Source organism: Blennius ocellaris (genome assembly GCF_963422515.1).
Source record: "Blennius ocellaris genome assembly, chromosome: 10".
In the NCBI taxonomy this organism is placed as follows: domain Eukaryota; kingdom Metazoa; phylum Chordata; class Actinopteri; order Blenniiformes; family Blenniidae; genus Blennius; species Blennius ocellaris.
The window spans coordinates 12456403-12528491 of record NC_137659.1 but is presented as its reverse complement, the minus strand read 5'-3'; the positions used below and the strand labels follow the sequence as shown (position 1 = coordinate 12528491).

General features: G+C 39.4%; 1 protein-coding gene across 1 annotated transcript; it reads left to right on the top strand.

Moving 5' to 3' along the window:
* Positions 1 to 16562: 16562 nt before the first annotated feature.
* tmtopsa (teleost multiple tissue opsin a) lies at positions 16563 to 71394 on the top strand (the record flags this gene model as incomplete). Its single annotated transcript, XM_080504156.1, has 4 exons — positions 16563 to 16935; positions 24296 to 24624; positions 55038 to 55271; positions 71113 to 71394. 4 exons carry the CDS (start codon positions 16563 to 16565, stop codon positions 71392 to 71394), a joined length of 1218 nt encoding a protein of 405 aa, XP_080360282.1.
* Between the last annotated feature and the right edge of the window lie 695 nt (positions 71395 to 72089).

Below are 72089 nucleotides of genomic sequence, written 5' to 3'. Positions count from 1 at the left end.
TGCTGGTATGTCTATAGTGACAGATTAGGCCCAGCACTCACTATCTGCTAAATTACTCTACAGAGCTGACCGGGTCCGAGGAAATGGCGGGATGAGCAGGGAGGAGGAAAAGGAGACAGATGAGAGGCAGGAACAGAGGGAAAAGGAGCGGGAAACTCATGTGCTGAGAGAGTCAAGAGTACTATGGGAATGTGGTGTGGTGTGAACTGTGGAGAGAATGAAGGCAAAATATTAATACATTGATGAGGAACAAAAGAAAGGAAAAATGAGCTGAAAGACTTGGAAGTCTTTCAGCTCTATATATAGCTCTATCTATATAAAATCCTCAAATGTAGTAAATCTTCAGAAAAAATCTGAAATGTTACTATAAATCTATGATGTAAATATATAAACATTAAGCAACTCAAAAAATAATTAAAACATAGTTATTCCATGATGCTCATAATAAATGCACATACTGTACTGGAGCAGAGGTACCACCACAGACATCTCCATCAATATCTGTGCCATTATCAGCCTGTTCCATTATTGATGTCCTGATGGATGAAAGATGGACCGATCCCAATTCTGTTTTATGATAATTCATACCTCCAAAATCAATTTCAAATGTGCAGCGGACTCAAGGCAGGCGTCATGATTGTCAGAGAAAGTTCAGCCATTCAGAATGGGAAGGTAATCATAGCTTCTGAAGTCATCAATGAACAGTTTGGCTGAACGCAGGTTTTGCAGGGGTTCGTTCACTACTTTTTGGCAGAAACGATGACTGTCGGCAGCTTCATAAGCTGGCAAAAAATAGGATTTCCCTAAGATATCAAAATGTGTGACCAGGTAAGTCCATGTTAAACCCTGTTTAATATGAAAAAAATAGTAAGCTTGTAAATAAAGTTAATTCACAAGTACATCACAAAAAATCAAGTAATGGTCTTTTAAAGTCAGAGAGTTGCTGAATTCTGGCCACATGTTGGTGTGACAGTAAGCACTCTCATGTCCACACCATTAAGATGTTCCTTGTTGAAGGGCTGTTCTCGACAGAGTTTCCATGTTCTTACATGCATGGGCTTTTGCTCGGTCCACTTTCCACTGTCCATTGTCACTGTCCCAACAAATCTTTTTGAGGTTAACTGGTCACTCAAATTTGAACGTAGTTCAGAAAATTTTATGTTTGACCTGTGATGAACATACCATGAGATGATTGATTTAATATGCATACACAATCTTCTTGTTGCCATTGTGACAAACAGTAAGCATGTTTTAATCCCTCATAACATCAGATAATAACATGAAATCTTTCACCATGTGTTTTGTCCTGCACCAAATAACTAACTCAAACATCACTCTGACACTGGTTTCAGCCTTACCTTCAGATTCAGGAATTGTCTTTATATTGCTATATTTGTCAGATTTTAGCATTGTCCCACAGCTAAATTATACATGTTCAAATCCAGGATTTTCTGTGTGGAGTTCATTCTCTCCAAGCAGACTCGCAAACAAAACACCAAGAAGCCTGAATCCCTGTTGAGATCAAGTGGTTGGAGAGTTTGGATGCTTGATTAATTCAATGCAATAAAGTAAATCAGCTCCTGTACAGGGTGTAACTGGAGTTGTACCCATTGACATCTGGGATTGTTTCCAAGTAGGTGTCAAAGAGAAATGATTAATCAAGTTGTTTTATTTCACTCTAATTAGCTTTTTGTAAAGAAATAGTTTAGTGAACCTTGTAAAGATTATTTCAGATAAGATTTTAGCTATATATGAATTTATAGGGAAGGATTCAAGTATACGATGGAATAATATCTTCTGATGTCTTTCTTTGCTTTCACTTTTTGCTTCTACTCACCTTTTTTTCCAGTGATTTAAATGCTGACTCGCCTAATTTTAAGACATAAAAAAGTGTGATACTTCAAGACAATGGTTTGCTGATGCAGAGTTTGCATGTTCTCCTTTTATTTTGAGATCGTCTACCCACACAACGACAACCTGTCCAGGCTGTAATCTGCCTTTTGCCAATTGTCAGCTGGCCTAAGACCCAGCTCCTGGATGGACTTGTTGCCAGCCGAGTTTCCAAAGTCTAACTTTCCATTACTCTATTGTATGTCTCATCCATAGTTCACATGGATTTATCAAAGTTACAAAGAGAAGGAACACTTTGAGAATACAAAAGGTACCACTATTGTTTTCTTGAATGTTTTTTTTATTTAGTCACATAGTTCACAGGGCTGCTTGCTCTGCTGCACTTCATCCTCTTTTGACCAACTTTTTCAAAGTTACACATTATACTTATTTTCCATATTATACTATTAATCTTGACTCTGTTGGATTCACGTCTCCACTAATGAATCACTTCATTCCTTCACTGCCAAATACACAGACCCCTTTCTGTAATTTTACACTGCCCAATAACTTTCGTGTTTATTAAATGGCAGAAGGAGCTCCCCCAGGTGAAACAAAAAAATAAAATAATAATAATTGTACTACACTAATACAAAACAGATTCCTGCTTGCTCAGCTTGTTGAAAATAGCTTGTGATCTGTGATGGTTACGGGTACAAACGGAATACAAACTGGCCATTGCTGCACGTTTACTCACTTATTTATTTATTTTCCCCCTCCTGTCACACTGCCGGTGACAAAGAGTAATGACTGTCAAATGAAGAGATGATGCCTCAGGAGGGACATTGCTCCCGTGGGTAGTAGCTGAAACGTGCTCAAATGAGCTCGAAAGCCCACTTGTGCACGTGTGCACATACAAACACACGGGGCAGATGATAAATTGGGAGCTGTGCAGGATCTTCATCGATTCTCGGCTGCTATGATGGCGACATTTCATTTAAATTGAAAGTATGATTGTCTTATGCAGTGTTGATGTGTGTGGTGCTGACATAGCGGAGGCATGACGCCACCCCCCCCCCCCCCCCCCTACTGAATGCTACTTGAGAAAAGAAAAAGAAAAAAAAAACACATCCTGCTATCATATTACTGTGGCATCAACTCAGCTTGCTGCTAATTTTATACGTGACTGGAAACTAACCATCATACACTGCAGAATCTGGACCAAAACACACCACCCCTTCCTCCTTCACCTGCTTTCTAATTGCCCTCCTTTCTCAGAACATCCTCCGCTCCTCAGCGATAGATAAAGCCACTGGGATCACAAAGCACTCTGCCTTAAAGCAATAAAAGTAAATGACAAAGCAATATTCTTGCACAGTGTAACACTACTCAGTAGGACAATAAATCACTTCTCCGATATTAATGTCTGAAGATCTCTGCTGTAATTAGCAGGCTTGGTCAGCTTAATTGTGAAAAAGTGAACTGTAATGTTTGCCACTTTTGTCTGCATTTCATTTAAAACATTCACCCAGTTGCTCTATAACAAGGCCCACTGGAGGCTGTTGTCTCTTGTTGAATCTTCTCCATTTGCACATGGAGGATTTTTCTGGGTACTTCCTCTAACAGTCTAATGGTGTGTATTCTACAAATATCAGCTGGAATTGGACCCAGGAGGACCTTCGTTATGTAGTTAAAAAAAAGTTCACTAATTAAAAAAAACAAAAAACAAGAACATAAAACAACCAACCAAAAATCCAATAAGTAATCACTTTTGATTTTTTGAAGGTTTTTTCTCTCTTCGTATTTAGGTATTTTTAATACAATATCTACAAAAACATTCAATATATGCACAAAACAGCGTGGGATGCGTGAACAGCTCTGACATATACTGGACAGTTTAAACAAGACAACTGGCAATTAATATGAAGTTGATGAGAAAGAGTCTTTTTGTGTGTGCATCAAGCCTTTTAATCCAAATGGAGTTAAATGTACACTTTTGTGGTTTTCCAATAATGCATTTCTGCATTATTCCATTCAGTTTTCTGTTTTTTTGTTTTTTGTTCTGTCAACTTCACATTGATATTGAGTTGTAAATAGTCAGCTGATTTTTTTTTTTTTTTTTTACCAGGCATCTAAAAAAAAAATATCATGACTATAGTCTTGAGAAATAGCAATTTACATTTGCTGGTCAAACCTCTAATAACATGTGAATTGCTGGAAATTATCAACAGGTCTGTCATTTTTGTACGTCATTACCATATTAATGACTGGCTTTAAATCAGAAGGACTGATAATGTAATAACAGGTCATATAACATGATGACAGATACAATCCATCATCTTCTTCCATCATTATTCAGTAGGGAGGAGGGTGGGGGATAGGTGAGTGGGAAAGCAATGGCTTTTGTGTCCTACATTCAGAAGAGGACACTGTGTTACTGTTTCTAAAGGACATGCTCAGGTGATCATCATTGTCATATTATATTGCCCTGATCGGTGACTCACATGCTAAGCCTTTTCCCCCGTTTGTAATATTAATCAGAGGCTATTTCACATTTTCTTTTTTCTTGTGGAATGAATTCTAAATTTTTCTTGAAGTTTGTTGAATTAAATAATAAACTTGTTTAAAAAAAAAGATGAAAAAAAACTAAATAATGAGAGCATCACTCATTAGATTATAATCTGTATCTCAACAGAGACCTGAGTCCAAACTAAATATACAAAGTATCAGAACGATAATAAATCCTTCATTCAAATTACCCAAGTTCATCGAGTCAATCAATAGTAGATAGTGAAACTGAGAAGTCTCGCAGAGGAATGAATGGATCCAACATTAAGTTTTGCTGCATCAGTTTTAAACTCTGAGTTAAGAGAAGCACCAATACCACTTCTTTTAGTACCAGTACACGGACTAACATTTAGATACTTTCCGATACTGAATATGTGTTGTGTACTCACATTACCATGTAAAGCCAATTTATTCACCAAGAAGCAGATCTACTTTAGGAACAAAAAAAAGTAATTTTGATGCCATCTCTGATGACTTGCACTTTGACTTTACAAACTCACCCATCTTCGACTGTGAACATTTTGGTGACAATGCCCACCGGCCAGTCATTGCTCCTTGAGGAGAACTAAGTCCCCTTTTTTACAGAAGGGCAACTTCGCTTGCCATTTGTGGTAAAGTTGCAAGGTCTTGATATATTCATGCTTCCACTTGTTCCAAAAAGCTCCTTCCTGAAAGTTGCCTGGAGGAGGAGGTAGAGAGCCCGTCTTCAAAGTTAGAGGCAATGCTGGACTAAGGATGAGTGTTGATTCTACATCAGAGGACGCTGGAAGGATCAGTCTTGCATTAATAATTGCAGTGACCTCAACAATAAGCGGTGTCAAAACCTTGTGTGTGAGATGAGACCTCTCCTGTGTGAGTGGCATGCAGTCCACACTGAGTCAATGCTTGCAGTGATCTTGAAATGAACAAGTCAAGTCCAAGCTTTAAGAGTGTGGAAACGTACCTGACCAGGAAGAACTGCTTCTGGGTGTTAAATTCACCTCACGCGTCCCAAGCGTGTGGGAAAGGCATGATTGATCTCACACACAAGGATTTGACAACGCTCACGGCTGAGGTCGCTGCAATTATTAATGCAAGACCGAGTATTCCAGTGTCCTCTGATCCACAATCACCTCTCAGCCTCAGTCCAGCAGCGCTTCTAACTCTGAAGACGAGCTCTCTACCTCCTCCTCCAGGCAACTTTCAAGAAGGGGCTTTTTAGAACAAGTGGAAGCATGAATATGTCAAAACACTGCAATGTCGCCACAAATGACAAGAGAAGGGGCCCCCGGTGGCAGACTTTATGTTGTGGTTACGTTTTGTTTCAGTTCCCAGCAGCAGCATTTCAAAAGTGGAGCAGTTGTTGTAGTTTTTCTGACTTTGGCCCGTTGTCATAAATTATTCTTGCTTAATTTAGTAGAAAATGTGAAATCCTTTGACAACACAACACATTTTATTTAGAAAATTATCACACTTGTTATGTCATTCCTGTCAGAACTTCTCTGGTTAGATTTTCTCTGCACAGCTGGATGCAGCTCAGACGGACTTGCGGTTTGTGTAGTGAAGCACTTAGGCCTCGTTCACACTGCAGGAAAATGTGACCCAATACAAGCTGCCATTAATGAATCTAGGTTCTTTTATGGTTACATGTGTGAATGTCAGACTTGATAATGGCATCGGTATCAGTGTATCTCTGAGTTGCGTAGTCAGGAAACCAGACTTTGCATTTAGTGCATGGTTTGTCAACATCAAGCCACCGTGCATCTCTCTCATTTGTCCATTTACACACACATTTTCACCCTCGTGCACACATTATTGGTAACAGTATGCTTGTATTTCAGCGTTTTGCACAAGGACAATTCGACACGTGGACGGATGGAGATGAGGATTGAACCACCAACCTTGAAACTGTGAGGCGACATGCTGCAGCCAATCAAATACTGCTGTGGTAAACTGTGGACGGCATTGATCATATCACCGTTTAGTGCACGGACATGTGCTCCTTGAAAATGCATCCATCTCTTCTTGTCAGAGTTTCAAAGCTGCCTAAAAAGTACACGCAGCTCCTTTTATTTTGAAGCTTTCCTCCCGTCAGCTAAACATTTGCCTTTAGAGACTAATACAATTAGTACAGTGAAGACAATTGATTTATTGTGTGTTTTAGCAAAAAGATAGCTGTCACTGTATTACAATGACGTCAATGCAAAACATGTTTTCTCTTGAAAGCCATTATTAACCAGTGTATGATTGCCTGTGGGTTACTGTACAGTCAAACAAGCAACTTGGACAGATTAGAGGAAAAATATAACTGTACATCTGATAATGGGAAAAGAAAATAATCCTTTGTCAAATATGCAAGTGTTTCATCTTGAAAAAGTTGTGTGAAAGGCTCAACAATTTAGAAAAAATTTATTACAGCTTTTTTTGTTGTTATTTTTTGTCCATTTTTTCACCCATAAGAGTCCAAAACAGAACATTGTGGCAAAGGACACAGACAAAGTCATCTGTGTTCATATCACCCTATGACTTTTTTAAAGTTTGCACTATAACATGCTGTGTAAGATCACATTGACTGTGACATGTCGAGGATTAGGCGAAGCAGATATAGAAGACGGATGGATGGATGGATGGATGGATGGCTGGATGGATGGATGGATGGATGGAGAGCAGGGTGACCTTTGACATTTGGCCACATAAATATAATTAGCTCATCCTTGAGTAAAGGTGATGTTGTGCCTATTTGTCAATCCAGTCTCTGGCCAACGGCTGTCATGTTGTACAGTATAAAAACTCCTAAGTCCCCAATATACATGTGTGTTTTTTTTTTTTTAATGAAACATTTTCTACAATAAAGATTTTAATGATAACAGCTCTTTCTAGCTGTTGGAGCATGTCAAAACGTAATAGTTTTGTTGTGTGTTTATAATCAAAAGCTAGCAAAGGGTGTCCTTTAAGATTTAAGTGTGGTCACGTTTACTTTTAAAGGCTTGTTTGGGTGCTGCTTCAACAGAGGAGCCAATTCAGATGTTATTAGACATTTTCAAATAAATACTTTCAAAGAACAACATTGTTACAAGGTTAATACAAACATGTCTCTGTCTCTATATTAATAAGTCAGAAAGCTTAAGAGGCCTTAAGATTGTCCATAACAGCTCCCATAGCAAAGATGTATCCTCCTACCACAATTTGAAATAGTTTATGCAAAACTGTCCAAAAACATCTGAATTGACTCCTCTGCGACGTTAAAGCAGCAGCCCCAACAGACCTTTAAAGGTAAATATGACCACACTTAAATCTTAAAGGACACTCTTTGCTGACTTTTGATTCTAAACTCACAAAAGAACAAAATGTTTTTTGCCAGGCTGAAATACTGCAATATGGCTGCAATCCTTGAAAACATACCAGAAGAATGTGAGTTTCTGATGTAGTATTTCTATAATTACAACCCAAATAGGCACTTATCAATACTTAGAGCTTTTAGCACTATGCCCCTCTCACAGTAAATAGCTTTTTCCCCCTTTGGATGTTGCTCACCTGAAAAGGGTTGAACTGACAAAGATTGAAAAGATACTACATAATGATCATGATTTCTAAAAAGGGTTTTAATGAACGGTGGACTGACAGGAAATATATTTTGGTGCTATTTTCCAGGGCCAGAGGTGAGCACGCTGTAATTAAGATGCCTGAAAGCAGTGATTTGAAGAAGCAACAAAAACCGTGAAATGCTGACTTTCCTGTCTTCAAACTTGTTCTGATTGCTAAATGGCATAATATGTGATGTTGAAAAGCTCAAAACCCGGGACCATGTAATACAGATCAGTCTGACTCCTAAGTTTTCCAAGTGCTTCTTGAGTAGCTGATAATGATAATGATGATCATTTTGAGACTTTCTAAGTTCATCTGGATTTTTTCACAACTCGTGAAAAACTAGGACTTTTTTTTTTCCATTGACAGTTTCCATGACAGAAACAAATCTTGTCATAAGCTAAGACAGTAGTGATAAATCACTTAATTCCTCCTCACCAAACCACTTTTAAGGTTTATTTTGCTGAGACCGTCTCCTTCAAACAAGAGATTCAGCCACCGAATAGTTTATTACTGCACAAACAACACTCACACCGACACTTTTATTCTGACAATTGCTTTTGTTCTTTACGGCTGGAATCACAGCCCCTCACCAGGGTAACTTTTATTATCTGCCTGCTTAACCTGCCAAATGTTCCTTTAGACTAAATTACTGGTGTGTCTTTATCTCTTCAGCAAATCTGACCTGTTTCTCCCTGTTCGACTCCTTATAGCTGTTGAAGTAATAGTGAAAACCACTTCCGAATTGCACACTTGAATGCACTTCGAAATCTTTTTGCAAAGTATTTGATTGTCGTCTTGTCCCAACGGTCCCACTTTCATCTGCTATAAAGATGTTTGCATGCTCCCTACTTTTTGCTTTTGGTTGATATCGTTTTAAATCAACAAGTGCTTGAAAAATTCATTTACTGAACAGTCTATATTTTTTTTTTCTGTGCAACTTATTAGAAATAGCATCACAACTTAGATTAATTATCGTAATTACACATTAAGAAATATAATTAAACCGATGAATGCCCGAGTTGAAAGCACAGAGAGTTCAGCTTGTTTCCTTGGTAATAAACACAGGAGAATCTGGTCCTGAATGCAAATTGATGTCATTTATTTGACTTTTTCTTGATATTTATTGTCTCTGGCAAATGATTCTGCTCCTGACTGCCGGACAAGTTACCCCTTAATGATAACAAACATATCCTTATGGCTTTTGACACAGTTCACGGTAAACTGAGAAAGTGAAGATATCCAAACAGATCTAATCAATTAACATGTTTTATTCATATGTAAATAAGCAGGCATATTAATGTGAAAAGAAAATGTACAACATTATGGATAGAAAATTGTAAGCATATTAAGTATGTGACTGAAATAATTAAGTGGATATTGGTTATACTGAGGCAATCTCTTCATTGAAATAAACACTGTCAAAGATCAGCTCAGAAACTTAACTGCCAATGTCTTGTCACATCTCTAAATTTGGACAAACTGAACCTGCTGAAATCCAGTTTTCCCAAATGTCTATAACTTTTTACTTCTCAGTATTATGGCCTGAAGTCTGTTCTTGTCCTGGGAGCTGTTAACACAAGTACAATAAACTGAAGAGAGAGCAACCCCAGAGAGGGAAAAAAATAGAATCACTGATCTGTTACTTGACTGTTACCCACTGAAATCCTTGCTTTTAATGCACAATCCGAAATTAGTATTATTATTTATGAATAAATTAAATATTCCCTCATCAACTGAGCTCAGAGTACATGTTTGTAAAGCTTGTGGTTGAGTGTCTCTACCCGTTTGCAAAGTCTATGTAAATGTGTACTGCTCTTGAAGAACCCTTTTTCATTTTTCATTATGATTTTTCTATCAAACATCTTTCATCTTTTTTTTTTTTTTACAGAGCATCCTTGTATGACACAGATATTGATCTCTGCCATAAAGGAATCATATCAGAAAATCCATGAATTCATGAGAATATGACCAACAAATCTGAAGAATATCCTTGACGTAACAGATAAAGGATATCTTAAAACAAGTGGAATGTCATAAAATACAATCTAAAACCAGAATGCTTTTTCTTTCTAGCTGTAATAATCGTAGATATATTAATAAAACATATTCTAGTAGATTGTAAAGATGTCTCACTTCTTAGAAATACTGTTGAACTTCAAACACTGTCTTTGAAACAGGTGTAATAATGTGCACAACAGTGAATATTTCACTTTAACAGACACATCTGCTGAGACTTCACTGATTGGGCAGTGGTGCTGCATTGTTGAGGGTTGAACTAACACAAAACGGCATCATGCGTCATCTATTTAGGATAAGCATCACACGTTTGATTTCATTTTTTTCACCACAGTAACACAAGTTCATAATACTGAATAATTCACTTTTGTATCCTGGGAAGAGAAGCAATGAGAGACAGAAACAGAGTAAAAAGTGTTTGGGACATTTTCATTTAGAAAGCTGCAGAGCCAAAGCCACTTGTTTGAACTGGGTGAATATCAGCCTGTAGGCTGCACCTAAGGGCTTTATGGCTGTGGCAGGTGTGACCATGCTTGAACAATTTTCACACCAGGGAGTGGGATGTTCTTTATCGGCAGGAGGAAAGGGTCAACGTTGTGTTTGACATCTATTTTTTTTTCTTACCTTACAGTGTTTATATGTCACATGTTCTCTTGGGTGTCTTACTGCTCTCTATGGAGCAGGTTGAATAACTCATGGAAAAATCTATGAATTGGCAACCGATCTGACTGAAAACCTTTATGCTGTGTGTCCTTGTCTTCCTTAAATAATTGAATAAATCCATGTGGAGCTCCAGAGAAAGTGACTGGATTTACCCACCTACTCATCTCAGGGAAAGCCAAAACAAATGCAAAACTTGTGAAGTGTATTGCAAACAATAATGTGTCTTTCAAGAAGTACCAATCAATGATTTGATATTCACAATATTGATGTTTTATTGTAAGGGCATAACTTGATTAATAAAAAGTTTGCCACATTAGTTAAAAAGGAATAATGAACACCACCACCCCTGCTGCTTTACTTCTACTCATGTTGGGGTTTCATTTTCTCTTTAACCAAAATAAAGCGAACTTTATTCTGGCTGAAATCTTGACACGACACAAAAACTATTATTTACTTTTTAAAACTACAGCCACAGTGGGGCAGCTCAGCAAGAAACACATTCTTTGGGTAGAAAAGCCACTGGAGATGTCTGTTACAAACAATTAAAGCTCCATCAAGTCAACAATGTTGGGCACAGTGGAGCCAGTGAGTGTTTCATGCTGATGTACATCAGCAGCGCATGAACAGCTGAGTGTGGGTATGTTATCTTTTCGTCCAAAATAAATAAACTGTAGGCCAGTGGGGAAATTTAAACGAGGGCAACATGAGACAAATTATGGTGAGCTAAAAATAGTTTTTGTTGACCCTTTTATAGAAAAACTGTGAGTGGACTCCCTGGCCCAACAACTTCACTGGAGGAAGTTTGTGTAATACAGTATTCACATATTTGAAGCCTTGATGTCACCGTTTGAATCGTTGTACTTTCTATAAAGTGTGTTGGGACAGAAAAATAGATTGAATGCATGCAGAGAAACAGTATTTGGTCCGGAACTGGGAATCTCTCATTTGAATGGAAACATCATAACGCAAATGCAAGGTTGGCTATTTTTTTTTTTCATTTTTATTGATAAATACAATCCAAAAACCAACAAATATGAGCATGGAAGCATGGATTATCAATATGAATAATCATTTTTGAACAAACTCTGGAGTGGTTAGGACTGTGAGAGACAAGGTTAAGCTGAGCAGCCTGTCTGTGAAGAATTTGTATGCGTTTCCATCTCTCTTCTATGTGTAACTTGTTCATTGGCTTCAGTAAAGGTGAGACTTGAATCAAATATGTGCAGCAGTGTAGCCAATGAGACTGAGATAGTGAGACAAAATGATTCTGAGGAATCACATTTATTACATCTTAACCCTACTGGACTTATGTGTTCGCCACCACCACCAAAATACTACAGTATGTGGGTGTACTTTTTTATTTTAAAAGTGGCTCATCCCTCCTGCAGAGTTCAGATTCAGTGAAGCTCAGGACCGTTGCTAGAACATGCACTTGAGTTGACACCTGTCAATTTGCCACAGGATGCTGTGCTGCATCATGAATAGCCTCTCAGCCTTTCCTTCCCACCTCTCCACAACCCATCATACAAGATATATTTCCCTCTCCTGTATCATGTCATGACAGGCTGTGTGTCAAGCATTTAAAGCATGGGGCTCGAGTGGCACACATGTCCAGATAAACTAAAGGATGTGGCAGATCCGAGTATTAGACTGGTGGATGATAAATATATATGATCCATGGTATCGCGCCTCATCTGAGCTTTCCTTTAAGCCTCGAGCACATTAAGTAACGGAGCAGCATGGGCCACTGTCCCAAGGTCAATGTCAGAAGGGAGGGCAGAGGGGATGGAGGAAGACGACAAGAGAAGGAGAGAGGAGGGGAGGGATGAAATGTCTGAGAGGTGAGAATAGGTACAAATAAATGCCAGTTGGATGGGAGTTTGAAACAGAGCCTCACTTGAGAGAAACAGCAGGCAACACAAACATTTGTGCACATGCTGTGGCAGAGTTTTTGACACAGCCATAAGCTCTCTCATGTTTGTTGACCTTTCATTCCTCTTCCTGGACATGCTCTCTGTGGTACTTATTTTGCTCCTTATCCCCTTTCTCCTCTCTGAGACTTTGCCTTGCACTTTAAACCCTTTGGGCCAGAAACATAAAGAAAACACCAAGGCTTCCGTAATCTTTCATGGAAGCAGGATTAACAAATCAAATGTATGGATACAAGGCCTGATAATGAGACAGTGACAGTCTGGGAGGTCAAAATACAGCAATCCACAGATATATGAAGAGATAGGAAACTAAACCAAAGACTTCTTTTCCACGAAACTAACCATTGGGACAAGAAAACAATAATATAAGCAGCAGTATGATGGACTGACTTGCAACTGACACTCAACGCTGATAAGACACTGAAGCATAGAATTGCCTTCTGTTTAAATACAGATCATCTCTGAGACAATAGGAAGGCAGTGCAAACTTGCAAAGCCATCAACTTGACGGCACTGAAGACGTCACACAATGGGGAGAGTTGTTGTGGGATTTGTCAGTCAATGACTCACCTTTAGTTAAAACTAAAATCCACTTTTAAGGTGTGGCTCAAAGAGTCAAAGCAACATAATTTTACAGTGAAGTTCTATGTGTTGATTTTATGTAGTCCCAGATTAACAGTGACCAAACATGGCAATGTTTTCTGTAGTATTTGATAATTGGTTATCTTCACTTTCACAGATGGCCATTGTTGAGGTCTTGGAGTCAAATGTTCAGTGAGATAATAGACTTCAGCATTTACTTCCCTGACAATGTAATCTCTGAGTGAATAACTTTGGAGCTATTTCACCCACAAGCGACTTAACCGATAACCACATATTTCAATGCCATCTTTGTCATTTGTTTAAATCATTTGGCTATGGAGCAGAAGTACTGCAATTAAGCTGCTCCAGAGATTCAATATTTGGCATACACAAAGATACAGGTGGCAATTACAACCTCAGACAGCTATTAGAATGGTTGCATAAAGTTAAGTCTAGTCTGTAAATAGTTCTAAAGAATAAATGTCTCTCAGTTATGCTATGACACTTCACATCTGCATGATGGAGGAGTGAAGCAACGGGATAACTCGTGATTTCCCCAGATCCTGCACTGTCCTCGGTCTTTTGAGGAACATGATGAGATTTAGCTGGCTGCTGAAGGCACGACCTTCTTCTAACTTTATTTTAGTTTTTTAAAATCTTGGATCGTAATTGCAAATATGGTTGGCAGGAACACACAGAAGAGTCCATAATCACAATAACAAGGTTTATTGGATTCAGACACATAATGTACCTTGAGGACACAGTCAACAGGCCAGCAGTTGCTGTGCTAACTTATTTAATCATTGTTTAAAAAATACCTCACGCAAAAGTAAAGTAAGAGTAAAGTGGTTAGGACCTGTCTGTCTATACACTGACAGGACATGCAGCACTTTGCTACTGGACACCATGAACTATAAAACAGGGATTCACTAAGGAAGGCGAGGAGTATATTCACTTAAATAACCAGATGTTCATCTCAAATTGGGGTAAAGAAGTAAGATGCGGCTATTTCGGCCAGATGCAAGACAAAGATAATGTGCAAATATGATAACAGCCCACAACAAATCAATTGAATCAAACACCAGCCATAACACAACATGCTACTATCACCTACATTCTGATTTATACATACCACACATTGTCTGTGATGACCTTTTACCCCCCCCCCATCTGCACTTTATCTTCCTGAACATCTCCTCCGAGCGCAGCCTCTAAGTTGACCTAGAAATTCACCTAAATACCAAGTGCACAGACCCAGTGCAATGATTAAACAAGGGGGATATTCACAATAGAACTGAAGTGTCTTCATTCAACACAATTAGGGCTGTATACGGAAAAGACATTGTCAGAGTAAATGTCGCTAGACCATTTCCATGGGTAATTACCTTACTCGAGTGTGACAAGGGGCCTATTTGGTGGAATAGGGCGAGAATAGACCTTAAAGAGAGAGACTAAGTTTTTCTCTGTCTGGTTCCGCAAGTTTCCACAAGCACCCAAAGGTCGGAGCTGCAGAGGGCACATTTTAAACCACCACACGCATAATTAACAACACTGCTTTCACACCAAATGCCAATGTTCAACCATAAGGATCTCTATGTTAATTAATGACTAATTGCTTAGATTTTGAACCTTTAGCTCCCTTTTCATTGGTGGGTCATATTGTAGCTGACAATTACACAGAAGGCAACGAAAGAGACTCAAACAACTGTGTTTTATACTGTAACATGAAAACTGTTCCATGTGTTCACGTGAACAACTGTTCACCTCGTCATTAGAGCACCTTTATAACTGCACATTGTTACTTGAACACAGGACACATACGCCTAAGCTAATTAATTAAAAAAGGACATGCTGTTTCGTTTCAAAATGAAAAAAAAAACAAAACAAAAAAATAAAACACCTAATTTGTCAGACATGTAAAGCAGGTGGCAACAGAGAGGTTGATTTGACACTGTAGGGGACAAGAGTTTGCTTGTTGATTCAGTGGAGATTCAAGGTTCACTGGCCTCGATTGTGACCACGGTTTCTCTGAGCCTGAAGTAAGAATATATGGACACCTCTGGGAAGGATGTCTGACACACATCATATGCTAGAATTCTGCTGCTCCTCATTATTCAAGGCTGAAACTGCAATCCCTAAAGTATACGTTTTCAGAGCAGAGAGGAGGGCAAAGAAAACTGTGATTACATCTCAGAGAAAGCAATCAGACGGCTAAAGATCCATTTAAATTGATTTTTGTTGGGGTGGTCAAAAAAACAAAAACAAAAACAAAAACCCTGGTTTGTTGCATGCCAAACACCTGGAGTTTGCTTTAACATTTCTGCTTAAGCAGGGCTTCCACACTAAATTTATAGTCTGAAACAACACTTTGTTGAGGAACTTCAATATTTTACTTTTACCATGTGTCCATTATTTAGTGTTGAATAAAATATACAGGCCGAATTATACTCTAAACTGTTTTATGTGAACTGCCGAATAAGTGGCATATACTCGGCTCAGTTTGTCACACCATGAAGCCACTGGGTTCATTTTATTTATCAGAGTTCCTTCTGAAGATGATGAAAAGCCTTTGAGCTTGTATATTAAAGTTGCATTCATGACACGAACCAAATACATGAATGTAAATGGCATCGTGCAAGTAAATAATCTAATTTACTATAAAACTGAAATAACCACGCACGGCAGACTTGAAGCTGGAGCGACTGAGCCGGTGTTCAGCACCTCGGACAGCGACGCGCATCGACACCGTGCGTAACAGACGTCAGCAGCGCAGGGAACAAGCGCAGCTCCCAAAACTTTAAGGTGGACTCCTCTTGCATGAATCTGCGAGCGAGGCGGGTGGAGGCTATTCTCGTTGAGAGACGCCATCACCGCCCGATTGGTCTGCGGCCGGATTTCCATGCAGCTCCCTTCCCCACCCAACCACCGGCGCGCCCCACTTCCCCCGTCACGTCAGCTGCTGGCGAGCGGGCAACGGTGATTTAAATACGGACAGAGAGGGAAGGTGTCTGTGTGAGAGACAGGGGCGTCTCTGCAAACAGTCACAGTTTGCATTGTGGGCTGCTATACGTTGCCGCAAAGCCCAACCAAACTTTTTTCTTTCTTTTTTTCTTTCTTTCTTTCTTACTTTCTTTCTTTTTTTTTTTTAACTCTTCGAACACCCCCCCACTTCCCCTGAACTGAGACAAAAAGTTTTGAAATCCCAACAAACAAACTATCTATTATCCCACAGTTGTGCTTGACTTTTTTTTTTTTTTTTTTTTAATACTTGAAATTTCTTTTCAAAGCAACAAGTGTTTGAGCAACAGCTCTGTTCTTTTCCCCCTACACAGAACAACAGAAATGCCAACGACATATTAGCCGCCGTGGCCGCCCAGCGTGCCGCCGCAGTGACCGCGGACTGCCATGATCGTGTCCAACGTGAGCCTGAGCGGCTGCGCGGAGGTCAACAGCGCTGTGTGCGCCGGAGCCGGGGAAGGGCACCTGGGGGGCGGATCATACCGGACCACCCTCACCCCGACAGGGAACCTCGTCGTGGCCGTTTGCCTGGGCTTCATCGGCACTTTGGGACTTTTGAACAACCTGCTGGTACTCGTGCTGTTCTGCCGCTACAAGATGCTGCGGTCCCCCATCAACCTGCTCCTGATTAACATTTCCATCAGCGACCTGCTGGTGTGCGTACTCGGGACTCCGTTCAGCTTCGCGGCCAGCACACAGGGAAGGTGGCTCATAGGAGAGGGGGGATGCGTGTGGTACGGCTTCGCCAACTCCCTTTTCGGTGAGTACAAATTCTTAAATTTGGAAGGAGACAGTAATCACGGGTTGCGGTAAGTCCGTCTTCTATTTGTATTTTAGATTCATTCGTGAATGCTGATGCGCGGATCCTCTGTAGAGCTGTGCGCTTGATAGGATTGATGATGTGAAGCTTCATTAGAGCCATCGATATGTTGATTTTTAAAGAGCAAAATATAATCTTTGATTGTCTGCTCACAAAACGCACTTAGTATTATGGGCAGTGGCAGATCAAACTTTCATCCTAAACCATACAAATCTTCGTAGCACAATAAAATACTAAGAATAACGAGAACTGCCTATGAGACGCGTTAAAACCAAATTTCAGCTAATTGATCGGTTTGCAAGTCACGATTTGTAACCTCTATTTTCTCTTTCTCTCACGCAGTCTCGTGTTCTTTTTAATGGTTTTGGGTGTGATTATTCTGCAGCTCCCCCGAACAGAGGTCCTGCTAAAAGTGCACAACCATTCATAATCTTTAATTATGTAGGCGCAAAAATATGCAGTGATGACGATCATGAAGTTAAAAGGGTGCATACCCATTGTCACGGTGCGTTCACACGCAGATGTGCAGATCGTGAGGGTAAGTTGTATTAAAACGTCTTGTGAAAATATATCCATGTCGCGGTGCGGGTCATTGCGTCCAGATCTGGCTGCATGACTTCCAGTCACTTCCAAAGCTTCATGTGCCTGCAATTAATCTGACTGAATAAGACTTCTCTGGATATTCAGCAGATGGTACGCTCATACCGGAGCTTTCTAATGAACCGTCAGTCTGTGAAGAGGTGTCACAGGACCCTCAGCTGGTGAGTTGGCTGCTGTATGTAAAGCATGTGTGCAGGTCGCTATTAAATGGCCGTTAAAGCCTTGTTACAGTGTGTGCTTGAGGCGAAAGGATCCTCCTCACTGTTCATTTGGCTGCCGCCGCTGCTGCTGCAGGGTTGTAGGGGGCTGCGGGGACACAGACGGGCTCCACACGCAGGCTATGTGGTACAGGAATCACATCACCAGCATTTGTTGCAGGATAAAATCACCCGGGGGGCATCTGTAATGAGAAAAGGGACGCTGGTCTACCTTTTGCTTGAGAGTGCTGATATCGATGCAAATAGGGCACAATGATGCAACTGAGAATAAGTCAGGCAGTCACTCATCTGGAACGGAGCCAGGATGTCATGCCGAACTAAAAAAAGACCATTTTGTTTAAAGCCACACCAGAAAATACAGAGTTTTGTCTTAAACGTACACTAGTAACTGTATGATATCAATTTTCTTAAGGCATTATAGTATTCAAACAAACTGTGAGAGTGTGGGCCATCTGGATAATATCCGCATTATCTTCAATTTGAGGAAAGATTAATTGCAGCATAAAATATGTTCTTCTGTCATTAGGAGTCCTTGGCCTGATTTAAAGGTCTTTAATGAACAGGCTGTCTTGCAATCAGCACTTGTAATTGCTTTAAAAGCGTCATGCCATCCAAATACCCTTTGAGAACCAGCAATGTGAAATAATTGATTCTGAAAACATAGATTTATACTCGCCCGGACTTTAGCCCAGTGTTATAACATTGCCACTACCGTACATCACACGTTGTTTGCTCAATTAAAGTCCTAAGAGAAAAAGAAAAATGCTGGGGACACATCAATGGTGAAACCTGCCTTTGCCAACTGTTACAAATCAGCAACAAGTGAATTTTATCACAAAAAGCATTGTGGAAGATGGATAGGTGGACAGATGGATTGAATATAAAAGTAAATTCATCCCTGAAAGGTTTGTATTTACAGTCAGATGTACATGCCATCAAATTACTCTCATTCACACTGATCACTGCGCTTCAGTTAAGGCAAACAAAAAGGCAAATCATTGTCATATAAAATGTCTTATCCAATGTCCATGCATTAAATTATATATTATAGTGTAGAGTATGTTTCCCTTTTGCCACTGGTTTGCAGCAGTGAAGTTCACATCAGTTAATAAAATCTATTGGATTTCGTGGCCAGCTTCCCTTGAAAGCCAAAACTGCATTGGTAACTGAAATCAAAATATATCAATGATTGCAGAGGGAAGAGAAAAACCAAACTCAAGCATTCAAACTGAGGACTGAAGTTCTCTTCTGAATAATATTAATAAAAAGAAAGCAGACTGAACATTGCATGCTCAAGTTCAGGAATCAGCGACGGTAGCTTTTCTCCAACCAACTTTGTATAAATGTCTGATAAACCTTGTACGAAGGGTTCCCATTCTTTCACTTTAGTGAGTCTCATATCCTGAATTGTAATTGTTTTTTAGCCCCTGCCAACTCCAAAAGATCTGAGCATTAGAGCTTCTCAAACTTGCTGCAACTAATCAATTCAAGCGTGCAACAAACCTACTGAGAAAAAAACGGTTTCTCGATAGTTTGGATCATTTATTGTGATTTCAAGGCATGTTGTTGTGAAGATTTATTCATTCATCAGATACAGGTATTTTTGTATTTCTTATTGTGTCACTATGAATACAAGGTCCCTGCCCTATTTACATTTCTACTTCCCTGGCTTTTGTTACTACGCCACTTTTTTTTGTCGACTGTCTCATTTTACGAGTGTTATACCAGGATTAAGTTTATGCGCCATCTGGAGATATCTACCAATAACCATTCATGAGGACCCAATTTAATAACATCTGTTTGACAGAACTTCTATGTCTTAACTTCTAAGATAAGCTTGTGTGTGAGAGCGATAGAGAGAGGAAGAGGGATGAAGATGACTTGGAGTCATAATGAGAGCTTCCATTGGTTCTGAACGAGTAATTCCTCAATGGGTTCATAGAAACAGAGAGAGGGAGGGTCAGAGAAAGGAAAAGTGAAATTGATTGTGAAGATGGATAATGCTGAGGGCGAATTTTGACAAAGTGACTGTGCCTGTCTTCACAGAATCTCTATAAAGCCTTTTTTGGGTGATTGATGTTCCTTCAAATTAGAGGGCATCACTGTCAGTGACAAAAGACATCATTAGCTCAGTGTTAGCATGTTTTTTTTCTTTCTTGCTACCTCTTTTTATTCATTTGGATTTTTAATGCAATCTCTGACATTTTAGATTTTTGGAAAACTGATGATCCTCTGCTGTTCAACTATAATAGTTAATATCAGCTGAAGGCAATTTTTAAAGACATTCGGGACATGTACACACATGCTTAAGATACTTTTTTTTCTTCTATGTCAGTCAGCATCCTTTCACTCATTTAGTTGCTTCACCAGTCCTGCCCAGGTTTTTGTATTAGTTCTCTCACTGTCGTTACTGTCTTTCTGCAGTGGAGTAACAGAAGGAGCTGGTTGCCTCCTGCCATCAGTGGTCTCTGCAAACAGTCACTGATTCATCTTGCATGGGTTTCTGTTCTTCACCGACATCAGACTGCCCCACTGTCCATAAACAGCAACGGCAAACAGCAGCAATAAACAGCACACGTATGGATACAAAAGTAGGGAATATACATTTACATGGATATCATGCCTCCACCGACTGCACCTGATTTGACTGATGTTCATTTGTTAGTTGGTATGGAGGAATCTCAGCAGGGAGAAAGAAAACAGAACAATGGAGCTTCACCATAAAGGTCAGAGCAAGTGAGCTGGCTAATGAGCCCGGGTTTTAAATAGTGAATTAAAGGTCTTGTAAAGCAGGGACTAAAATCTGTTTTGGGGCTGATAGCTGTCTAGAATAATCACATGACATCACATTAACATCAGTCATACATTTGCAAATGTGATGAAAGTTCTGTTATTTTGAATGCTGCTGATAGATAGATAGATAGATAGATAGATAGATAGATAGATAGATAGATAGATAGATAGATAGATAGAGAGAGCGATAGAGATAGATAGATAGATAGATAGGGAGAGAGAGAGAGAGAGAGAGAGAGAGAGAGAGAGAGAGAGAGAGAGAGAGAGAGAGAGAGAGAGAGAGAGAGACCCAGATGGGATATTTAGAACAAACATGACTTTGTTCAATCCTGTGTTTTTCATTCAAACAGTCTTTTCCTGGATATACAGTATCCAATGAGATGAGTGATCCTAGAGCTTTCTCATAGACAAATGAGATAGAAACAGTGAGGGTGCATCACAGAGGCAGCAGAACAAAGAATCAGCTTTCTTTTTCATTTCAGACATTATCAGATCATAACATGTTTCATTTCCGAATATTAGATTCAGCTGCTGCTTTTGATCCTGCCAGAGGACGAGAAGATGGATTGAGGGTAGTGTTTGATTTCTGATTCTATGAAGTTACCGCCAAAGTTGTGTTGGTGTCTTTCACAATGACATTACATGCCCTCAAATAAAGATTTCCTTACTTCTCCACGGTGCTGTGTGACCACGGACAGTGCTGTACTCATCAGGAGGTTGACCATGATCTGGGACCTGCTGATGTAATCTAGTTATCATATTAGAAGTGATGAATTATAATCAGCTGTAGCAATTTTCAAGAGCTGAAGGACAGAAGGTTTCTGCAACATAATGACTGCAGTATTCAATTTCACTGCTCTCCATTCTGTATGTGAGTCGTCAAAGAAGAGCTGCCACTTAGCTCGCACAAATTTGAAGTGTGATTTATTTTGGCAGTCACTCAACGCTGGTTAGTAGAAACTGGGAACATTTATATGCCTCTGTGGTCTCAGAGATTTACAACAACACGTGCTCCGTTCCTGACCCGAAATGCATGACCTCAAAGAATTGACTACAAATAGCACACAGTAGAATTTATGATCTTTGTGCCAAACCCTTCTTGGCCAATACTTAGCCTGTCTGTTTTTTATGTATTGGGAAGTAAAGTAGTATATCTTCCACATAATTTGCACCAATACAAAAATGGATGTCTGTGAACATTATATGGAATATGTCAACCCGAGTCAAACTGGTTTAAAAGCCCAAATGAGACAAGCATGTTTGGTGAAAATGCTTTAATCTGAGTAGTTTAGCTTAACATGTTAGAGATTTTGATCTGTTTACAGAGAGTGTGTAGAGAAATATCAATTAAACAAATAGACATAAGCGATTTCCCTTTTTAAATTAAGATGTGATTTGTTTTTCTAAGACATATTTCCTTTGTTCATGTCCACCCCTTTCATTTTCTTCTTCCTTCTACTTATTTTTTTCTTTTTCTTCTTCCAATATTAGTAGGTAGAGTACAGCATTGGTAAATGATTCCTAACAGGAATCTTTACATTCTGGAATGCACCTAAAGTAAGAACTGTATTAAGTTTGCCCTTCTTTAAGAGGTCATAGAAATCAATCAGAATTTCTCCTGAAAAGTTCTCATTTGAACAAAATGCATTTCTTTATGGTCCAGAATCAGTTTCCTCAATCAGCTTTAGAGTTTGACCATATACAATTTGTACTTAATGTGTGCTTTAATGTTATGTTTCAGCTTTAAATATTGCTCTTAATTATAAATGAGAATACATAATATAATTACTATTTCTAATCAATTAATATAATTTCACCTATATGGTCCTTGCATAAATCCACACAAATCTCTTGAATTGTCTTGACTATATATCTAGACGTTGGTTGGCAACAAATGCAACAAAGTTTAATCTCTTGTGAAATAAAATTAAAGTTGCGATTTGTATTTCTAAACAAACTTTCAGTGGTATATCATAGCTTCAACTCCACATTTCTCATAGCTGCCTGATAGTGCCGCCTTGCAATTCAACACCTGAACAGACATCCAAGAAATGTAACGGTGCTCCAGATGGTTGGTGCTCTCCCAGTCTATAGATAGCTTCAAAATATTCCCTTTTTTATTATATAAAGTATGTAGTAAGCTTTTTCTGTTGTGGAACGTTCCATTATCAGGTATTTCGTCAAATCTGTAGATTTCAGATGGACATTGTAAACTGAGTTCAACGAAAGTTTCCACGTTCAACTAGGAGACTGCCTTTCTATATCACGACATCATTCTGCACAACAAAGCCAAACAGTTACCAGAACTAACATTGACCAAATACATCAGGGAACAGATGAGAGACTTTCAAGTGTTGTTACTGCACTACAGCAGTATTTACAGACGGCAGCCAGCTGTTAACACTTCCTTCCATAGATTTCTGCTGAAAGATGACATCAGTCAGTCCACCTGCTGTGGCGGGGGGACATTTCTCCCACTGTTTCATTTCCGACCTCATAGGGAGCAGATGGAGAATAGCAGAGGACAGGGACATTTCTGACAAAAGTATGTGGGGAGTGTATTTTGGGTTGGGTGCGATCAGTCAGCCAAACTGCAACACAAGTGGGTTGTTGTAAAATTCAGTTGACTCTGTAAGATTGAAGTAACAGAGTAAATAGAAGTCTAAAGCTAATAACATGGGTTCAATAACTGAGGGTAACAGACAAGTAAAACTCAATGAAATGCTCTAGTCAGGCATATATCCAGTGTGGCTGGTCAGTATATTTTGTATGATGCAAGCACACAACAAAATAACACCAAGCACACTGCAAAACCATTGCCTTCAATTGCAAAGTTAGCATTTGGTTCCACCTCTTCCTCTGGCTCCCTCCTTCTGCCTCCCATTCTTTTTTTTACTTTCAGTAAAAAGCCTGGACTGCCTTTAAAAGTAGAGGGCACATCAGGTCCCCTCATTGCTGCTGAAAATCAATGAGCATTAGGAAAGGCTCCATAGATCATAATGACTTCAAAACAAACGCGCAAACAGGGCAAAATACGCTAAGGGGCCAGCGTGAACACAGGGCTCCTGCCTCTCTACCTCAAAGATGGAGAGGAATTAAGAAAAAAAGACATTGTGTGTGTTCATTGACTGGGTAGTAGAAGATAAGAGAGTTTGTCATAATGTCTGCGCTGTGTTTCACTGCACTACTCCTGTTAAAGAGAGACACCACAGGTTGCATCACTGTTTTTAATGTACAGCTGTGCAGATATGCTGCCGCTGCTGCTGGCATGCCCATTCAAGCTGAATTATGAGGTGATATAATTTGCCGGTTTTACATCAACACAGATTGACAACACAATCATTTTCTTCTCATGTAACCACCCTGTATGTATGTATGTATGTATGTATGTATACATATATATATATATATATATAGTGAAATTCATTTCGGCTACCATAGAGCGATGTAAAGCCCTTTATCACAGTGACTGTGTATGTTTTCCTCCCTATAGCATCACTAGAGAAAAAAAATAACATTTGGGCAGGCGGTGAAATGCAGTCTCTGTTTTATGATCCTATTAAATGTGAAACACCCAGCCAGGAAAAAGAAGAACCAAAGAACAGAGTGTACACTTGTTTTTTTTTTTTATAGCAAACTCAAACCGATACACATAATGGTGACATATGTGTGTCCTGTCTACACTATAGGCATTGTATCCCTGATATCCCTGGCTGTCCTCTCCTATGAACGCTACAGTACCATGATGGGCCCCACCGAGGCCGACTCCTCCAACTACCGCAAGATCTCCCTGGGCATCACTCTGTCCTGGGTCTACTCCCTCATCTGGACCATGCCACCACTCTTCGGCTGGAGCCAATATGGTCCAGAGGGGCCAGGGACCACCTGCTCAGTTGACTGGAAGGCCAAAACAACAAATAACATATCGTACATCATCTGCCTGTTTGTCTTCTGCCTGATCGTGCCCTTCCTGGTGATTGTGTTCTGCTACGGGAAGCTGCTGTGCGCCATTCGACAGGTGAGTTGATTTCTGATTGCAAACATGAAACGCAACACAGCTGAGCTAGTTACTTTTTATACACGAAATAAAATTTCAATCTCTCTCAGGGGGAAATACGAGGTAAAATGATCAAAGTGTGCAAGAGTGGATTGTTAGGCTTTTTCCTGTAAAAGTTGTGCCTTGAAGTGTAGTAAGAGGACAAGTGTTTTGATTGGACTCTGGATAGAATAAAATTAATCAACTGAATTTTGTCTGCGCTTACTGCTTTGGTTTTATAGTCTGCAAGTACCACTGCTGTGATTTACTCTCTCAACAGAACAGAATGTATCTGTAGTGAAGCTCTGAAAAACAACCATATATACACCTGAGCTTTATACACTTAAGATCAAGCAACAGGACAATGAACATTCAAATACTCTGAGGAATCCCTCACATTTTTCTGTTCAGAAGTGTCTATCAGGCTGCTCCTATGTTCAGGGCCCACCACAGTGAGTTATTGAAACTTGCACTGCAGACATGGCAAGTTCTTACAGTCAGTGTCCTTCCTGTGACAACTGGGATTCCAACCCAACGTGGAATCACAATTAGAATCACAAAGATTTTTTGTTTTTGCCAGGTACTATAAAATGTACATTTCCACAGTACAGGGATTATCTTTTGGTGTGAGGTGCAAAGACAAAACTCACAACACGAGTTATGTGTTGAAGTGCATGACCATCTCCACTGCTGTTTTCAGTGCGTTAAGCTCGAGGTTGTTTCTACTCCACCATGACACAAGACTATATGCCAACTCCTCTCCATCAGAGATGAGACCGATGAGGGTGGTGTTGTCCGTGAAGGGAGAATAACAGAGGAGAGAGGACACACGCAGCCTTGGGGGAGACCCGGTGCTGATGGTCAAAGTGTCCAATAAATGCTGCCCCAGCCTCTCAAACTGCCATCTGTCCATCAGGAGGTTTGTAATCCACCTGCAGAGCGGGTCAGACCAGAGCTGGGATGATGGTGGTAAAAGCTGAGAAATCCACAAACAGAATCTTGGCGTAGGATCCTGGGGAGTCCAGATGCTGTAGGATGAAGTGGAGGGCCATGTTCACAGAGTCATCGAGAGGCTGTTGGCTCTGGGGGCAAACTACAGAGAATCCAGGAGGGAGTCTGCAATGAATTTGAGGTGGGACAAGATAAGACATTCAAAAGTCTTGGTGACCATAGAAGTCAGGGCGATAGGTCTGTTGTCCTGTGTCCTGTGATCTTTGTCTTTTTGTGCACTGGGACGATGGCTGAGGTCTTGAAGCTGACAGGCACATGACAGGTCGACAGAGAGGTTTGTATAAATGTCGGTAAACACTGGAGACAGCTGGTCTGCACAGTGCTTTAGGATGGAGTGGGAGACCAGTTTTGGGCCTGGAACCCTTCGGGGGTTCAGTTTTTTTAAATACCCACTATCAGGCAAATTATTTAAACGCACCACTCTTGCTTAAAGATTCTAATTATAAATTAATGCGGTTGTATTGTCCCCCTGATTGTATTTTTATTTCTATTTAATTTAAGCTCAAAAATTCCTCTCTAAGGATGTTTTGAGAAAACTTCAGGTTTAATGTCTAGATTCATTGTATTTCACATCTATATAAATAAGTCATTGGTTTCCTTTCAAGAGGCTTGATGAACACTTACTGGACTTCAATTCATCTGGTGGCCCCAATATATAGTTTATATGTATTATGTCTCTCACGTGCAAATGTAATAACATATTTCAAGTGTTTTTAGCACAACAATGATACCCAATAATAAATCAATCCCATAGGAGCTTCCATTACTCAAGCTCTCACTGAGTCAACAGAGGTAAAACCAAATTTAATAAACTAAATTCTATCAATATTTTAACCATTAGATGAAGCTTCAAATAAATAACCAACACAAAAAAACACCCTCTCTAATATTGAGTTCTGTGATTTTACAATCATAAGTTTTTTTTTTTCTTCCAAAAGGCTGGCTTTTCCACACTATCACATAAATAGTACACATGGATTCGAGGTTATGAAAACTCATTTCAGCTGAATGGATTCACATTAGAAAACAAACATTTGTTTTCACAAGTTAAAAATAAAACAGCAATAACACTAGGAGTGAGGTTTTGTTCAGGTAGCACAATAATAATGATATCAATGGTATGATAAAAACAATTTTGTTCCTCAGCTTGTGTCAGAATAACAATCTGATGCTGCATTTTTTTGTGACAGAGTCCAGAGCTGAATGCAGATCAAAACTCCAGTTCAGTGGTCAGAAACAAAATCTCCTAAAAACTCCATAGACAGTGCTGCATTCTGATTGTTAAAACCATTGTTTTTCCCTTTTCAGTTTGAAGAACTTCCTCCCAAAGGCCTGAACCACTGAACCAAAACCTGCAGCTGGTTTATGAACACTTGTTTTGCAGCTGATTTAGTTTGTGCCACTATCAAACTGCTGCCTCACAGTGGAGCTAATTATAGTTATGAACCATAACTTGAAGCTATATTACACTAAAGCGAGTGAGCCTGCAAAAGTCTCTGTCTGTGTTTTGGGTAGTCGAGCTGTACTATCAATAGACAATCACACTCGCACGTTTTATTTGTGTTCATGATGTGAGACAACTCCATGGAACAGCTAGTGCATGTTGCACTTGTTTCAGATTCAGGATAACATGATAAACATTAGAGCCTCTATTTATTCCACATAGAAGAATATAAAAACCCATTAGTGACTCATACTGCTGCACTGGATGACACATTTGTATACTGGAGACTAAGAACCCAAAAAGTAATGACTATAACAATCACTGTCACAGTCTCAGAAAAAAGAAGTGCAGAAAAGAACATTAACATGTCAGCATTTGACCTTTAAAGGAAGTTATCATTACAATATGGTGTTGTGTGGTCATTATATTGAGGAAGCGGAATAGTCAAGTTGCATGCCTGCTTACCAAGACATGAAAATAGAATAGAATATAAGCCCATTGCCCATGGCCATATCTTTGTCAAAACAAGACACAAAATAAAAATTAAGCCTACAAACATAATTATAATTTTAAAAGGAGCCAATTAGTTGCTCTATTGGTGTTTGTCGAACATTCCAGTGCAATCAAATTGAAGTTGGACAATATTTCTGTGCAGTTTGGCTTGTTTTTTCTTCAAGTAAGCTTCCAACAGTCTGATCCTCAGGTGGGCTCAGAGGTCGGGTTGGTGTGTAACATTTCGGAGTTCATCCCAGACTCTTACATGCAGCTCTTGCAGAACAGACGCCTGAGGGTATCAATCCTACGTACAGCATGTCACGTCTATGTTCCATCTCCACTGGCACTGCTGCCCTCGCAGTAATCCTGGCAGCTTTGTATCGCCTCCACTAAATAGGGGTAGCTCATTCAAGTACCATTCTAAGAATCTATCATACCCATTTCATTCTGCGAAAGATTTCCATTCATGGTATTTATCAGGGTTAGACCTGGACACTGTAAATGTATTCTTATCTTAAACAGGTTGTGCTGTCAAGTTTAACCAGCAAGCAAGGTAGCAGATGGATCAGCTTTCCTGAGCATGCACAGATGTCTACTTTAAAGATGCACTCTCTGTTATAAGTCCAGGGAGCTGTTTTCTAAATGAACTGCAGTGTTCAGTCTTTGTAATGGACAAACATGTAGTCTATCTCAACAGGATGAGCCACTGAGGTGTTTGTAATAGTTTTAGGAGAGCAACAGGGCTCAGTGGCACAATATGAGGATGGATGAGTGTAACAGCAGCCATGTCTTACAGGAATCAGAAGAAAGACTTAACACACAAGTGTAGGATGCATTACAAACCAGTTCTTTTCTATATGATCTAAGGTTAAGATTGATTCAGAGAAGCTTGAGAAGTATTGGGCCCCAATCGCACTCATGGATATTCAACAACAGTTTTCTGATGTAGGCTGAGGGGGAGAGCACATTATCCAGATTGTGTTTTCTGAGATTTTTTTCCCCCTATTCAGACCTGTTTGGCTGGTGTGTGTTTCACGAGGAGATTGTGTTTGCTTATTCAACACACTGTCGCACCGTGACTGACTGCGGGAATATAAGGGGAGACAGTATGGAAGCTTGCAGGTGCTCTGGCTGTCTCAGAGAAAAGCAACTCAGAAACACACACACACACACACACACACACACACACACACACACACACACACACACACACACACACACACACACACACACACACACACACACACACACACACACACACACACACACACACACACACACACACACACACACACACACACACACACACACACACACACACAGTTTGTCAGTATTGTGTTTCTGTAGACAAGCGATGAGTTATGTGAAGAGCGTGGATGTACGCAGTGTCTATGTATCTGGGTGCAGGAGCATTCTTGTACTCTTTGTCTACCATGATAAGCTGCTCAGCCATGTGTGAAACTAGGCGAATAACGATTAACCTAATAACAACAGTGAGGTCCTCTTGCATGGAAGATTATTTTTGCACTCCTTTCAGGGTTTTTTTCACTAAAAATGTCTGTTTCTTTCACCAGTTACCTTTTCTTTTGTCCACCTTATCTGGTTGCTATCTCTCCTCACCAGAAAGCACACAGAGTTCTTTGAATGGATGAAGGAGGGGGGTTGAGAAAGAAATAGTGTTACTTTCCTGGCTCTCTTTGTCTTTATCTGCTTTTCCTTCTTGCTCAAATATCCACTCCAAGTCAGTTTCACCTCCTTTGTGCCCTCTTTGTGAAAGATTACACATGCTTTCTTCTTGGTCGTATTGACTCACCGCGCTGCTCAGTTTCTCTTCCACTGACAATGCTGTGTTAAACAAAGTCTCTCCTATCACATTGTGTGTGGTAACACCAAAATATGTTCATTTTTGTTCATTTACGCCTAAAAGAGCTGAAATCAGCTGTTTAACGGTGTGAAGCTCACTGGAGTTGACCACACGGAAACTAACCTGAAACTGATATGAATTATTTTTCTCATTTCTATTCATTGGATCGGCTGACTGGGAATATGATGTGGTCCTCAACATCATCATTATTATGTTATGCAATGGTACACTTCTTTTCAACCCTGGACCACTTGCACATTTTTACAGATTACATTTCAGGGTCATATCTGGTTTATTTTCACTACTTCGTCACCTCACCTTATTAGCATTGAGTAACGTACCGTACTCGGACCAAGCAGAGATCTGTTTATACAAACCTGTTCAATGTGATAGCGGCTAGTGTGGCATCCTGATAAGCCTGCAGAGACTTGTCAAGGAGACACTTGTCAGTATATGTAGAAGTGACTCCATGGATACCTAAAATCCCCACTATTGGTAGACAGTACAAACTGCAAATGTCTTCAAGACTCCCCACAGATGTTGTACTATCAACTGGTAGTCAGAATATAAGTGGCCCTCTTAGATGTTCCTGTCCAATATGTATGAGGGACACCATTATTACGACAAAACAGCGAAAGGGGGGAAATTGAGGCATGTATTTCCATGCCTCAGTCTACTCTCGCTTTCCATAAAGCTTACAGCAGATATGGAGTTGAACTCTTTTTGTAGACCCTCCAGGCTAATGAGGTTGGTGCTCCAGTGCATCTTGATAGTTTGCAGGGAATACTTGCAAACTACCAAATGTACGACATTGACTGTTTTCCACCCAGGAGCACTGTGCTTCTATGAATGCAGAAAGCCTCTATTTTGGTTGGGCGGAAAAAAAAGAAGCATATTCGATTTTGTAAAACAAGTATATTTTATGACATCCATCTCATGGTTTCAATGTATATTTTAGAGAATCATAATACATTTTTGTGGGCACATACGTTCAGAACAATGACATCTACAGCATGGGTTATTGTGTGTCACTGGCCAGGATGGGGTCACGACTGGCCAAAGACTGTTTGTCCATCTATCGAGCAGTTATGATAAACTTTGGAATATGTGTATGGGTTTCTAAACGTGACTTAGTTTGATGTTGTATGTTGCTGTTATGTGAAATGTGCATTGTGCTGAGTTCAACAGTAAACAATGTAATTCACTCTGTTCATCATCTGTTGGCTACAGATTAAGAGAAGACATGCAAAAGGGGGAGAAAAGATACGCAGACAGATGAACAGAACTGGTTGTATGTGTTTGTCAGTCTTGCAATCTCTTTTTATTTTTCCATTTTTCTCCCTCAAATAGGAAATTGAAGTCTTTATCTGTACAGACAAAAGGCACTGGTTGCACCTTGTCAGGGATCCCAGCTACAAAATCTCTCAAGAGTGATAAAACGCTTCAAAAACAGACAACAGACAAGATTGAAGTCTTTTTTTGTATTAATGGTGATGGTGATTTATTATGATGGCGAGCAATGGTACAGACACTGACTTATAAACTTAACGTGGTTGTGAGGATAGCAAAGAAAGGTCAGGTTTGATAACAACAAATATGAGTCATAACAGTGGTTTGGCCACTGAAAAAGGAAAAAAAACGGAATCAGGTTCAAAGGAGAGTGAAGAGTGCTACTAGCAATGAGAAAGATGTTAGTTTATTAGAAGTTAATCAATGAAGACACAGTGTAATATCGTATAATATCTAAAACTGTGTTAGTATATGTCATTTAATGATGCCAGAATTATCAGTAATGCTATCCTTCCATGTATTAATATTCCGTATCCAGCTTAATCAATCATAAGCGTAAGAATGTTTTGTTGAGACACAGAAGACAGGTAGAGAGTGATGAATGGAAAAGTTTTGCTACTTTTAAAGACACACAGTGAATAGTTTGTTCCTTTGGTCGAACTGATCCGCTGCCAAATATTCTTGCCAACACTGGTATCAAGCACTGCTGGTTCGGTGAAAGCAGGACTCCATCAAATGTGCTGGAACATAAAGTTTGTGTTTTAACAAGGTGCTCCTTCTGTGAAGTTTATGCAACCTGCACAACCACATAAATCCACCCCAATGAACACTCAGTAAGGTGAAGCTGCACAGATTCACAATAACTAAAATTTACTTCCACCTTCTCTTGAACAATGCGCAGTGACTCTGGTAAGAGTTCACTTCAGGAAAAGTTTTTCTCTACTTGCACAAATTAATACATATCCTATTGAGGTTCAATGCAATGCACAGTTTTTACATTCACTCAACAGTTATGCATCGAAGTTTCTTTACTTTTCAGCAATTTAAGTTTTGCTCGCAGAATAATTAACTTTGAACATGAAATCCTCCGAGAGGAGGGTGTTACTCCCATAGACAGAATGAAAAGTAATTAAACCAAAACATCATCATGAAGTATCTAAAGCAGCTGCATTGAAAGCAAAGATACAAGGTGCTGTAGTTGTTAATACTTTAGAGTCATAACAAATGCCTCTGAACTTCTATTCTGGGCTTGCAAGCCTATCTGTTTGAGGTGTCTGTGTTCTCCCAGTGTGTATGACTATATTTCTGTGTTAGTGTGTGTGTGTGTGTGTGTGTGTGTGTGTGTGTGTGTGTGTGTGTGTGTGTGTGTGTGTGTGTGTGTGTGTGTGTGTGTGTGTGTGTGTGTGTGTGTGTGTGTGTGTGTGTGTGTGTGTGTGTGTGTGTGTGTGTGTGTGTGATACTCTGTCTGTCTGTGTTAGCCCTCGCATGTACTTGGGGAAATGTTCAAGGTGGACCCTGCTTCTTTCCAAACATCAGCTGCAATTGGCTGTCAGATGAAGGGCATAGAGCAGATAGATAGATGGCAGCTGTCCATATTTATTGAAAAAATAAATGCTCGTTAGCAGTTTTTATGCACTATAACAGGTAAATTCAAATGCATTAAACGATGAGACTCACCAACCTCAATCTTCTACACACAATTCCTTGTCAATTAACAATGAATTAACTAATCTATAGCTGTATAATCAGTGGCTGCTAGGTCAGGATGTGAAACTGGGTAGAGATTGAATATTTAATAAACCACTGTGACTACTGTATATCACTTAAGAGTAGTGCATCCCTGAGCGATAAGCACAGTTTGCTGAGAATAATAAGGGGATTAGTGTGCTGAGCCTCTTACTCCACTCGTCTTCTCACACCGACATATTACAGGTTCATAAGATAAGACAAAAACATGAGAGAGCGGTGAAATGCTCGTTTTTTTACTTTAGTTTTATGACAAAGGCACCACACGAGCTGTGTGCTTGTTGGTGAAAATAGGCTTTTATAAGCTACAGCTTTAATAGATATGATTTACATGCCAGGTTTAACATACTTTACCTTCATATTGCAATTGGGATTTAGAAATTAATCAGGAAATGAGACACATAATCATTTGGTTACTAGTAATTGTTGCCACGAGTTCAGAAGGCAAAAAGTGATGATGTTCAAGCGAAGACTGTTCGCTTCTGTAATTCATGATTTCCTTAACTTCAACAAAGGCCTTACTGAGCTTTCATTCAACAACAAACTCATCAACAAGAAGCATTTTCTCATGAATCGCTGCTTCAGCAGAGCCACATGGATACATCAAGCTTAAAGTGATTCGTATTAAACCAGAAAAGAAGAACTAAATATGCAGACGCACACAGAGACACCCATCAAGTGGTCTTTGGTGAGATAACCAGACCTCCCTTTCCCTTGGCTCAGAATCTTTACCCTCAGTCTGAATTCATTACGTGACTCATGTGTCACAGTGGATGTCGAGTCGTACTCTCAAGTGCTGAAACACTTCTCCAGCATCCTGAAGGCAAGGTGGCAGGGGAGGTAGAGGTGGAGACAGGGAGGGAGATGAAGATATCATGAGGAAGCCATGAGGGCAGGCAGAGATGAAAGTGCCATAAAGAGAAGGGAGGAGGGAGGAGATGGAGGAGAGTGACAGACTGACTGCTGGGTCCTAATTTTGTGTGTGCCGGAATGACAAATAGTGACCTTGCACTGATCAATGTCATTAGCCAAAAGCAGATCTCCCCTCCACTTTAACCCATTTGATAATTCGGTGACCTGCTATCATATCTCACAAAAATAAGTGAGGAGTGCCCCAGAGGGGCAATTCTAATGCAAATTTGAAGACGTGTTATGGATTAAGAACTGACGCTTGTGCCTCCGCCTACATCCACAAACCTACCTGCAGTGGTAAGCAAATAGTTAAGAGAAACTTTTCAAACCTGATTTGCATATTTATTTGCATATTTTAAATGGACAACCTTGTACAGTACTTGTATGTTTCAGCCGCAATCAGTGAAGCTGCCACCTACATGATTAATCATAAATCCAACAAACATGGAAGTCCAGGATAACTATAATGACCAACACTTGACAGGTTTACCCTGGAGTTGGCATAAAAATTCAACACATCAAGACAACATCAGATCATATCCTTGAAACTCGGTGTCTAGAATCTGATCAGTCCATATTTTTGCTGAATAAAGGTGCCCACTCAACTTTAACTAATGTCCTCAAGGATATTACAGTGAGGAGGACACAGTCGACATGATGATATGGAGGTACAAAACACTCAGCTTTGGGCATCCCAGAAGATTTTAGCTCGCAGGCAACTTTTTGTAACTTATAATCAGACCCCTAGGATATTCCTCTGTGTGTGTGTGTGTGTGTGTGTGTGTGTGTATGTGTGTGTGTGTGTGTGTGTGTGTGTGTGTGTGTGTGTGTGTGTGTGTGTGTGTGTGCGTGCGTGTCCATGTTTGTTAGACATAAAAAAAAAAGTAGTAGGATTTTCTCATGTTAAATTATCTTATGAGACAGTGTAACAAAGGCTTCATGTGGGGTTGTTTATGCAACGAATCCTGGTCAATCAAACAGTTATTAATGATTACTGTCAATGTGAAATATTGTAGTTTCAACTGTAGGATGGAGGAACTGCTTGCTTAGTACATGGTTACAACTGGTAATTCAAGTTTTTAGCTTGACAAATAAAAAATGGGTTTCTTCCAAAAGCTGCATATAATTTTGTGTTAATGGTGTCTTTATTAAATTTGGAGAGTCAAATCACCCCAATACCAAAAAAACTACATACAGAAACAATGTTTTCTCACAATGAAACAAGTGTGACTCCTTCTTTCTCATCTATATTACCTTGAAAAACTAATTTTATAACACACCTTGGTGACATGCGTAATAGCACAGCCTACATAATGTACTTGCTGATAAAAAGTATGATTATCTTCAAGTTATATGCTTTTAATAAGTTCCTGCAGAGATGACTGAAGGTATATGTGTCAGTTCTCCAACCTCCTGGCAATGCATATGTATCTAAGATGTGCAAAAAAAGACGTTTCTCAAGTTCATGCCCCTCTCCTGATGGCCAATAGCAGCAAAAAGTCTCAGAAAAACTGATAGGTGACTGCTGGCCTCAATGGAGAAAGGATCCACGATGACACATTGCGTCTCTGGTCACGCATTATTTAATAAAACAACCTGTGGATCAGGTCAAAGTGTGCTGCGACCAATGTTATTTGCCACTGCTCTTTACTTGCTTCACATTAGGACCCCTGATGTTCCTCACACAACAGCGAGTAAAAACCCACTCTACCAACATCCAAAGTAAATGCACACACATAGTTGTCGCTACATAGGGGAGTAGACACAACTCTGAAAATACTTCTTGGCGACCTCTCGGGCCAAAAATTGCCAACACCACTGTCTAAGAAGAGCTGTAATGGTGAATAGTGGGAAAATTAACTCAGGCTATACGCTTAAATCACAAATGAGTTCTCTGTCAAGTGGATACAAAGGTGTAGCTCTTGTTCTGTTGGTGTATTGGATAGAAGTATGCTGTATTGCAGCGTCTTTGATTAATTTCCTCACTGTCGCCTCCAACTTCCCTCTGGATTCTAGTATCTATCTCCAGCTCCATTACCACTATCTTTCCTTACTGTATTTTTATGTTTTGCTTTTCTTTTGCGTTTGTGTATTTCATTAATGCTCTCACCTTCTAATTTCCACACCAGTGGCTCACTCATTTGAATCTTTGTGCGGGAACACACAGTGTGACAACGGCTCATTTCTTTTTCTGCAGACACCGCTACAATCCATTCTCACTCTCTTCTAAGCTGTCTTGCCCTGATTCTCCAGCCACATCTCCGAGCTTTCCATGTGCCGCACTCACATATTCTTTCCCTTACACTGCCATTACCATCCATCTTCTTCACCTTGGTTGTCTCGGTTGCCATTATCATTTCCATTTGCTCTCCACCCCTCATCGCCTCTCCAGAAACCAACCCAAAATGTAACATTTGTGAAACAATGATACAGATGTTGTGCAACATGCTCAACAAACTGAGGCAGCAAGCCTTGATTATGAATGACATGCATATGCTCAAATGTTTTGTTTGAATCAAAGTGAACGATGAATATGGTTATTGCTTTCCAAAAGTAAGCCAACATTCCAACAGGAAAAGAAAACAAACTGAAATAAAGTTGTTTTTTTTCCTTTTCTGGATTAAACCTGGAAATTAAATTCTGTATTTGAATCCAACTTTTTATTTTGCCCCTGTGGTTTACACTCCTGAAACAACATTTTGTTGTTGTTGTTTTTTTTTTTTTTAACATACACTTTGTTCCCAGTGGAAATCTAATGAATTTGTCAATCTAGCCATATATACAATTTTATATAATTCAGGGTTGCAGGCATTTTGACCTGATCCTATTGGACTCTGGGCAAAGGCAGGATGCTCCTCTGGACAAGTCACCAGTCAAACACAAAGAGTGAGAGAGACTCTTCCACTGTCTACAGTCACCAGTCAAAAGGCATACACAGAAGAAAAACATGCACAATTCACACAGAATGACTGTGACTCGAGAGCTGCTTGTGACTCCATAGACTTTCTGTAATGACTCCCTGAAACGGTTTCAATATTCTGAATGTTTCACTGAAATATTCAGACTACAATGTGGGAATAAAAACACCAGTAAGCTCAAAATTGTTAAAAATAGCAAAGCCACAAAAACCAGAATAGCTAAAAAAAAAAAAAAGAGAGAGAAGAAAAATACACCAACAACCATTTAGTTACATGTAGAACAGCAATAATTCTGCTTAATGTTGAAAAATGTGATTAGCGCTCAAGAACAATGACAAAATGAATTCAGACCAACACAATTTCCAAACGTGTGTGGACTTTCTGCTGATCTTTCATTGTGTTAGAAACTTTATGGCGTCAAACACCCACTCATTTTGGGATAAACAAGTCACAATATGTAGAAGATACAGCAGATATTTGATTATGTGATCATGCTTGATTTGACACGTTTTTCCATAAATTCTCTTCCTGATGCAACCTGAGCAGTTCTGGCTGAAAGGCTTTGCTTAGTGGTGAAATTCCAGCAAAAGTGTTCTTTAATCATTATGTTTACCACTAATAAAAGATGTAGTCAGTAGCTTGATCCCTGAAGTGTAACTTTGGGGTTCCTGACATCTGTTGACCCCTCATGGATTATTTGTGGACATTTAAAGAGCCATCATTCACACCCAAGCCCTGTCATCAACAAGTACATGCTGATAGTTTAATTGATATCTGCATAGTGAGAGATACCTCCTCTGCCTCTTTCTAATTATGGCCAAAAGCTCAGCCAGCCCCTGAAATCCATTAGGAACCACAGAGGAGTTGTATTTTGGCTTGAGCAGTCAATGGAGAGTGGTGTCATTAATTTTACACTTCTTAATGATCCCATGTTTAGGCGGGCTGGATGCGGTCATTGTGCGGCAGTAGATCACAATATGTTTAATGGGTTTCAACACAGCCTTAACATTCACAACGGGTGAGTTCCTGTGTCCTCTGAGATATTATCAGCCTGAGAGTCATACCTGAATCAACCCGATACTCACCTCTATAAAGATCAGACTAGAGTGTATTTGTATTTTTTTTTTTTTTTTTTGATTTACGATGCATACAAAAATCGAATTAGCCCATTAAGTGTTGTTTTTTCAAACATGTTCACTTGCATATTAATTTGAGACATTTTCACATTATTGTTCAGCTTGTTGCCATGTTATTGATGAGCTTGGGACTAATACATTTTAAACGACTATTCAATGCCTATTAACATGAATAATGCTCAACAGCTTTCCAAATCTGCATCTATTCTATTCAAACTGTGTCTGATTTTTCCATTAAATTCCCTTTATTGTTTGCATGTAACCAACACTGTAATTGCACTCCATCCTTGATCTGTATAACAAATTACCATAGCAAAAAAATGCTGTGTTGTTCCAAAGCAGTTTTAAAGGAGCCTTTGTGAAGAAGCAGATAATGAGAACAGACAATGGTGTGTGAGCACCTTGCATGGCAGCTCACTCATGATGTGCTTGTGTGTAAATAGATGAAAGTGTCATATAAAGATCAATGAGACTACAAAGCTCATTTACCATTTACCAGGGATAGTATTTACTAGAGATGTGCGGTTGTGTGAGGATGGCAATATGGACGGATCATGAGTACAACATCTACAGCCAACGTTTAGCCATTAATTATTGACACTTGAGCCATGGCCCTCTATTAGGAGACAAAGTTTGAATGTCTGTGATCATATTGCCACTTACAGTAAAAGCAGATCTGGTCACTTATGCCGAAAGAAAGAGGGGAGAGAGGAAAAAACAAACTGGGACATGAAAATCTAGAAATATCAACCTATATTCTCCTCATGCTAAAGCTTTCATGTTGGTGCCCTAAAGAGGAAGGCATGGCACTTTCATCAAAGTCAGTGAAAAACTATAAATCTCAACGGACAACCACTCATATTTCTGTTGTATCCTGTGGAGATAATTGCAGACCTTTTGTTTTTACAGAAAAGGAAATGCAGCTGGCCTGGTTGTCAGGAAATTTGACAGAATTACACATCTAAATGGAGCTCTGGTGGCTCTTTCAAAGAACCTCGAGTTGTGCACTGGAATAAAGTCCATTTCTCATTGGTAAATTCACTGCCAATTTCTATTGTGTTTATAATATAACAAGTCTAATATTGGGGTCAAAACACCCCTGACCAACTCAGATCTGGTGGTATCTGGTATCACGATGTTTGCAGCAGCTCATATATATGCTGGCATTGCGAGGCGGGGTCTCTATTGGAGGATGTGCATCAATAAGCTTAAGTGATTGACCACTCTTCCTCCCTTGGACTAATCTAGATAATATACTGACCCCTGCCTTGCAGATGGGGAACACCCCATAAGAGCTGCGGCTCTCAAGATGCTCTGACCCAGTTGTTTAGCCATCACACTTTGTCCTGTGTGAAACTGATCACACTTTCCAGTTTTTGCAGCTTCTGACATGTCAAATTTAAGGACTTACTGCTCACTTGTTGCCTAATAAATCCCACAAATTACCAAGAAGCACAGCTTCTGTGATGTTACTCATGTCTCCTGTTTAGGTGGTCATAATATTATGGTGGATTTTTGTGTCAGTGAGCTCACCATTCATTCAAACCATTTGAAGGCATTTGTAAAAAAAAAAAAAAAAAAAAAAAAAAAAAAGATAAAATATTTGGTTAAATCCAAACCTGAGGCATGTGGTACCTTTTGTAGCTCCTGAGTCTCATTACATCTTTACTGGTCTTTCTGAAAGCAAACAGTCGTCTCTTTGTCTTCTCACGTAGCCAATCACATGTCCTTCAGTAGCTGTTTTTGAACATAAGTGATGAAGACGTTGTCATGGAGAAACTTGGAAGCAAGAACCAAAAACATAATTTGACTGACTCCAGAAATTCAATAAGAGGAGATAATAAAATTCCTCAGGTGATAATTATCACCTGACATATCAATAGATGCCAATAGGTAGGAATGCAGACATGAGAAGCCACAGTCTGTCCACTTTCTTTTTCTCCTCGGTGCGTGTCGGTGTGTTTTGGGGGTGAAAATCAGGAGAACCAATGTTCCTATTTGGTAGTTGTTTTACTCTTTACTCGCACCCCTGGCTCTCCATCTGTCCTGACCTGGGAATCTGTGGCCTAATTGGACTATCTGAATGTGAAACAGCCTCTTGTCTGGCACTGCCAGCCTCTGCAACCATCTGTCTGTAGGATGTAGCAGCGTTTCAGTGTGGGCCGAGACACATGCGTTCACACTCATCCATTCAGCAAAGCCACTCAACGGTGATGCCTTCCCTGGAATTATAGCAGGCCTCCTCTGCCATATTTTACATGCCGCAGGTTTATTGAGGGTGGCTGCCTGCAACAGTGACAGCGGGTGCCCGCCTGGCTCCACCCCGTTCATTTTCCTCCCCAGGATATAAATCTAACACACCTCTTGAGAATTCTACAGTGGAACTGGAGCAGTGGCCACATATATATTATCGCTTTGATTAGGTTCTTCCTGACCCATTTTCATCTGTTCACTTTATGTCTGGACCTCTATTAGATATTCTGTAGGCATATGGCTATGTTGACTTCTGCCATAGACTGCTTTCTCCATTTCATTACTCCTCTTCCTAATATTGGAAGTTCAGTTATTTATTTTTGTGTAGCTTCTGATAGATTTCTGTTGTTTATATTACTTCACACGCACACATTGATGGTATATCTATTAACTTTGTTGAAGTTGGTCTCATGAGACTCAAATATCATCCCCGAGCTTCACAGCAGCTGATTAGCTTTAATTATGCTTGGATGGGAAAACGTCCTCTGGGATGTGGTGACGGAAAACTCTAACATGTTTGGGAAAGTGTTTACTTGGACTTCAGTATGCCAGTTACGAGTCTTTTCTCAATTTCATAGGCAGGAAAAGGTATTTATGTGAAACTTCCTCCTTGTGGGGGATATAAATGTTTCGTGTTGCAGATTTTGCTACAGACTTTGGATGCAAATGGATAAGAGACAAAACATTAATCATGCCCTCTCTTTTGACCCATGTCCAGGTTGAAGCGAAGCGAAGTTGCGGCGTTCACAATTGAAAGTTGTATTTGTTAAAAACTTCCTCAACAAAATGTTTACCATTTTTTCTCAGCAGGCTTGTTAATAAAGAATAAAAACTACACAATTGTTAATTTAAACACACCAAGTACATCATTTTGGGACATTGGGACTCAAACTCAAACTCTGTCTAACGCATAGAACGCATAGAAATATTTGCATGGTTGGACTTCATATCACATAATTTTAGTTGGAACTTGATTTCAATAAGAATTCTAATAGAAACAGTGAGAAAGCAGCTGCAAAATCAATGCGCATCTATTATGTTTATGTCGGTCTATTCTCATTTGTAGGTTCATGCTAAGAAAAATCCAGTACAACAATACATATATGGCAAGTTGTAATGTAGTTTTTTTTTTTTTTTTTTTTTTAAACAGCTTATTGCTGAGAGTTAGGATCCAGCTAAATAATGAAGTCTACCTGATGGGACCTTGCTAAATAATGCCACTTGGCACAAGTGTGTGAGGAGGGTCAGTTCTGCAATAATTTCATGATTCTGATGGTTCCAAATTTACATTTAAAATCTTTGCAGATTAATTTTTATTTATTTGTCAAGCCTTTAGATTTGGAGTGGAGTTCACTTTAAGTCATTGAAGTCTGTGAACAGGTCCTTAGAGGAAAACTCTTGGTGATGGATCACTGTTAAATACAATAGCAATGATTGAGAATATTTGTGAATGAAGCTTTCATATTTAATAACACCCCGGGGCAAAGTGATTGACCACTCAACAGAATGACAAGGAGTGGTTCAGCTTAGACTCTTCACATTTGCTCTAATTGACGCCATATGGCTGTTGGTGACACGAGTAGCGCATAGTTAGGACTTGTTTATTACAAGACTGCAACAACAAGGAGAATCTGCAATAAAGAGGGGCTTAATTGAGAATATGCCACATGAAGCTGAAGCCACTGAATATTTTTGTTGCCCTGAGGTCAGAGAAAATGTGAATTTTCATGTCTGCGGTGTAATTGCCTTTTTTCTAATATATCAAATTAAATATTCATGTAGATAATTAATTAGCTGGTGGAATGTAGTGTCCTCACAATGTATTAAACTGGAGCCATACTGGGGCAATCAATAATATTCATACAGAATGTGGTTACAAGTGTACGGAGGATAATTCTCCTGGTGAGGTGTGCATGTGTGCATTTGTGTTTTTAGGCATTTCCAGGACACAGTGAGTGATGAACCGTTAGCCGCCTGCTGCTAACTGATGAAACACAAGGACATGAACAATATTTTCCGAGCACGGCATGTGTGCCTCTGTGTGTGTGTGAGACTGTGTGTGTGCCTCTGTGTGTGTGTGTGTGTGTGTGTGTGTGTGTGTGTGTGTGTGTGTGTGTGTGTGTGTGTGTGTGTGTGTGTGTGTGTGTGTGTGTGTGTGTGTGTGTGTGTGTGTGTGTGAACCTGTGTGTGTATGAATACACACACAGGTGTGAGTGAGCACGTGTAAGGAAATAACACTTATAACAGCATATGGGAGCTTCACTGCGCAATGGTGTGAAAGGGAACCTTAAGTAAATTTACACATGAAGATCACGTCGCTCCCCACAGGTAATTATGATTCACTGTGTTTGTTTTTTGCATCATACAAAACCAGTGTCTTAGGAGTATAAACTGATTTATTAGGCAATTGAGTATACTTTATTTGGTTTGTAGCTGCAAACTATCCATGAGAAGTTTAACTAGTGTATAAATTGATGCTTTCAACCCAAATGTGAAGATTTATGAAACAAACTGAGACACCCTGCTTGACAATTTGCACTCGATGCTGACAGCATGTGAAATGAAATGTATTCATTAAGTATGTAGTGAGACTGTAACAAGTAGTGTAAAGAATTGCATATTCTCTTAAATATAGTGAGTAAAAAAATTGTAATTATAACCCCTATATCAGTACAGATTTTGTTTTTTAAAAAAAAACCTAATACATTGTCTTCAATTGAATAAAAAAATAAATAAAAAATACAGAAAGAAATTAAGAAAAAGAGAATTGTAATCAGATATTCAAATTTTATCAAATTGTATTTTTTTCCTTCTGGCCAACATCTGTGCTGTGTCAGCATGCATGCTTCTGTGCCTGTGTGCGTTTGCCTAAATTAGAATGATCCAAGTGTGATTGTCCAAACTTCTGGTTTTAGTGAAATCACATATTGATTCCCTTTAGGGAGCCAGCCATCCTGCTTGTAACTCTAAATTCATTATTCTGCTCATTATTCAAAATTGAAGTCAGGATACACCACATACAGGAACCGCAATCTCACATCTGTGACACTTAACTAAAGTTTGTACAGTAGGAAATAGGTTAAGTGAGGCTATGTTAATACTGTAACACCCTCACTTGCCTATCATGTACAAACATGGTTGGACATTACATGCATGGATCTGTTTGGATGGAGAATTCTTCAGTCTGCCTCAGACCTATTAATGACAGCAGATATAAAAAGGAGTTGAAGCAAAATCAGAAAGTGTCCATCAACATCAATTCATTTCTCAAAAAAAAAAAAAAAAGGATTTTTGAACTGGGTGCACGAAGCAGTAACTCAATGACATTACGAGCTGCTGAAATCAAAATGCTTTGATTTGGGGATCTTTCAACAGTGTTTACAAGCGTTGTGTGGATGGTGGCATACACCTTATCTGGTTTAAAATATGGCCTGTCAGGAAGCAGACAGGGGTCAATTGCACACTGCATGGATAAAATGGACCTGAAGTGTTTTTTGTTCATTTTCGTTGTGTAATAAATCTCCCATCATGAGGACTGTACAATCACAAACAATCACATTTACCCTTTAACATCTTTTTTAATGCTTTGTGGTCCCAAAAAAGTGCCAATGTTTTTGTATTCAAGAGCAATCCGAATAGAATACATGTCATTCTCTTCCTGCATCACTGCCACACTACAGAAAACACTACACTAATTGGGTGCTTGGGGGCGTGACTATTGGACTGGACTCGTTCGAAAACTTCCCCATAAAAACTCAGAGGTTATTAAACGTCATCTTCAAGCAAAGTGGTGCCAATCACCTACAGAGTTTCTCTGGCAATTTGTTTGAATACGAACATGACAAATTGGAGTAAAACACAATTGCGGTGTCACTACAAAAACTACCCACTAAGCTGACCTAATTTATTCTTCTCCAATGCCAGTTTTGTTATTTACATATTTCATGCCACTGTTCTGCTAAAAGCCTCAACAATCAAGCCACAAAGAGACCATTTTTAGTAAAAGACACCAAGTCCACAGCAGTTTCTGTGGTTAGTTCAGTTTTGAGTGAGTGTCTTTGACTGTACCGGCAATTATAAATCTGTCTATGTATGAGGTCATGTATCTTTGTGTCACCGTTCTGTCAGGAGCTTCTTTTCGGCCAGCTGGCTGTCGACAGGGAAGATAAACCCATCAAATAAGTTGGAATAAAACAGTCCTGTCACACAAATAAAGCCTATGAGAACCAAATTCTATCTCTGGCAAATGACATTTTCCCCAGTAGGTTTTCACTTTAAATTCAATTTATTTTCTGCTAGTGCTCATTTTCTTCAAATTAACACAGTTAGAGGTTCGACTAAATTTTTCCAGATCTGTATTTGGGAGGGTATTTTGTCAAAAATGTCTCTTGTGTTTGCTGAAAATATCCATTTGTAAGAAGGCAGACACACTTCAATTTGGTTCCAGTATTTGGTAAACTTCCTTGAGACTTTCGACACTGAACAGAACAGCAGTCCCTCGGGATTTTTATCACTTCTCAATCCACAGCAAAGTCCCTTTTGAGCTTTAGGAAGTAGAACAAGAACCAAGATCTCTAGACATCACCGGAGCCAATCTAATGGTGGAAAAAAAAACTCTTTCAAGTCTGGAACTCAACCACTCAATCCCACATGGATGGTACAGTGCGCCGCTCTCCTTTTGGACCTCAGAGAGTTATTACTCCAAATAAGAAGGAATGTCTCCACCTCAGCACATTCACACGTGCAACTGCAGCATCCATTCATTCACTACCTCCACTGCTGAATTCCCTCAGCAGCCTGAAAGAACCTCACCCTCAATTTCATTCCCAATCGCTTCCTTTACAGGTTATTTTGTCCGTTAAAAGCAGCCGGTGACGCTTATTCCACTGCACTCGACAGATTTACTTGACTGTCCCATCTGCTCGATTTTTTTTTCTTTCACGACCTTGCAGACACCTCAATGTGACATTAAGAGTGAGGGAAAAAGAGAACGGATTGGGTGGAGGGGAAATGCACAGGTTTGGAATAGAAGGTGGAGGAGTGGGAGCAGGAAGCAGAGGGGGCAGAGAGTGTTTGTAAAGCGACTCAGTGGAGCGTTTAGGATTCTTGCTGAGGGAGGCCCTTTGATGGGCGACAGGCAGACGTAGTGCTTGGCAGGCCACAGGAGGCTCGTGGCGTACAGGACTAATGCAAGAGACACAAATCCTGCGATCAATCATGTTTAGCAGCCAACAACTGTGCTGGCAGAACACACGGGCCGGCTCCCGAGTTGGGATGCTGAGGCGAAACAAGGAGGAGGAAAATGCTGTGCCTCAGTCTTTTCCACTTCTGGGTGCTGTGTGTTTGTGTCTGTGCTCTATCTGCCTGGTTGTCTGGGTGTCCAGGTGTGTCTGTAAAATGATGTGCTTGAGTGGAATAGCTTATGTTTGGAGTTTCAGATCAGGGAGTCTGTGTGTCTATTTTATTTTTAATAAAGTGAGAAAGTTCTTGAGACTAAATTTGCATGGTGCATTTTTTCAGTACAGTATGTGCGACTGTGATTAGTGATGCATTCAGCTGATTGACTTCAAGAGCCAACCCCTCTCTTCTGCATCGCACTCTCTCACACTTCAAGTAATCTCAGAAGAGAAATGTCACTCATACAATCACTGACATGTTTTGATGTGGCTCTCAGCATTAGTTGAATATCTACTGTTTGTGACTTCACCCCCCCCCCCCCCCCTCCCCCCGGCACAGCGGGGTTAAGATGAGGGAAGGATGAAAAGTGTGATTAGATTGGCAAGTATGTAACTTTCTCAGGCGTTCATGTTCTTGTGCCAGGATTTGACTTTGCTTTGATTCTGTAGTGAAACGTCAGCTGTCACACTCCTGCCAACGGGTGGGAGGAAAAAAAAGAGGCACAATCTTCCAAATGAACACCAACAAGGTTGTACTTTTTAATCTGTACATTTCCAGCTATCACAGCAATGAGTTGGATAACATAACTACTTGTACTATATTTCCTTGCACTGGGAATGTATGGGGAGTTTTTATGGTGAAACATGACATACTCAGGTTTAATGAATGATCAGATTGAAAAGGAAATGGAAACTTTTAAGGACTCATGAGGAGCCACCAGAGTTGTGAGCTGTGGCTTTAGGAGTTTGTAAAGTTCATGAAATGAGAAAGAGTCTTTCAAACATATGGTTTAGCTCCGATGTTCTTCCTCTCCACACGAGTTCAGCCACATTCAGTGGTTAGAACATGAATGTTTGGCTCTGGGCATTTCACAGTTAAATGCAGCTAACTTGGAGTCTTGAAAATAGTTTCTGTAAAAAAGAATAGCATGAAATATGAAGTCAGAATTTACAGTAAAGGAACTCAGAAAATTGCTCTAATTGTTTCTTACGAGTTGAGGTGATGGTGTGGTACAAAGCTGCTCCAATTCACTGGTCCCAGGAGCTTCACGGGCTTTGACAGTGTGTTCTTGATAAAACATTCTCCAGGCGTGGTAGATACTAATTGCTTCAATTGATTTTGCTTGGGTCTCTTTTATGTGTTGAGTTTCTTAAGGCTGTGTGTACTGGAAGACGGGATTTATGGTGGCTCTGTTAGTCAAGTACACCTACACAACAACCTCGTCATTGAGGTTGAGAACACACATTTGTGTAACTGGCGAGTCGAGGGTGGCTGCTGCTGCTGCTGTTGCTGCCACGTGTCTCTCTCCAGCCAGGAAGATTTAGCCAAGCTGGAAACCTCACCTGGTGTTTATAGTGATGAGAAAACACAACAGCACAAAATGAGAGTAAACAGACAGGAGCCATCGTTCTCTGCTAATTTGGCTGTAGAATTGGTGTCACAGCAGGAGAAATCAGTTACAAGTCCACCTGAATGCAGTCCTTGTCTATATGCCTCCTCTTCTTTCCTTTTGGGAAATCCACTCTCCTAACTTTCCACTCATTTGGTCCTGCTTCCTGCCATAAACTTTTACCTAGAGGTTGTATGGAACCTCTCTCTGCTATAGCCCCCTCTCCACCTGCCTGTCTGTTCTCACCACCACGTCTGGCTCACACCGCCTGATTTTTGTCGCATCGACACCAGCAGCAGCAGCCTCTGTCTTATAGCCAATGTCTGGTGGGATGAAGGCAGGCAACAGCTGGGGAGAGCACAAAAGGTATACTGGCTGTCTCCAGACTCCCAGGGCATCGGCAGCCAGTCTGGATGCCGCCTGCTCAGTCCGCGCGGTCGACTTAGCCTGCCTGAAGACTTTAAATTAACTGATTACGTGGATTAATTAAGAACACTCAGAGTGTGCTAAAACGGTTGCATCTGTGGCGCAGCAGAGGAGGTTGAAGCATCTGTGGTGTAAATCTGCGCCACCAGCAATCATTATAAATACGTGGGTTTTTTTTTTTTTAAATTTCTCCCCGTCATCTATGTGCAAGTATGAAGTGCTTTGATGTTGACTGAACGCACATGCAGATTTCCTGTGATTGCATAAAAAAAGTATCACAAAGTATTGCAGGATGGCATAATCTGGCCATGTTTCTGAATAAGAGTAAAGTTTGAAGAAAATGTCAAGATGTCAAGGCAATACTGAAATGCTTAGTGAAAAATCCTCTTGCTTGTACTTTTTTCTTAATGTGACCCAAATACTTAGTCGCTCTGGTGATACTATTAAAATTGAATGTTTTGTGTATGTAGAGATCTACAGTGCAATTGTTTTCGTAAAAATCTTATGTATCACAAGATGTTTGATGGTAACTTTTGTATTATGATGTATATCGTTTTGCCAGATCCGTGCAAATAAACAGTTACAGGCCCTATGCTTATAGCTCTTGTCAGGACTGTTTCTGAAATGGGAACAACATTGTGTTTTGATGTATTTCTGCCCTGCCTGAGCGCTGCATCAACACAGCTGTCAGAACATCTCCATCATCCACCTGCAGACCAAATTTATGTGTGTTTGCTGCTGATGGCTTCTACTGCACATCCCTGCTGGCCTTGTATCAAACACAGATTCCCACTTCCTCCCAATCCTTCTCATAAACAACCATCTTCAGTGATGAAAGTTGCAATGGAAATCAATGATTACAAGCAGTTTTTCTCATGTTATCTCATGAAAAAGATCATGAAAAAGATCTCAGTACATTTTTTTGAGACGCAGATTTTAAGATCTGAGAGTCGACCTGTACCATTGCTGTTTATGGATTGATGCACTACATGACAAAAATAAATGTAGACTTCATAGACAAAGAACTACCCAGCTCACGCTCTGATAGTATACTAACAAATCCCTTTCACTGCATGGAAGCAGCTGATCCCACCAGTGTGTCAGCAGGCTTCAGGGATGACAGGTGAGCACAATACCACACACACACACACACACACACACACACACACACACACACACACACACACACACACACACACACACACACACACACACACACACACACACACACACACACACACACACACAAATCCAAAATTAAAGTTCCACACTGCCTATTACATGCAAACCCATAATTTGAGTTTTTCATGCATGCTTTGAAATGAACTGCTGTTGTTTTGATTTCAACACGCATCTGTGAATAAGGATTATCTGGTGCTCAAACCTGAGAAATTATCTTGTTCAACCGTGACAGGACATTGTGACAGAAATACAGATTGGGGAGTTCATTTCATGTAATGCATGATTTTGTGCTTGAAATTGACAAGGCATTTTGCTCCATTTGATTTTGTGTGCAAGTTGCATAAAGCTGTCATCTCCTAAAAAGAGCTAGTTTCGAATGAGCGCGCAGCTCTGAGCGAAGCTCAAGTGTCTTTATAAATGAGCAAATATCAAAACTGAAAGGAGCTATTGATTCATCTCAAGTTCAGGGACTGAAAAAGAGGTATAATGTCGGTGAAGTTGAAATCATAACCTGAGCTGGAATTACAAGTACCATTGAAAGACAAAGCATCAAGATTTTTGTTGTTTGTTTCAGTGTCACCACTGAAAAGAGATTGAGGAAATCCAACATAATGTAGCTCTCAGTTGACATATAAGTACCAAATGCAGCCAAACTTATTGGACAAAATCGATTAGCTAAATTGTGTTTTCATCATATTGTCCTCACACATGGTCCAGAATGTTACAAGTAAACCTGATGAGGCAACTTGACCTTGCAATCTAATTGTGTACACATGGTCTTTCTTGTAATTTTTCTATTATGAATGTAACTTGTCAGGCAAAGTAAAGCAAAAATAAAATGTTAATTTGAATACATATTATAGTCACGGGCCCTTCTCTTTGATATACGGAATGTGCTTTTGAAGCGAATGCGTGCCACTTAGATTCCCTTGACTCAAAGACACATTTCTAGCTGGAACATTTTTTTCAAACATTTAATTTGTATTTTACTTCTTTGTTTTTTGGGTGGATTCCAATATACCGCCATTTATATGTGACAGTAATTGGTTGTACAAGGCAGAATGCTTGAGGACTAAAACTGAAGAAATGGTAAGAGGGAATGTCGAGATTATGATCAATCCCTCCTTACTCCAAATATACTGTATATGTCCCTCACTGATGTTATTATAACGACTCCTGCTGAAGCCTGCAGGAGTCCTGACTGCTTCGAGACGTGTATGTGTCATGTCGAGCCCACACTGCACCCAGATTCCCTCTGCCTGAAATCCATCCACACTGATCTCCGCTCATCAGGCCTCTAACCAACTCTTTGCTCCAAATCTATTATCCCCTGCCTTGACTACTCTAATACCGACTGCAGCTCTCTCAGTTCCCTCTATTACTTGAACAAGGCCTTCCACTTTCGATGAGGGTAATAATTGGAACTGGTCTCTTTCTCCATGGTGAAATAACGACATGCTCACGGAGAGCTCAGGCAAAAACAGATTCTACTATTCCCTCACCAGAAGATCTGAGCATAAAATATGAACATACAGTAAAGCCCGACTGACAAATACCTTAAGTGACACAGCCCACAATCAAATTTATCTCTTCCCATCACTTCATGTGGCATTATTCATCTTCTTACATGTGACATGCTGTGATTAGAACAGATGGCTTTGCCTAGAGACAGGACATTTCCATAGAGGATGTCAGTGTGACAGCGCGGGACCACAGAGTGACTGTCATTCTCCACCGAGGGACACCATAGATGACACATATTGAAAGCAGGTTCTTAATGTCGACTTCAATGACATCTCGGAGGGCAAAATGTGTGCGCAGCTGAAAGTTTGCAAGCTCAAAGAAGTGCAATCACTGGCAAACTTAATTTGTGTAGTAGGCAGTATTGGTTGTCTGGAAATGCAAGTGGGTTTTTTTGGAAATGTCATTCAACGAACCAATTAAACTTCAGATTTTTGTTTCTGATTTTCAAACATACCCTGCTCCATGTCAAACTTTCTTTCCTTTTCCGGCAGCATGACTTGCAGCTCATCATGACACTGCTTTCTTGACGTCCATAGTTCTTTAAAGCACGGATCTTTAGATTTTTCAGTTGACAAGCACAGCAGTGTGCATGAGCCCTGCAGTTCCATGTGTTACTGCTTTGCTCATGCCAAGACTCACTCATAATTTAGGATGTCTGCCTTTTCTGATCAGTAGAACTGTCCCGCACCACTCAGACTACGTCAAAGAGAATGCAACAAGGACAGGCCTGATTTTGGTGTACTGGTTTAATTGCAGGGTGCATTACTCACATGGCTTCTGCACAAGAGAAGCAGCTGTAACACAGATCAATACACACGTTCAGAAGATATTATTTTCATGTCAATCATGTGGGCCAGTGGAGAAAAACAAGTGGGCAGTGATTGAAACTTTACTTGGCGAATGGACCACTTCCACCATGAGGATGAATGGCTCGCCATGTTATCCAAAGTGAAATTCAGACGGCAGTGACTCATGTAAATCATCTGTGGTGGCTAAAAATATCCATCAGTTTTTTTTTTTTTTCTTTTGAGAAAATAATTCAGAGCCTTTTGGAACAAATCTGTGCATTCTGTTGAAGAAACACACGTCTAAAGTGTTTTGCTGGTTTAATTTAGCTTCAGAATTGAATTATAGTAGTCAAATCTGAGGATTATTTTAGCTCCTAAAACAAACAAACAAGATTTCTTTTCTGTAAACATATCTCAACATTCTGGTGTTTCTTGTGGAATAGTGTTGCTGATGTGTTTAATTTGAAAACAACACAAGATTCGACTGATATTATCCATCCATCCATTGTCTACCGCTCATCCGGGGCTGGGTCGCGTAAGCAGCAGTCTAAGCAGGGACGCCCAGACTTCCCTCGTCCCAGACACTTCCTCCAGCTCTTCTGGTGGGACCACAAGGCATTCCCAGGCCAGCCGAGAGACACAGACTGACATTATCCTTATATTAAATTTGTGTTGTGCTCGGAACATTAGAAGATTTCAAAATTGACCGCATTACCAGAGAAACCTTGGATGTAGAAAATGCTAGAATAATATGTGTCACTGATGTGACTCACATAATCATAATGCACATTTGCAATGTGAATTTAAAAGTACTTGCATACATGACAGTTTGTTCTTTCGTGTTGTTTGCTTGTCCTGATCCTGAATGGAGGCACTGGCACACACACCCGATTGAAACGTAAAAGCATTGCATGTTTCTTTCAGTTTCGTAGGAAAACTAATTTTAGCATCACGGCACACTGGCCAGATGATCCCTCTCAATAAGTGACGGCTCGCCAGAGACTGAACAGGAGACAATGCTCCTTCTGTCGTCGCACAGGAAAATTAGCCGTCGGATATTTAATTAAGTCTGCAAAGGCTGTGAAGATGTAGTCACTTGACAAGCATTTTCCATCAAGCACATCTTTTCCTGCTTATTTATTCCCGCTTTATGAGTATCGTCGTCACACTGGACTGCGGCCCATAATCTACAACAGTATTTCAAACTGTCATGATGCTGAGCTATGAAGAAAAGAGCTGCTGTTCTCAGTTGACTGACTGTCTGCTTAGCACGTCATGTTGTCCATCATCAAAAACTGAGTGCGGCGCTCATTATCAACCCCATAGTCTTCATCGCTTTGACAAAACCCTGTAACAATTTGTCTCTCCATAGTGACATGACACATAAATATTAATTACGCACGCTTTGGGCTTTTCTGTTTAGCATATGAAACACTTTCTGTACAGGGCCAGTCAATTATTAAGACAACTCCTTTCACCAACTGCCCAGCTTTTGATTGCCATCATTCAGCACTTACTCTCCATTTCCTCAATTTGACTATGATCTCGAACACTTCATTTATTCAATCAGCGCCAAGACTGAAGTCATCAGCCACATATTCTCTGGAGCTGACGCAGCAGAAAAGTACACATGGTGGAAAGAGTGCCAAACTGAGGAGCAGAAACTTTTCTGAACCACATTGACAAGTGACCTTTTGTTGTTAAGCAAAGATGAATTCTCTCAGCATGAGAAAGAAAATAAAATACAGTGCGTGTGTGTGCGTGTGTGTGTGTGTGTGTGTGCGTGTGTGTGCGTGTGTGTGTGTGTGTGTGTGTGTGTGTGTGTGTGTGTGTGTGTGTGTGTGTATGTGTGTGTACACATCTTACTCAGTGGTTGAGGAAACTTTTTGACAGGTAGTTCTGAGCTGCTCGCCGGAAACACTGTCCAGAGCATATTATGGGTTAGATCTTCATATGTGTAGACTTTCAAAAGGAATATAAAACCTTTGTGGTTGTTTTTTTTCTTTCTTTTTTTTTACTTTGGTCTATTGCAAACAAAACAGACAAGCATTTGAAAGGAAAGATTATTATGAGAAAACAGTCCAACTTGGATAACTACTGACTATTGACTGTCAGAAATGAACGAGTCGTTTGCTCCAATAATGTCATTTTTTTAAAAGACTTAGTGAAGTTCATAGACTTGTTGAAACTTTCTTTGGTGCTCACCTACCATGAATTATTTCCTGTGTAAAATTACAGCACATTTGTCAGAAATGATCAGTAGAACATTCATCTCATCATGATGGCTCCTCTCTTGGCACGGTGATAAGCCAAGAGTCAAACTGTGTTTGAACATGATTCAGTCTGATTTCATTTGGACAAATAAACTTTTAGATTGAGAATGAAAAAAATAAAAATAAACACTTGGATATAGATCAATATTACCCTTTTCAAACTCAAAGATCAGTTGTTTAATGAGATCTTTAGACCGTTTTTGATCTAGCCTTTCCTTTTCTGGCTGAATACTGAAAGGATCAAATCCATGATACCATCTGAGCATGAGTTTTGGAATTAACTCCTAATAAAGTGATAGACACAAGTGATTTGAAAACAGGACAAGATTTCATCCCGGAATTTTCAGTATTAGATGAACTAGTACTGACTGATTTGGTTTGTGTGAGCTTTAAAGGCACAAACATCAGTCATAATGATGCTGACAATGAGATGACAAAGAGTTAACCTTTAACTATCCATTTGGAAACATTGTTCTTGTACAATATTGAAAAATGCTTACTCTATTGGGTTGTGTTTTTATGATAGGTCTGGTGGGATATATATATATATATATATATATATATATATATATATATAGTGAAAGCCTCACTGTCCCCCAGTACGACAGTGATATCTCTCAGACTTACGGTTCATAATTTGCCCCATAAATCCTGACATTACATCATATCCTCCTGTCCAGAAAAGGCGTCAGACTAAAGCAAAATGTTGGAAACAAATGGAGGGGTGATTTGTAAAGGAAGCTGGGCAAAGACTAGTCAGAAGCGGGCTGTGAGAACCGTGGGAGTGACAAGCGGCTGACTTTCTTTCAGTTGGCAGACTCTGATGGTTTGACCCCTCCTCCTCTGTCTGTGTGCATGTGCATGTGCGTGTGTATGTCATTGCACAGCTTGCAACGTACGTAGCTATTTTCCATGTACTTGTGACGTTGATACCAGCCTTGATTGATGAACAGATGTCTGTTTTCAGAGATCAGACTGATAGTCGACGGGTTTTAAGAACGGCATGGACATGGTTCTCCTCTGCAGAGCAGAGAGTGTCTCTTTAGGGTAACTAAGCAAAATGTGAAAAGCAGTCAATCATGTGGATGGTTTGATTAGTCTGTCACAATAGAGATGCATTTATTTGCATTCTGTCATTTTGTCTGAGAAATATGAACATGCAAGTCTGGTGGCAGCTTGGTCAGTGTGATGTGAGTTGAATTATTCAGAAAGAGCAGTAAATCATACTTTACCATATTGTTGAAAACCGTTGCAGCATGAAGAAACACGTACACTGTACTCTGTGTTTCAAAGAAATAAGTATTTGTAGAAATGAAAATATAGCAGCCGGTCACCAAGAGTACCTGTGTAGTAATGGAGATTTGATTACATAGTTAACTTAAAGTTTCAACGATAATATCATTGAATATATATTTATTTTGTCCTTGTTTGTTTAGAATAAAACTACCAAACTATCAAAAACTATATTGATAACAAAATAAAACCTTATTTTGTAAAACCTTACTTTGTCCATAGACAGCTCTTTCTTGGTAGTGACTCTGCTTCTGTCCATTTTCACGGTGATGAATTTAAGTGACAGCTGCAAACATGGGGTCATCAGGTAGAAACACAAATGGAGAAAAGCTTGCATGCTGTGGTTACAAATGAATGATCTGTTTTCCAGATAACTTCTTAAAAGCCACCTGTTAAAAACTGAACTGCTTATGTGATTAAATCTTTTCTTGTTTGGAACAATAGAAGTCAAGCTCTGGAATTACATTTTGAACTAGATCAAGTTCAACATTTCAATGTCAGACCTCTCCTTGTTACGCTGAACCTTGGAAATGCATGATGCCTGAGGAAGTATTGGCATATAAGGAAAGTTACTCCAAACACATCGACTTTATCTGCTCAGTTAGTCTGACCTACAAAGAGTGATATCAATAACAAGCAGGTGATTCTTAAGCCTGCATTAGAGTTGATGAAAATAATTCAATGAAACCCAACAAACAGAAATGATACAACATTTTCTGTCATATACTTTCTCCTCCACCACCACCTCTCCTATTTTTAGTTATTATGTAGATGCTGGGATGACTTGTCCTATCTCCTCCAAATTCCTGCGGGGTTTTTTTCCACCCTGAGAAACCTCTCAGTTTCTCACTTAAACCGGCCTGACCTGCTGGGTTTTGTTTTGTATTTTTTTACATCCCAGCATTTTACTTCCTGGATCGCCATCCCCCTCATCTGGCAGCTTTAATGGGGATAAACTGTGAAATCAAACTCTCTGAACACGTTATGTCATCACTGTTGTTAGCACACTCATTAAAGTCCTATTTCTTATCCTTCTTTCTTCTGTCCTGTCAGGTGAGTGGGATCAACGCATCCATGAGCAGAAAGCGAGAGCAGCGCGTCTTATTCATGGTGGTGATCATGGTGATCTGCTACCTCCTGTGCTGGCTGCCATACGGCATCATGGCCCTGCTCGCCACATTCGGGCCGCCAGGTCTGATCACTCCTGAGGCCAGCATCATCCCCTCGGTCCTGGCGAAGACGAGCACCGTCGTGAACCCAGTCATCTATGTTTTCATGAATAAACAGGTGAGAGTGGGAGGCACGGGAGGAAAACTGTAGCTGGGGTCAGTGCCTTTTATCTTTCGTTTGTCAGGCAGTGGCAGGCGGAGGTCATCTCGCCCACTGAGGCCAACCATCTTGATTGTTTTCAAGGTGGTCTGATATAATGGAAATGAGCTATTGTTTTGTATTCCTGTTGGGTGTTTGTCTGGTGCCTTCTTGACATTGACTCATCTAAAAAAAATGTATTTGTGTGAGGAGAGAGGGCAATTCTTCCCATTGTATTTGAGTTTTGTTACAAAACACTCCTGCATCTACAGTGCTGCTCAAAAATACTGACCAGCTCCACAAGTGAATTCATATGACACAGTATGGTAAAATAAGGACACTTGATTAAACAGTCAATGTTACTAAGAAACACCTCAACAGTGCACACCAATACGCCCGGGTCACAATTACTGGTCCCAGTTATATGTTAATCACATTACTTCCAGACACAAAATCAGAAACAAATAAATCTCATCTGGGCTTAACGTTCAAGGTTCACGAGACATGAATTAACCATTGAATTGTGGTTTTATCACAAACACTGGCTCATTGTTCACAGGTTCTTTTTAGTGACTGTGAGAACACCAGAGAGGACAATGTCAGGCTTTATGGAGGGCAACTATAACAAGACGTTTATAGATTAGCTATGCTGTATGGACAGATAATAGCAAATGTGAGCTTCTTGTGAATACAACATATTTGTGAAGTATTGAACTGTCGCAGAATCATTACATCTATGGATTTTTAAGTAATTTTACAAGCAAACATGTTACCCAGTGTCGGATCACTCACTGTTGCGTGAAAGTTTTAGATCTTTCAGTAGTGATGATGACCAATGAGAGCAAGTCTAGATCTAGCAGAACAAAATAATGTTAAAAAAATTATAATTATAGGATGAAGGGCTTTAAATAGTAGTGTTGCAAATCCAATGGAAAAAGTTTGGGGAGACCGGAAATCTGAACCTAGAACAGATTGAATGTATTGCAATGACAGTGTGACTAACTAGCAACAGATGGATGGAGTAAACCTTGAGATGGAAACCAAAGACATTTATAGCCTGTTCTTGCTGCCGATTGTCTGCAAACAAACATTCGAAAATAATCCCAATATTTGTGTCCAATAAGGGGTTTAGTTTAGATTCATATATTTTATCTGATTGAAAGCAAACATTCTGTTCCTGTTATAGACATGAAAGAAAATGTGTGTAAATACATTGGTTTGCCTATAACTCCGGACTGTACATATTTATTAATTTCACGTTCAGTTTGCAAGATATATTAAGATTAAATTAAATGTATTCATAGGAAAGCAAGCACATGAAAGAGTCTCTACTTATATCGGAAGAGTCTGTCCTCAGTACAGTTTCATTCCAGGTCCGAACAAATCTAATATATTTTGTAAACCACTATCTTGAGCTGTTCATGTGATTCTAAATGACTCCATTTATTTAGTGATTGCACATCAAACATGAGCTCTCCCATCACAAGAGATGTTTATGATTAAGCTCACAGTAGGTTTGAACTAACCTCGGCCTCTGCCGAAGGGACACAATGATGAATCCCACCAGTGTTTGCCCTCTGGAAGTAAAAGCTCTCATATTGGGGTTGCTGCTATAATTGGCATCAGACGAATATCATGATTTGCTGGCTTTGTATCTTTGACACATTGTCTTCAGTAGCTCATTTAATTTCACAAGTAAAAAGAAAAACAGTTTTCAATACGTATTGCAAGAAAAGTAAATATTTTTGCATTGTATTAATAAAAAAACAACTGATGAATATTTATTGCTGTGCACTAACCATCTCATTGGCCTGGCTTGACACAAGCCAACTTCCAGCTGACTACATGTTCATTATCAAAGAAATCCTACCACTCTGAACACATGGTATCATATCAACTGGCCATCTGCAAAAAACCCAATAAGCTTATTTAGAAAAATTAATTGAACATCTTCCATATATAAAGCACATGTGTTTCAAGTTGTAATGAATTAAGCTGAAACTGTAAGGGACATTTCCGTTCATAATAATCTTATTAGGGCCGTTTCCACATGGGTTGACCATATTTGATCCACAGTGACTCAATGCTACACCAACTATCAGCGAATAGAAGTTTTGCACCGCCTTTGTTATTCAATATCACTCGGCAAACTTTTCATCCAAATATGAACATTACTTAATGTAAGAAGTTGGCAGAGAAAATAAGTTTGTTGACTCCTTTGCCTCAAAAGTTCAGAATGGCACTGGAAGAAGCCCATCACTATACATCTGTCAGGAGTTGAAGGGAATACAGAAGCTTTTTGGGGCCATCAGCAGCGAAACTCGACAGCAAGGGCCTCGCTTCTGCTTTTATGGCTGAAGGGCCAGAGACACGGGAGACGGGATGAAAGCCAACAGGCAGCCGGGGTTGATTTGTGAACTCCAGCATCACACGCTTTATCAGTCACGCCTCGCCCCATGCCTCTAGCTGCCGACGAGCGGAGAGCAACATTTGATCATAAAGTAGCTGTACATACATGCTAAATTATTGATTTGAAGACTTGGGGACACAAAGCCTTTGTATCGAAATAATTAATCACACCAGACCTTAAAAGCTGTGTCACATTTATCATGCAACTCTTGTTTGTGCTATTTAATTAAATCCGTAGGCTGATGTAAACAGGCTTGTTTTTGTTGAATCATTCTCTGGAGACATTTCATTTAGCTATTTCGGGTTCATCCAAGATCAATCTCAGAACAATGGTTGAAATGTATCCGAGATTCTCCTTGCTCAGAATTAGATTAAGCTGTTTCCAGCAAAAGTTTTTAGTCAAATCTAAAGAGATTTAATGACATACATTACTTGATCAGTAGGATTATGGATGCAGAGTTTCCCTGCAATTAGATAATTAGAAGGCCTGGTAGTACTAAATAGATAGTTCCAGTTACTTGGCCTTCTACTTGTGTCTTAATTACATGAATTCCAATCAGTCTTAAAATCTTCAACAAAAAGCAAAATACAGGAGTGCTGCTTGGGTGTAGAAAAAAAAGTGTTCCTCTGCTGCTCTTCCGTTTAGGGATCCAAGTGGAACTTGTAAGAGAAAATCCGAGGCACTAAGTGGTGCAGATTTCCCTTTGCTTTTACAGAGTCTGCCATATTTGTAACTTTTTTCTGTCATTAGCAGGTCATGCTGATCATGTCACTTGAATCTTTAAACCTTACCTGACCTTTACATCTGAATTATTATTGCATTTTGATCCACTTTGTGAAATACTGAAAACATTTGCCTTTGAGTTCTTTTATTTTGATGTAAACAGAGGACAAAAAAAAAAAAAAAAAAAACTTTTTTGGTGTAAATATTTTCAACTAATTCTGCAGTGCTCAATCTGCGATAAGAGATCACGGATACAATTTGCTACGTTAAATGGTAAATATATTTCACTTATATTGCACTTTTCTACCATTGCGAGGTAATTACTTTGCAATGATGTGATTTACTGTAAATGTGTCTTGTAATACTGCCTTAACCACTAAGGCGTATATCAAATGTTTATAAAACTGCAGTGATGCAGGCTTTATAAGCTAATTTGTCCCGGTTCTATCGAGTTGTCTCATGTTGAAATCTAGTTTTAAGGTCACCTCGGTTTAGTTGGTGCAGAGCAGGGCATGATTAAAAAGTTCTGTGCAAAACTTTATTTTTTTTTTTTTTAAACAGGAAAAACTGCTTGTGAAAAGCAAAAAGTATACTCAATTTAATTTCCACTTTGAAGTATTTACCTTGGCTGTGATACACCACTCCCAGACCTTGGAGCAGTACCTGAAAGTCCTCTTCTTTAGGAGTGTCAAGCACTATCTCGAGAGCTTGAATTCCATCTTGGGGAATTGGTTAAAGTCATGGAGCAAAAACTGGCAAGTAAGGCTGGTAGTAAGCGACAATCATGTTGGTGCTTTCAAAGAAACGTGCACGTTTCATGCACTGTGGCTAGCGGGTTGTCATCACGGAGTGTCCAATTGCTGTCCGGGGTGTTTCTACCGAATTTTCCCCGTCAGACATCGCAAGACGTCGCAGCAGAATGCACCACTGACCATCTGACCCAAGGGAAAACTTTCACAAGCCGCAACACCAAGAATGGTGACAAATATGTTGACCATACTTTTGGTTTTATCCAGAAGAGCGCAGGCTTTTCTACTGCTCAAAAACTGCTTTTTGTTCTCCTCTTTCTCATGGCCGTACAGCCAAGTCTCATTACCAGTAATGCCCTTGCACATGATAGTGATCAGAAAACATTGTTGAACTTAGATGACTCTGTTGTATTTCTTTTGTGTGCAACACAAAGAATCACAAAACCTGTTAACAGTTTCGTAAAATGTGCACCCCCCCCAAAAAAAAAATCCAAAAAAAAAAACCAACCCACTAATAATGGTTTAAGCAAAACACCAAAGAGAAGAAAACATCTGAATCTTCAACAACCCTTTTTAATGTAAAAGAAAATTTGTGTTTTCACAAATGCTTCCTTGCGTGATATCAGCAGTCGCACACATTGGCACAGATCCTTCCTTATGATTTTCCAAAAGAAAGTTTACACAAACTATTTTCCCTGTCAACAGATTGTATTTATGGAAAACCCTCTGACATGAAGGCAGCGTCAGCATACACATGCTGTCTCCATCACTTGCCAGCTACCTTATGCGGCAACAAATACAAGATTCAGGCTGAAGTCGTTTGTGGGTTTCAGTGATGGATACTGTCATGGGTGTTTGGTTGTGCTTTAGATAGCAGCGCTGCGGGTGTACGAAGGTGTTCACATCGCGCACACTGCGGGTCTTGGAAAAAAAAAAAAAAAACATCTTAAGGAGAGCTTAGTTTGTCTTTTTGGCAACTCTGAAACTATTTTTACTTACTTGAAAGATGATATACTGAACAGTCCAAGACTACAGGTTTTGCAAGTAAAGTGTTTTTATATATACGTAATTCAAAATGTTTTAAAGAAGCAAATAAATAGAATAAAATGAGATTATAACACTTGGATTGCATTAAACGACCATTAAAATGGATAAAAGTAGGATACAACATTATCAGGTATAAAATATTCAAAACTCATAAAAACAATACCAATTGTAAACAAGCATGAAAGCCAATGCTGCATATTTCTTTAACAATAAGTTGCATTGCCTTTACTGGAAAGCTGCAGAAAGCAGTTTTTTTAAGGAGCTATTTAAATGAGCTGTGGGTGTCAGCAGCCTTCACAATGTCTTTGACGCTTGTTCAACAAGTTGGAAGTCCTATGAATAAAAGCCGCCTCACCACTTAGACTCTAAGTCTTAGAGCAAGCCAGGGCTGAACCGGGGGCTTTGCAGTATTGTGCTTGACTTTTACTCCACTTCTACTCCTCACACTCCCATGTACATGAATTTACATTTTAGAAGCTAACACTGAGTGTGATAAAGCAGGTTACATACTTATATGAGACAACATTATATAATTGTTTAATGTTTTGGACAATCACAACTTAAGGAACCATCAACCATGACTGCAATCTCCATTTCATAGGCATGAAATCAATCAGCAACCATTCAAGCAGGTATGGTATTGATAATATATTCAATTTTCAAACCCTAAGGGGAAGAAAAATGTGCTCACCAAAAACAACAAAACAAACAACAAAAAAAACCCAAAATAAATAATATTCCCTTTGCGTAATAAGTCAGATGTGCATTTATCTGACATTAGGGAATTGATTCATTTGCAATACATGTCAGCTGTAAATTTCACTACAGCCAAATATTGATACATAAATCAGACAAGATCGTTTCAAACCATCTACTGATCATCGAGAAATGTTAAATCAAAATGGTGGTTGCATGTCAGCGTCTTCAATTTTCACTGAACAAATTCTTCAGCATGACTCATATTTTGACAGGCATCTGACTAATCTGCTCCATCACTGCTTAAATAATCAATTTCATGATTTGTTAACTACTCTTTGATGGAGAGCTTTAAGCAAAGATAGGATTTTAACACCCATCTGGTGTGTTTCCAAGCAGGGAAACAAGACACTGCCACGCTTATTGCGTATCAGCTTTCTAAATGAACATGTTATTGTCAAATATAATAACATTCATGCTGCTCATCAGATGATGCGGAATGTCAGAATATTAGTGAGGATGTTGGGTTTTGCAAAGCAGGTGTTGCTTATCGAAAAAAAAAAAAAAGGTTGTACATGTACTGAGAAGTCAGTGAAATTTGAAGGTTTTTTTTCTTCAAAATATCAAATGACTTTCAAAAAAGACTCAACTGTAAAGGTGACTTTTGTGATTAAACTAAATATCTGGGCATTCAAAATGATATTTAAGGAAATTCTTAACGATAATTGAGTGATTAATGAGACACATCCAAAGTAACGTGCTGCGGGCAATCCATGTCCTTGGGTGACAGATGATGCTATTATATATATATATATATATATATATAATATATATATATAATATATATTATATATATATATATATATATATATATATATATATATATATATATATATATATATATATATATATATATATATATATATATATATATATATATATATATATTATATTATATATATATACTGTAAAATTCTCCTTTACTTTGTTTATGATACTTTCTTATCAAGTCCCTCGCTCAATAGAAGTTTTTTGTACAAAGACAGTGTAGACTCAAGATTTAGGATGTTTTGTTCCTTTCTGAAACAGTTCATCACAGTGAGGGGAAAAAATAACATAAGATAAAATTGTTTCACTGGGGTGTGCTGATAAAACTTTTCCTTCAACTTAATCTTTATCATCTCATTCTTGTCTATTAAGTGAAGCACAATGCACTATGTAGGGAGTATTCCCTTGAGACTGTCAAAGAAGCCCCATGCACTGTAAAGAGAATTATACACAATACTGTATATTGAAAAGTAAATCTTATCAGTGTTTTCAAAGGTATTCAAGTGTATACTTTTCTTTGAAGCGTAAACTTTTCTCGCAGAGAAGCTGTCAAGAGTCATTCTGCTGTGGAGTCCACTGGAAAAAAAAAAGTGCTTCCAGATGTTATTGTCATATGGAGGTGCTGCATTCTTCCTTCACGTTCCATCTCACAGCAAAGCTCTGAACCCCGCTGCCGACTGACCTTACAGGAGTGTTTCAGCCCACACATCAACGACCTCACGGCTGCGCCACCAACAGAGGAACACCAAATGTCCTGTATGTCATTTTCAGTCTTCAATTCCTCCCAGCCCGTTACTATGGAAACTGTGAGTTGAGGCGAGTTGAAGACTAAAAATGCTGTACAGATACAAGTAGCAGCTGGTGGGTGTTTGTCCCATCAACAATGAGCAGCACTCGCAGCCGAGAAGGCTTGAGGTGGATGTCAAAAAAATCAACAACAAAAAAAGAAACAACAGAGAATAATGGGTAAGTTTACACTGCTTCACCTTTTTGCTGTCTTGTGTAAACACAGTGATTTCTGCTGGATATCAGTACTGAAGGGTGTCACTGGGAAAACTGAGAAAACGTCAAGAGCAAACAGATACAATATCTGTTGTTGCTCCATCGCAAGTCTTGTCATTTCATGGAACATTACCTCTACAACTACGACAGAAAGCCCACTGCTTCCTGGATTCAAACAAACACCTCTGTGAAGTGACTGGCCAGTCCAACAGGGAGAGGTCTGACAAGCCTTTGCTTGATGCACATTAACAAAAAAGCAATGATCACAAATGTGTAACTGGAATAGGATTTAGACACTGAAGACAATTTGAGATGACTCAGATAAACCAGTAGCAGTGGTATGTTAGGAAAAACATTGGATATGACAAGAACAGCTGACCAAAGATAACTAGACCTACAGTATGTCCAAGTCCCAACTCATCTTCCATGGTTTAAGATCTGAAGTGTTAAAGGATCAATAGAATTCTCTTTGGGAGAAAATAATGTGTTTATGTGTTAGACGATGTTTTGATCGGATCGAGAAATGCTTTGGAGTCACATTATGTTGGGAAATAGTACAGTTTTGTGAAAAAAAAATAATTCAAAACAGTGACATGCTCTTTTATTGCAGGGCCACATTGTACTACAGGCTTGGTTTAATTTGCTGTGTGATTTGTTTCAAATTAGCTCATAACATGTTCCTTCCTGTGATTCTGCAATGCAAGGTATTATTGACTACTATTAGAGTCCGTGGAGAATGAAAAGCAATGAAGCAAGCCTGCCTGAGGCATGTCGAGTAAAAAAATAAAAACCCACATGTATTTGTTTGCCTGCTGGTCATATTACACTTTTTGTATTCTGTTTATTATGTATTTTCTGTATTTTGTATTCTATCATTGTGATTTTTCTTTTTCTTTTTCGTCAATAATTTTGCACTCTGTTTGTCTTGTCATGATTTCTTTTCAGCAAATAAATGGAGTAGGGGATATTCAGTAATCATCCATAGCCCCCTCTGGTTTGGTCACAAATTGCACTTTACTATTGGAAAACACTCAGAAACTTCTGCTTTTGAAATAAGGACTTTTAGTCTGTAAAAGATACTCAAAGTTTGGGTGGTTGGCCAACAAGTGATGCTGTTGTTGACTTAGTCAGTGACACATTTTGTTTACTGATAGAAAAACTGAGTCTTTACGGCTCCCACTGTGTTGTGTTTTTTAAACTGAAAAAAAAAGCAAAATTAATCAAATTGAAATAAAGTTACATTTCTTGTGATACTTCCAGCTGACTCTGATTTGCACAATAAATACAGATTTCCTCTTACGTGCTCCAACGGAAGCGATGGACTCTGGAATAGAGGGCAGGAGCTCTGGGTGGTGGGCATGAGAGTCACATGGTGGGTGAAAAGTTTGACACAGATTATTAGGATGAGGAAAATGCAAGCTTTCTGTCACACAGCCAGCAGTAGCCAGACTGACGCTGGAGGACAGCCTGACCTCTTTTATATGTATACTGGCTTTTTACTATGTGCCAAATAGCTTCCTAACGAGACATCAGCTGTGATATTTTGAGCAGCTTTAAACTCCGTGTTTAAAAGAGGGCAGTGTCAGTCTTCTCAACTTTCCACAAAAGAAAAAAAAAATCTAATGACTTTCTCAAGCTCATCCCTTAGTATGTATTTAAGAGATTTGCTGAACAATTACTATGAAATGCACCAATCAGTATCATCTGTTTGCTATGAAACCTTACAAAGCAGAAAAAGATCGGTGCGTGAAACACATCAGATGATTTCAAGGGATTTTATATTTACTTTTTGTCAAGAAATGTGAAAAAAGAAAGTAGTTGTCTCATTTTAGCATTTTCAATTCGTATGCAAATGTTCTGCACTGTGACTCATATTTTGACAGGCATCTGACTAATCTGCTCCATCACTGCTCAAATATTCAATTGCAAAACTTGTTAATGACCGTTTCTCTTTGGCGGAGAGCTCGAGGTAAAGCTGGGGTTTGAAGACCCATCTGGTGTGTTTCCAAACAGGGCCAGTGTGATCAAGTCTTCCTACTCAGGTTACTATTACTGGAGAGAAAATTAACATTCTGCGACAGTTAGACAGTTAATATCTCTCTGATTTCTTAATGTGCTGATCAGTTGTTCTCAGACATTATGATACACATGCAGTTTATTATGACATGCAAAACTTATGAACTGAACTCTATTGAATTAACATGACTTTTTTTTTTTTTTTAATGGCACTTTCCTTTTTTTCTGCACAGAGATAAAACTTAGGTCCAATAAATCCTACATAAGCAGATTGACCAAGATAATTTAATGAAATGTCTTTTATCCAGTGGCAGGTTTGATGATCTGTATTGTCCATAACTCCCATACAAAATTCATTTTAGTTCAAACATATATTAGGAAGGTTTTTTTTTTTAAATGCAGCGTTGATCTGTTAAAAATTTATGTTTTGATGACACAAGCAGAGAGTAAGCAGATCTCAAAAAGGAGAGATCGACAGATCAAGATGTCGCATCTCATCATGGCAACAGCTGCCGTGTTTACATGGATCATGAGTGATCAGATTAAACACCAATCTGATTCAAATTGCAACATGTAAACAAGATTTTGTAATTATATATTGCTCCTACCCAATTCACTGTATGATACGCTCCGATCCGGTCAGCTGGGAGTTTATCATGTGCACATGTATCAAATGGCCAATGTCACAGTGCAAGGCATTATGGGATTGTTCCAGTGACTGAATGGGGTGATATCCTCATTGCATATGAACTGTATTCAATGCCCATGCAAACTAAATTGATGTCTCACTTGGAAATAATCCAATGATGATGACAACAAAGTGTAAACACAGCTGGTGTAGTCCTACTAAAACCACAACATGGTTACTTCTCGCTCATTTGACTGCACTCATTCTCAGTCTGACCTCGGTGAGAAATTAATTTGTAACACACATGTGGATGCCTGGAGGTTGACTCAGCTCTCAGTTTCAACAATGTGTTAGTTACTGGGAGCAGTGCTGCTTGAAACGTCAGACAGCAGAAGGAAGGAAGGACCTGTGATTTCACACTCTTGGGGTGAAGGAGTTGCATGTCGAGCTGCTTGGTGGACTTACAGTCTCAGGTGCAGTCTGCTCTGCCTCTTCTTGAACAGTGCCGCTATCAGACCACTCGACTTGTGGTGTTATCAAACCACTTATTCTGGTGAATACCTCGTTACTTTACAGGGCTATATGGTAATTCATTGATTAGTTTCAGCTCAGGTGTAACAAATCAGGAAATCATTTAGAATAGAATTGGACTGATTAGAGACGTTGAATGTAACAACAGAGTGTAACCTTTTGGTTATTGTGCTCAAGATTACGTGTGCGTGAAGGTCTGTACTGTATTTTCAGGTCCCACTGGGAAGGTACTTTCAAGAATACTTTTTGGAAAACTTGAAGAAAAAAAAACATAAGAAAGCTGACTCCAACTGAACCAAAAAGCAGAGCTTTAATTTCATCATGGTACTGATTTAGTTTGCCTTCATTCTTAATCCAATATTAACTTGTCATAAAGATCCAAAACTTTTCTCAGCTCATGGTGACCTTATGGAAACTGCAGTATAAAGCAAAGCTGCGATATTAAGTAAAATGTAATAGCTTTTTGCATAATTCCTCTCTTCCAAGTACAGAACAGAACTGCTGCTTTCTTTGAATTTTTTGTTTTATTACCTGAGAAATATCTTTTGGCTGTACTGCCTCACGACAGGCTAAGACGTATGAAAACTAAGTGAAGACATGACAGAGACAAAGAGCAAGGTTTACCTCAAACTTATTTTCAGTACAAGTGCAAAGAGGAATTTATTGCTGAGAAACCGTTCAGTAACAAACCTGTCAGTTAAGTGTTTTTGAGTCAGTAGTTTTCTCTGTCGCAGAAAACACAGGAAAAGTAAAATCCAACACATGATCGACCGACTCATTTCAGCATGAGGAAATTATTGGTTTGCAATATAAACATAGTGCAGCCAATGCTGAATTTAGAATGTGCCAGAAAATTGGAGTGGATACCATTCTCATCCTGTTCTGTTCATACGTTCCTGTGTAGCACTCATCATTTTACTAGATCTATTATTAATTTATCATTATTATGTTATTTCTTTTTACATTCTGTGGTCTACATGAGACTTCCTGACACTGGAAAGTTTAATGGTTGAATTAAGTCGCACAATTGTCATAAGCAGTAGTGACTAATCTGCTGATGCCTATAAAACAAAAGATGAATGCTACCTGGAATTACACCACTTCCCCCCTTTAATGACATTATTCATAATTTTGCTAAACGTTTGAGTATCTGCAACCAACTCCTCCTCTGACTGAGGTGAGAGCTCTGCGGCTTTTTTGAGTTTTAGTCACCAAGATTTTAATTAAAGCTTGGTCTCTTCCTTTTTTAAGTCTAGCTTTCTAGCCAGCAAATGTACCAACGATTCATTCAACACCTGTCAGCCACTGGTGATCTGCCAAAGAATTTATCATGAAAAAAAAAGTTTAAATGAGATCATTTAAAAGATTCATATTAGACCCCTTTTTTTTTAAAGTCCAAAGACTAAGATTTCAATGGTATGAGTATGAGAAAATCTTAAGAATCAGCAATTATCGACTGTGGTAGAAACTCATACATGCACAGGGAGAACAGAGTCTACACAGAAAGGCTTACAAACTCAACTCAGACCAGCAACATTTTCGCTATAAGGCTATAGTGCTAATTACTACGCCTCTGTGCACCCCCACGATGGATCGCACTACTCTGAAACATCAAATACCTTGAAATTTGTTTTGTAACAGAAAATGTAATAACTTGTAACTCTAATGTCAAAATGCTGACCAAATGTTGCCTGATAAAAAGAAAAACAGAAGATCTTCATTTACACGACCTCATACCATTTGTGGTTGTGGTTGTCTTGAACCCAGTCACATTGCAATGCAGGTTTATTTCAGTCTTAGAGACATCAAGGAATCAGACCTATGTGTCATGCCAACCAGCATACAGCAAAACTAAAGAAAGTATGAAAATGGTTTGAGGGAAACAAATAGGACATCCCAGGGGACAAAAATGTGTTTTTGTTCAAACTAAACTTCAATGCAGAGTTTTGCATATAGCTAAAGAGTACACACTTCACTTGAGGTGTTTTTCTTAATTGAGCAGAGTAGTTTCTGTAGTTGAATCTGACTTAACAACAACTGTGTGTCAACATGTTTATTAATAGATATGAGCTTTTGTCTGAACTGCTAATAAGTCCCATTTTGTACACAGTCAAGTAGAAGAAGGAAACAAAAAAAAAAAAACGAAACAGCAGGCCGAGGGCGATGTTTCAGGCTTTGACAAAAACAGGAGAGTAAAGTGAATGAGTCCAGATTACAGAGAGCGTCATCTAAACCTGATGTGACCAGTCAGAGATGACCTGCACTGAGTCATCAACAATCTTCTCTCATCCTGAAATACTCTCCTCCCTTTCATCTCCCTGTCTTGCTTTATCAATTTATCTGTCACTGCCTTCACCTTTTCTCCTGACCTTAGCCTTGATGTCCCTTTAACTAACTTCATTCTCTCCCATTTGTTTGTTTCCTCAATCTTTCTCTCTCTTTCTCCTCCATCTTTTCATCTATCCTCAGCATGGCGCATGCACAGCTGAAGGGAGCAGAGAGTGCAGCTTCAACGCAGGGAGGTCTTGATCTGGTTTCCTCACGTCCCTTTGCCTTGCCTTCATTCTAACATGACCTTAAGGTTATGGATGGACTGACAATGGGGAGACACGTGTTGCTTGTAGATACAATGCAAGAATAATATTTGGTTATGTCCTGGGGCATTTTTCTCTTCCCTTTCCTCTTCGGCATCTCCTCACACCTAGCGAGCGTTTGACAGACGGCGTTGCATGGGAGGAGTTCAATGTCGAGTCAAATGACTACAAAAATCCCACTAGATGAGTTCATGGTGTGGTGAAAAATTCATGCCGGCGATATGTTTTCAACTCAAAAGTCGTGAAAAGGTAAAGCTTCATAACTTTCCCAGCCTGTCAGTGATTCTCAAGATCGCTATGTATTTGAACACCATGTATATACATTAAGAATTAAATATTGATTCCCTGACGCAGCTGGGTGCTGTAAGTATTAGTGGCGTAATCCGATGTCTTCACATGCATTTTCAAGCAGTAGTAGGGATTTGTAATCCGCTCAAAATATTATGCAAGGCCTAGGTGTTTTATAAAGAAAAAAATGTGTTTCTTCATAATAGTTTGTCAACTATAATATTTAATGGGGTTATTTGACAGATAGAAAAAAAATAGAAACTCATTCTAATCCCCTAAAAATAATAAAGGTCGGAATTGCAGGGTTCATTGCATAAACCATTCACGTTGGCACTGCTTTTCAGAACTGCCTGAGACTCATGTTGACATCTTATGTTACTTTCAACAATCCATTTTTAAGAAGCCAGTTTTTTTTTCTGTCTCATTTTCAATCTAATTGTATCAGGATGAGCATATGTTTGAAATACTTTGCATGTATTTGACGTTTGTGGTGGATGCTGGAATAGTCTCATCACATTTTGCACCCATGGGGAAATGTAGTAGACTATAAGTATACATGAAATGCAGAAAGTATACTAAGTATACTACGTTTACTCAAGAGTGGCATCTTCTGAGCCCACATTAATATAAACTGAGAAAATGGTGTTGGAAATGTTCTAAATTGTGTTTTAGTCTGCCTCTATGTTCAGAATGTGTCACAGGTGAAGATAAAAATGTGTAGAATTCCAACTATATCCAAATACCCTGAATTCATTGTTATGCTTTCAACCTGCTCCTGGGGCCCTCAATTATTCAGAATCTTCCTATCTGTCTATCAGCCAGACGAGATACCTAGATTTGAGCTGGGTAACACAGGGGGCTCTGCCTTGTGTAGGGGTCGGTGTAAAACAGGATGATCTGCATGAAATCATAATCCTCAGATTTCCAGATTTGTTTCTTGTATTGAGCAGTGTATCCAGGGGTCCATTCACTATTTATTACACCTTGACAGACAGTGTATACATTTCAATGCCTTTCCTCTGTACCTTGGAGACAGCCTGTCCTTTTTTCTTTTTTCTTTTGGACAAAATATTTTGATGTCTATTGAGTTTTGGTGCAGGCTGGAATATAGTATTTGTGGAAGTGTCGACCTGTAACAGTTCTTGTGGATTCACTGGATCATTTTTATTAGATTGATGAATTATGTTCACAATCATGTTTTCTTTTGCAAATGAAAGTCTACAAAACAAGATTTTGACAACTTTAACGATTCATACAGAATATTGGTCAAAACTTTAGGTCAGACCTCACACAGTGATGGGATAAATAAAGGGTAGAAAGACGTGTTAAAGAAGGGAAGACTCACAGTTTAATCCTGAGCCACTGATATGAAACTAAGAGGTCAAAGTGAGAGAGAAGCAGTGTTTTAATTAAAGCTAAGCCCTGAACCTGAAAACGGCTCCATCGGAGTGGCGCAAAGGCCAACAGAGGAAACTGACTATATTTACACTTGGCCCTTACCCAATGACTCATGATGATAGTATCTGTGTCTGTGTTTTAGTAACTGTTGGGAACTTCTCAGATGTAGAGCCAGAACATACAAAAACAAATCTACAACTATTTGAGTCATACAGTGAAACAAGCCTGAACACCATGGATGCATCTTAAAGATTTATAAAACAGCTCTTTTCTCCGTATTCAACATTTACATACAATATACTGCAATATTTTTGAAGCAAACAACTTCCGAAAAATAAATTTGACTTACAATCACAGAAGAATAATTAGGTATATAATGATCATTGGCAGTTGGATTATGTTACAATAAATAAGGCAGTGTCCTCTTTTCAGACCGTCTAGTTCCCAGATTTTGTACTTGCTAAACAAGGCTGACAAAATTACTTGCACTGCAGTAATAGTTTGCACTACTGATTGAAAATGTCACCAGTTGACTGCTTAATTTAGAAACAAATAACTTCTGCCCCTTGGTGTATTGTCCCACATGCAAAGACAAAGTGACACAATAAACTAAATAGCAGAGTAGTAGAGCTGTGGGATGCTGGTGTTCATGGAAGGACAGGGAGGAATAAGACATATTGGCTCAATTATATTCAAGTATAATTGACCTAAAAGTGTATTAAAGAGAGACATGAAATATGGTAAAATGACTCCCAAAACCAAAACACGAGGAGAAAACATTCAGCGATATAAACCATAAGTGAAACATTTAGTTTCTTTAGTTCCAGAGAGATAAATAATGACCATTAGCGGTTTTCAGTCTGTGTACTTCTGTTTCTAATTACATGTCTGTCTTGTGTGCTTGCCCCAGTTTTACAGATGTTTCCAAGCCCTGCTGCGCTGTGAAACTCCTCGAAGGGGCTCCAGCATAAAAAGCTCCTCCAAGGTTGCAACCAAGGCCATGCGAGGCGTAGCAGTCACCGGTCCCCACCGTACAAATGATTTCCTATATATGGTGGCTTCATTGGGTCATCCAGCTACCACAGTGCCCCAGCTGAACCCCTCCTGTGAACCCACCATTGATATTACCAGAGCTCCTTCCTCGGAAAACAAGCCTGTCGTAGTTTCACTCGTGGCCCACTTTGATGGCTGATGATTGGTTACAACCACAAAGTCCCAAAGTCCTGGAAGTGATTAATAATGAGAGGTGTTGTTACCGAAGCTGAGCGAGCACGTGCCCACCTGTCCAGGTGGATTTAACGCTGCTCTTGCATCAGCTCTGCTCTGGCTGGTGCAGATGACGGACCGATAACCCAAGAGAAACCTTGAACTGCATCTGGACGATATGAGCAAAAAAAATAAAATAAAAAATGAAGGCATCAACCTGTACAACACTGGGAACGTGTGTTTCTCTGTAGAGGACAAAAATATACATGTGTCATGCCAAGAAAGAGTGTTTAAAGAAAGATCTTTTCATCGAGTTTGTAGAGTGCACTATTATTGTAATAAAAGAGGGAAAGAAGCAATATCTGTATCTGGTGTTTGGTGAGATATTCATTATCATAAAGTGAGACTCAAACGTGTCCTAGAGGAGGGATAACATTTATTTTTGTATCGATTTGTTACTGACAGCAGTTACAAAGTCAAATTGAAGAACATGGGTGATCCCCCCCAGCAGTGTAAAATCTTGCATCCAATAGATTAAGTCCATAAAAAAAGTAAAAGAAAAAAATAAGAGGGTAGCCAGAGTTACGAGACTATGTGGTTTTTGGTTTCAATGATTTTTTTTTTTTATTCACAAGTTTTTTTTTTCTTTTTCACCCATTATTTTTTTTCATCAGTTTGATG